The sequence below is a fragment of the Amborella trichopoda genome, chromosome 1 (genome assembly GCF_054954075.1).
Source record: "Amborella trichopoda isolate Santa Cruz 75 chromosome 1, AtrichopodaSantaCruz75HAP2 v2.0, whole genome shotgun sequence".
In the NCBI taxonomy this organism is placed as follows: domain Eukaryota; kingdom Viridiplantae; phylum Streptophyta; class Magnoliopsida; order Amborellales; family Amborellaceae; genus Amborella; species Amborella trichopoda.
The window spans coordinates 37,083,870-37,155,958 of record NC_142336.1 but is presented as its reverse complement, the minus strand read 5'-3'; the positions used below and the strand labels follow the sequence as shown (position 1 = coordinate 37,155,958).

Here is a 72,089-nt window from a genome sequence, read left to right as displayed (position 1 = left end):
CCATATGAAGCCCTGTATGGAAGTAAATGCAGGTCACCCATATGTTGGGACGAGGTTGGTGAAAGAAAGCTTTTGGGGCCAGAAATTGTCCAGATAACCACAGATAAAATAGCATTAATTCGTGAAAGGCTCAGGACAGCTCAGTGTCGGCAAAAGAGTTATGCCGATAACCGAAGGAGAGATCTTGAATTTGAGGAAGGTGATCGAGTTTTCCTAAAAATCTCACCAATAAAGGGCATTATGAGATTCGGCAAGAAAGGAAAGTTGAGCCCACGTTACATCGGACCATTTGAAATCCTGGAAAGAATCGGAGGTGTCGCTTATAGACTTGCCTTACCACCCGAATTGGTAAACGTCCATAATGTCTTTCATGTATCTTCACTACGAAAATATCAGCCCGACCCATCCCATATCTTAAAATATGAACCATTACCGATCAGGAAGGACCTATCCTTCATTGAGCAGCCAATTTTGATACTGGATAGAAGGGTGCAAGTGTTGCGTAACAAGGAGATTCCTTTGGTCCGTGTATTATGGCAGTACCATTCAAGAGAAGAGTCGACTTGGGAACGAGAAGACGAAATCAAATAAAAATACCCTTATCTTTTTCAGTAATCAGGTACACAAATTTAGAGGACTAACTTTCTTTACGGGGAGAAGAAAGTAACAATCCTAAACTTTCAAATATATATATATATATATAATAATAATAATAATATTAATGTTCTCAACAGAAATAAATACAAATAATAATAATAATAATAAAAATAAAATAAAATAAATAAAATAATAAGTATATATTAGTAATGATAATAATAATAACAATACTAATATACCGTTAGGATATTGTTGCTTTTATATTAACAATAAATAAAAGATATTATTGTTAATATATTTGAGGGTTCAATTTTACTTGAGTTGACTTTAGGTCCACCACCTTAAAGTTTTACAACAACACTCCTTTAATCAACACCTTGCATTAACGTGTTTTCTTTTTATTCGTCCTTCTCTCTCTCTAAACATTTCTTTTTATTCGTCCTTCTCTCTCTCTAAACATTTCAAACCCTAGCCCTATTATGGTTTCCGTAACTACTTTATGTGTACGAGGACCTTCTCTCTCTCTAAAGCCTACCCCAAAACCAAACCTCTCTCTCTCTCATCGAAACCCTTGGCTGTTTGTATTTTGCCCGTACTCTTCTCGAAGATCAAGCCTTCTCGAAGAATATCCACCCTCTTAGCTCTGCCCCCCAAAAAAATACACAGAGAAATTGCACAATAAAACTGGTCTCTCACTTGAAATTCCATTTAAGATCTCTCTCTCTCTCTACAATCTCGCCCTCTCTCTCTCCCTTTCTTGAATCAGTCCTCTCTATCCTTTTTTATCCTCATTCAAGTAGACAATTTGTGCCATTTAAAGATTCTCTTATCTCTCTCTCTAGCCGAATTCTTATCGGAAGCTCCTTTTCAAATATTTTAGGTAAGTGACATCGTCCTCCTGAAAAATAGTCTGTTTTTAATAAATAGTGATATTTTCGTCTAGGATCTTTATTTTATAAGTTTTGTGTGTAAGTGACCTCATTGTCTCGAAAAATAATCCATTCTTTTTAAAAATAAAATGAAATAATTATTTTTGCTTATTATCATGAATTTTAGGCGCGATAAATTTTATGCGCACGTGACCTCATTATCTTGAAAAATAATCTTTTTAATAAAAATTGTGATATTTTATCTATGTTAGAAATTTTGAATGCTGTAAATTAGAAAAATAAATTTATTTATTTTTCTTGTCTATTGTTAGAAATAAATGTGATATTTCTACTTTTAGTAAAATTGTGATATTTCTTTCTACTGTTTTGAATATTTAGACATTGTAAAATTCATGTGCAAATGACTGCCTTATTATTTAAAAATTGACCTTTTTGCAATTGATTATAGTATTGTTGTGAAATGTTTATTTGTGGATTGATATCCCATAAATTGTGATAATTCCGTATTCTTGAATTTCTATAAGAGTTTTTCTATACATATTAAATTGGCAATTATGCTAGAATGCCTTTACAAACTGTTACCTTTCTAAATTTGAGTCCAAAATATTTGATTGGTTATTTTTGAAATGTTATAGAGAGTGACTGTTATTAATAGTTTAAGTGAAATTCATATTAATGATTTCAGTGATATGTTGAGTACATGATATTGCTGCTTTCGAATGTTTAAAGAGATTTAGAAATAATTTAAGTATGCAAGTGGACTCATCCGGTTCGCCGGTGAGGTATAAGTGGACCTATCTAGGACATCGGTAGGGATTAAGTGGACTCATCCGGTACGCCGGTGAGGTATAAGTGGACCTGCAGGGATTAAGTGGACCTATCTGAGACGCCGATAGGGATTAAGTGGACCCATCAGGACGCTGATGGAGTATATAGGTGACCTACTTGGGACGCCAGTGGGATATTTTATGAAATCCTTTGAATTATGCACTGCCGTTAAAAGTCTTATAAGCATTTCAATTACTCGGATTATACTTAATTATGCATTTATTGAAAGTGAAACTGTTGATGCATTTCTGTTAATATATCTCATTTTTGAAAATATTGATACCTTTCAATCATGATTATTTTTAGAATTATGATGATCACTTACTGAGTAGCCAAACTCATCAAACTATGGTAAACATTTTTTCAAGATAACTGCGGATTCATTTTGAGTGCTAGTCAAGATCAACCTTGGAAGATATTGTTGTTGTGCTAGCTTTCTTTTGTTACTTTGTAAGACCTCGTCACTGTAAATTTGTCCTATCAATAGATGTATATATGTTTTGTCTGTCACATCTCAGGAATATCAGTATTGTAAATTTTTGAAGTGTGGCATTTAACTACCGTAAAACTTAAGCGGCGTATCACGAGACGAATGAGTGAAAGAGAACCAGAAAGTAGAGATCTCCTCCAAATGCCGGTGAAAATTAACGTGTTTGCACTAGGCACTTTGAACTGCTTGCAGATTTAAGGACTTTCATGCCCCATCCCTCCTCTTCTTAAGAAAATAAGAGCCCTCTCTCTCTCCTATTACCCTCGTCTTTCTCTCTCTCTTTAAAAGCTCCATCCCTCTGCTTAAGAAAACCAGAGCCCTCACTCTCTCCCGTTACTCTCTCTGTCTAAAAAAGCCCCACCCCTCTGCTTAAAAAAACCAAAGGCCTCTCTCTGTCCTATTACCCTCATCTCTCTTTCTCCCTCTAAAAGGCCCATCCATCTACGAGAAAACCAGAGCCCTCTCTCTTTCCCCGTGACTCTCGTCTATCTCTCTCTGTAAAAGCCCCATCCCTCTGCAAGAAAACCAGAGCCCTCTCTCTCTTTGAAGTTCTCACAGAAGCTCCCATCTTTCTCTAAAATCAAATTTTGCAAATTCTTGATTTGGGGTCATAATGAGTTGCATTGACATAGTGGAATCAAAGCCACCCGTAGGGCTCATAGTTCATGTTGCAGAGAATGGCCATACTTTTGAGCTCAACTGCAGTGAAGAAAATTCTGTTGAAGTAGTTTAGAGATGCTTAGAATGCCCTCTCTGTCTATAAAAGCCCTTAATTTTCACGGGCATTTGGAGGAGAGAAGGCACTTTCTCCTTTTTGGTTCTTTTTCACGCAAGTGTCGGCTTAGGTTTTACGATACCTAAGGTACCGTGATATTAGTTCAAGCTATTAGAACATTTTAAATACCCTATAAAATGTTATAGTTATTACGATAGTAAGACTACCACGACGGTTATTTTGAGCACAAAACGCCCAAAATTGAAGAAAAATAGTGTGGAGAAGGTTTATGAAAGTTGGGTTTTTTTTTCTCTCAATAAAAGAAAATTAATGTATATTTGTAATAATTTCTCTTAAAACTAAGAGCTTTGTGTAAGAGCAAGTTGGATTCACTTGAAATAAAAATATAGAACTAAGGACAAAATAGTAAAGAGACATTACTTAGGGTTTAATGTGGGTGATAAGGGTGCTAAATCACATCCATTCATCCTAATGGTTGAATGGGAATGGGTGACTAGGGTATGTTGGCCTCTCATGTGCCTTTGGATAGGTGCATCAAGGGTGTTGATGATATCCAATCTTACACATTATATATATATATATATATATATTATTAAGTCTCGAACCCTACTCACATAGAAAAATCGAATTTGCTTGAAGTGAATAGAGAAAGAAAGAAAAGTAAACAACCTTGAGACCTTTCCCCATTTCTCTTTGAGAGTTCCCATCCTCCATTGATGATATTTGAAGTTTGATGATGGTTCTTCTCTCCATAAGATCAAGTTGATCTCATACCCTGATCACGGTATTATCTCTTTAAGTTATTTTTTTATCAAAAATCATTTTATCCTTGATCAAAGGTTCTTGAAAATTTCATTTACAGTCATGTTTTAGCTTCCTTAGACCTCTATTTTGATATTATCTTTGTGCTATTCTTACATAGTGTGATCCCTCACTTGCTTATGTGTTTTATGCATTGATCAACCTTTGATCATGCATAGTTTCCTTTGATCTACCTTGCACGAATTATCTTGAGAATTTCTAAGTCTTGTTATTCAAATTCCATATATATTTAGATTTTCTTAAAAGTGTATTTTCTAATTTCCAGTTGGAACTTTTACATGAAAAGTTGTAGTGGTGGACCGGTCGACCACTACAAGTAGTTTTGTTCAATCTTGCTCCATATTGATATGATTTATTGCATTCTTCTTGCAAACTTTTTTAAATCAATTTATGGACTCTAAGTAGTGGTTTTAAATGTGTAAGAGATTCCTAATTGGATTCGAGACCCTTGATATTATAAACTACTATCGTACTATTTATTGGGACAAAATTAAGTCCCTAAAAGGCTCGAATTTGTGGCCCGAGTACAAAGGGTTCGAACTTAGCTTCTCACATGTTTGTATGCATGTTTATTTGTTGTATTTATAGTTATTAAATAATTCATGGTTGAAAACATTATGTATATAAAGTGAAAAATAGAATTGTACTTTTAATATTGTGGTAAGAGCTTCAATGTTATGATTTATTATTATTTATGTAAATTGAAATCTCATTCAATTATTACGATCAAGTGTATAATGTGTATGAGACATTGTGGTATATGATGATGTTGAAGAATGAAGATGGAGTTATCATGTAATTTTGATATAATGAGGATTTTAAGTGCAAGTCATAATATATCGTCAAGATGTATATTGTTAGTATTTGAATATTGTATTGAGATTAATTGTATTTTTGAGAAATGGGATTTGTAAGGGACCTATTAAGGTTGAATTTTTATTATTCAAATGTGTATAAACCAAGCTTGTAGGATGGATTTTATGTATTATGATTTTGTATTGAGATATTCATGTATTTAAACCTTTGATTTTTAATACAATGGAACTTTTTTAAAGATTGTGTACCTAAACACTTGGTCTTATACCACCAACAGTTATGGCATTTTAGGGTCTTTACCCTATTGTTCCATGATAGTTCTTGGTCATATTGGGAGTGAACAAGAGCACCTTACGTACTGTATCTTGGTGAACTAGGATCCAAGAAATCACAAAACACTGAGTTGTGAGGCATGTCAAGAGGGCTTTAATCAAAACCAAAAGATTTGACTGTTTCTGAATTACTACAAAAAAAAAAAAAACATAAAGGCATCCAATTTTTAGAGGGTGAAATGCAAACATTAATAAAACTCAAATTTCAAAATTTTTCTTTTAAGAATTATCATCTATTAATTCTTAGGTGGTTCTCAAAATTCAAGGATATAAAAAATCTTCTAAATAGGTCTTTTTTCATAAGAATAGGTGTAAAATGTGCTCCTGCATTTTTATGGTTAAAAAAAAATTTATTTTGGTAATTTTGCATATTTACAGATGTCTGAGATGGATTTCGAGGGAGATCGCACTTTGAAAAGTTATTTACATACAGACGTTAAATAGGTTAGGAAAATAAGAGTTGCTCCTTTTATATCGGAAAATTACAATCAAGGTCAGTCAAAACGGTCTTTTTTTGACAAAATTATCCCTTGGTCCGAGAATGTTTTTTTTTTTCTTTTTCAAAACTTAAAGTTGCGATCGGAGAATGGCATTCTCAAACTGTTTTTTTTTTTTTTTCTAAACTTAAATTTCAATTCGACGTTGAAATCCTCCGACCGCAAAAAAAAAAAAAAACGATATGAGAATACCATCCTCAAACCATAACTTTAAGTTTGAAAAAAAAAAGCGGTCCAAAAATTTCATCCTCAGACTACAACTTAAGTTTGAAAAAAAAAAGCGGTCCAAGAATTTCATCCTCAGACTACAACTTAAGTTTTGAAAAACAAAAAAGCAGTATGCGAATGCCATCCTTGGACTACAACGTAGGTTTTTACAAAAGAAAGTCGTTCGAGGATGGCATTTTTCGATCGATGGATAATTTTTGTCAAAAAAAAAGGCCGTGTTGACCAGTTTTAATTGTAATTTTCAAGTATAAAAGGCGTAACTCGTAATTTTTAACTTATTTAAAGTCCGTAAATCAATGTTGTCAAATTTGTTTCACTTTGACTAAAAGCTTTCGGTTTTCCACTCTAAACCGAAGCGAAAAATAAAAAAACGCAGTGGCTTTGGCCATATTCGACGCGCTTCAGGTCAATTCGGCTGCTTCGAGCGCATTCGGCTGAAAAATAGTGCTTTGGCCGAAGAGTTCAAGGGCAAAAATGAAAAATTTCACTCTCTCTGGAGGGCAAAGCTGGTATTTCTGTTTTTTTTCCTCTCTCTTTCTCTCTTATAATCAGGTAACAAGAGTTTTGAACTTTTGAAAGTTACTTGAACGTCAAATTTTTTTTACAGTGGAGCGTCTTGGTCTCTTAGGCACTAGAGCATTTCCCTCCTCCCTCTCTCTCCAAAAATATACAGGTACTCTCTCTCTCTTCCTAAGTCCTATTCAAAGTGTCCTAAATTTGGATATCCTAAAGCCCTAATGGTGCAAAATTTTGGGCTCCTAAAAACCCAAATTGTGCTTTAACATTGTGCCCTATTATTGAATATTTGAGTATTCTGAAACACCCTAATTTTGGGTTTTTCCACTCAAATTTTAGGCTTCTCGCTATTTTTTTATTTTTCCACTATTGAATATTTGAGTATTTTGAAACACCCTAATTTTGGGTTTTTCCACTCAAATTTAGGCTTCTCGCTATTTTTTTATTTTTCCAATATATATATATATATATATATATATATTGTTAATCTTTTTTTTTTTTTATATGCTTATGAAATTTTTTTTTTATATGCTTATGAACTCAAATGTGATTGAAATGAACGTATTAAAATTAGGGAAATAGAACACTTTTATACCAATCTACCTCATTTATATTGATCAAATTAACACTTATAAAAAACTACCACTCTACCTATTTTTTTTATTATTTTAAATAAACTTATTATATATATATATATATACGAAAATACTATGCAATGCCTATAGGTGAAAATAAACAGTGATTTTGTCTACCCTCATCACTGTCTAAAGTTCATCGTGCGATCACGATTGTCTGGTAGTGTTTCATTTTTCATTTTTTTTTGTACAAATCAAAATGACTTGAAATTTAGAGCGTGTATTCATCAAAAATAGGGGAATCTTCAAAAATTATATATAAAAATATTTTATATGAAAATAATTGACCAAAATACCCTCGAAAAGTTTTGGGGGTATTTTGATCAATTTTGTTTTTGCGGATAATGTTTTTATATTTTTATTAGATGTACAAACCATCCAAATTTTAGGTTATTCCGATTTGTCAAAAAAAAAAGAAAAAGAAAACACTACTAGACAATCGTAACTGTGCGATAAAATTTGGACGATGATGAGGGTAGGGAAATCACTATTTATTTTCGTTTATAAGCGTTAGAAAGACTTTTCCTATATATATATATATATATATATATATATATATATATATATATATATATATATATATATATATATATATATATATATATATATATATATATATATATATATACATTATTAATGATATTGAAAACCAAATACAGAATTGGAACATACTAAAGGTTCCAATATCAGATATTTACAAAAAGGGTACATTCGACCTCAAAATCGGATATGCCATAAAAACAATAGAAGAAACTCTCTCTCTTACTACTAGCCAAGAAGATTTTCAGTTATTATCTCAAAAAATATTACAAGTTCATAAAAATAGAAATTATAAATATTTACATATAGGATTAATACAAATAGCAGTTAAACCCTTGACTCGATTAGGATTAAAAAATTCTATCTTAGTTTGTCTAAGAGATACTAGGCATAATAGATTTTCAGATTCGTTATTAGGAATGGTCGAATCCAGTTTATGTAGTGGACCAATATATTTCAACTGTTTTTCAAATTATTCTGTATCACTAACAGACCCAAATATTTTAAATGTTTTATCTTTAAATCTTAAAACACAAAGATTTGATATGATGACAGGTTCTCAAAATATAGCTATTGTTTATAGAATATATTATAAAGTAATGACTACATTATGTCCAAATGTACTTCAAATAGATACTAGAGGACAAACAATATTTTTTCAAACTAATATGGAAAAATCAAATACAATTATACCAAAAACAATATCATGGTCAGATATTGTTCTACCCCAAACATGGGCTATCCATAATGAAAACCAACCTTCACAAAATCCTATTCAAAATATTCCAGACAAGATTATTGAATATACAGACGAAAATATTGAAATACAATTTACTACAAACAATAGAATTATGGATAATGCATCCATCTCAAAAACTTCAAATAACCATTCTTTTCGAGATCCAGAACCCCCAAGAAAATCCATTACTACTTATACTAGAATTCCTCCAATAATAAGTATTCCATCAACACCAAAACCACAGATTGATGGACTTCTGCGAACATCTGATAATATCATTATACCCCAATATAGACAAGCTGAAAAAGAACCTGCTGAGGCAGAATTCATTCAAGTATTACAGCTTGAAGAAACATTCACCCGAGATGATATCATCAACGATTTTTTATCTCCAAAAAATAAAAATATTAGAGAATGGTATGTTAAAGAATTTAAACCTAGGCTAGTCGAATTATTTCATTCTCAATTTAACAAATGGAGACAAAAGGGAAATAAAGGAAAATGCTTTTTTGACTGGTGAAGGGACACCTTAAGCCAGCACAATATTCCTATTCCTGACTTTGAAATAAATACGTTAGAAACTCAATATACAGTATTTAATACAACAGAAGGGACTACTATCAAATCTATACATCCTCCTGAACAAAGCCTGAAAATCCAAGGAGTTGCTACTACAATACCAACTACAAAAACTCCAGAACAAACTGTAGAATCTTCATCAACCCAAATAGTTGTTTATGAAACAGTAGCCACACCATATAAACTTAATAATGCAAATATAGCCCAAGTGGAATTACTTCCACACATAATCGAACAGAATAATTATACAAACCTTTGTCTTCATACATTAGGACAACAAACAAATAGATTAGAAAATCTATTACAACCTTCCATTCCCACTCACAAAGAGAAAAAACAATTATTCTTTAAACCACCTCTTGACTTGAATAAGGATAAATTTTATATTGGAGATGATAATACAACACTTATGGGACAACTAATTTCTAAATTATCTAAATTAGAAATAAAAGATCCTAAACCAACAATTATTTTGTCAACAAATGATAAAGGAAAAGAGAAAATTCCTGAACATGATACTATGACTTTACAAGAAGAAATACTGTTCCAAAACAGTGAAGTTGTAGAACCACCTATTGCCAATACAATACAAAATATGCAAGAAGCATTTTCTGAAATACAACTTACTCCTGATAGTATAAATCGTATCAATTATAGTAAAAACTGGCAACCTATAAATGCTCGACCATATTATAAAAGACCAACCCCAGTCGATATCCAATTAGAAGAAGACCTGACAAGTCATACTTCTACATACAAAGGTCGAACAATTATAGATTGGAATATAGATGGAATTTTTGATCATAGAATATTAGATACAATGAAACACATGACTATGTATGCATCGGCATGTAAAATGGCTGGTAGTCATGACCAAGAAATAGCTAAAGCCATAGTTTCAGGATTCACCGGATGGCTTCGAGGATGGTGGGATTCATACCTTAATGAGCAAACAAAACAACAAATATTAACTAATACTCGGCAATGGACAGCCAAGAATGAACATAACCAGGATATAGTATATTCTGAAAATGATGCTGTCAATTCTTTAATATATACAATTGCTCTTCATTTTATAGGAAATACCTCAATACTTGCAGCAAGAACTGCTGATCTTTTATCTAATTTACGATGTCCTACATTATCATACTATAAATGGTATAAAGACGTCTTTTTCTCCCGATTACTTATACGGGAAGATAGTCATCTTGATCATTGGAAAGAAAAATTCGTAGCAGGATTACCTTACCTATTTGCTGAAAAAGTTAAAGAACGTCTCAAAAATAAGAATAGTGGTGTAATAAATTATTCCCAATATACACTAGGAGAATTATCCTCAGAAATATGTGCTGAAGGCCTAGCCCTATGTACAGATCTGAAACTCAAAAAACAACTTGATAAACAAAACCTAAGTGGCAAAAAAGAATTAGGAGATTTTTGCCAACAATTTGGCTATCATATGGACCAAGGTCATATCGATAAAACCAAACCGCATAAAATCCATAAAGTATATAAAAAGAAAAAACATCGAAATAAACCAGACAAAACATATAAGTCTTTTCCAACCAAGCAGAAAAAAATATAAGAAATTTACAAAACGTTTTGCTTCTAAATCATCTCAAAATAAGAAGAAATTACCTGTTTGTTATAAATGTGGCAAAGTAGGCCATTATAAAAGTCAATGCAAAGTTAAGCAAAAATTAGACTCTATTACTTTGGATGAATCTATCAGAAACAAAATCTATGATATTATTCAATTATATGATTCATCAGATAGTTCAGACTCAGATACTACTTCTTCCAGTAGTGATACTTCTTTTATAGGAACAATACATAATGACGAATTCTATTGGTCTGATAGTTCGAATACAGAAAACGAAGTATGTCAATGTCCCATTACATCTTCTGATATTCATACATTAACAAAAGAAGACAATCTTATCTTAGATTTAATAGAGAAAATACCTGATCCTAATGAAAAAAGAGAAATAATTACTCAGTTTATTAATTTAACTAAAACAAAAACAAAACATACACCATTAGTTAAACCTCCTGATAATTATAATTTCTCTGATATTATGAAACGAAACAGTCAACATGAAGCCACCCAAAAGGAACCCACTATTGCTGACCTCAAAGCTGAAGTCAATACAGTAAAAATAGAATTATCCCAATTAAAAACAAGGATTCAAATCCTCAAACTTCATGATAATACCTCCGAACTACATACTGAAGAAGACATAGTAGAATTTAATCATTTACTCAAATCATATCATCCCAATGATTATTTAGATCAAATGGATCATGGCGAATCATCAAATAGACATTCAGTAAATGTTTTAAATAGAGTAATAACACAAAAATAGTTTGTATTAATAACCATAGTAATAAACGATGAATATGAATTTCAATCCTTAGCATTAATAGATTCAGGTGCTGATCTGAATTGCCTTAATGAGGGATTAGTCCCTACAAAATATTTTGATAAAACCACTCAAATCCTCAATACGGCTGATGGTAGTAGACTCTTTATCAAATACAAATTATCCAATGCTAAAATCTGTACGGAAGGACATTGTTTTCCAACTCCATTCATAATGGTCAAAGGACTCAGTCAAGCTGTAATCCTTGGCGTCCCTTTCCTTACTCTACTATACCCAGTTACAGTTTCTCATACAGGTATTGAAACAAATACTCATGGTACTCCTATTAGATTTGAATTTCTGGATAAACCAAAAATTAAAGAAATTAATACTGTTAAACAGAATATGAAATACAAAGAAAAATTATTAGGATCATTACAACTTGAAATCAAACATAAACTTATCAGCGAAAAACTCCAAACTCATGAACTAATACAAAAAATACAACAACTCAAATATTTTATTGAAAAGGAAATATGCAATGAATTACCCAATGCATTTTGGCATAGAAAACAACATATTGTTGGATTACCATATGAACTTAGTTTTAGTGAAACAAAGATACCAACAAAAGCTAGACCATTTCAGATGAATACAGAATTATTACAAACATGTCAACTAGAAATAAACGATTTACTCTAAAAGAAATTAATACGTCCTAGTTCATCTCCTTGGAGTTGTTCTGCTTTTTATGTGAATAAAAATGCTGAGCAGGAACGAGGAGTTCCTCGATTAGTCATTAATTATAAACCTCTTAATAAAGTCTTAAAATGGATTCGATATCCCATTCCAAATAAAAAGGACCTACTTGATAGATTATTACATGCTGTAATCTTCTCCAAATTCGATTTAAAATCCGATTTTTGGCAAATCCAAATAAAAGAGGAAGATAAATATAAAACAACTTTTAATGTTCCCTTCGGACAATATGAATGGAACGTTATGCCTTTCGGTCTTAAAAATGCTCCATCTGAATTTCAAAAAATAATGAATGATATCTTTAATCCCTTTTACAAATTCATGATTGTTTATATTGATGATGTTTTAGTCTTTTCTGAATCAATAGAACAACATTTCAAACATCTTCATACTTTTATTCACACAGTAAAAACAGCTGGACTCGTTGTTTCTGCTAAAAAGATAAACCTGTTTCAAACAAAAATAAGATTCCTAGGACATAATATCAATCAAGGATCAATCATTCCAATTGATAGATCAATTCTCTTTGCTGATAAATTTCTTGACAAAATTTTAGATAAAACTGAATTGCAACGATTTTTGGGGTGTCTCAATTATATAAGTGATTTTTACCAAAATCTAGCTTTAGATGCTAAACCTTTATATGATCGGTTAAAAAAGAATCCTCCACCCTGGACTAATATTCATACTTTAGCTGTACAGAAACTTAAACTCAAAGCCAAAGAACTTCCATGTTTAAATTTATCTGATCCAACAGCTTTTAAAATTATTGAATGCGATGCTTCTGAAATAGGATTAGGAGGTATATTAAAACAATCAATTGATTCTAAAGAACAATTAATACGTTTTACTTCTAAAGCATGGAATCCTACCCAAAAGAATTACTCTACTGTCAAAAAAGAATTGCTAGCCATTATTCATTGTGTTTGCAAATTTCAAACTGATATCCTTAATCAATATTTTTTAATTCGCACTGATTGTAAGGCAGCCAAAGACATTCTGCAAAAAGATGTCCAAAATCTTGTGTCAAAGCAAATATTTGCCCGATGGCAAGCTATTTTATCAGCTTTTGATTTCTCTATTGAACATCTTTACGGTTCTTCTAATTCTCTGCCTGACTTCTTAACCCGTGAATTTTTGCAAGGGGGACCATATACTACAACCTAAGGACGATACCATCTCATCTTACGGTTTTTCCTCCTACGGTTTGCAACTCTTTCTCTCAAATAAGAATATCAATACAAATATCAATATGAATCCTCAATCTTCAGATCCCAAAGGAAAACATCCAATGGATTTAATCCCAAGTAATAGGTATGGGCCTCTTATGCCTACCCATTCCTCTCTTAACCTAACACCTATGTCACCCCTTAAATCCTCGAACGTACCAGAATATCTCATACAGACTCCTCCACAAAGTCCAATATCTACTCCAAGTCCGGCGTTTTCCCCGGCGACATACCCACATAAACAAACCTCAACCTCTGCCAAATTCGTTTACATAGACAATGCCTTTTTACCAGAGATAACCATTTCTGATGCTCATGCCGAACTCGACCCATATAAAATAGCTCCCCTCTACCTTGCAAATCACATGAATCCATCTTATGGCATTAAAACCCGTGAATGGTATGAAGCCATTCTCATGGAAACTGGTTCAGTATCTATTGTCCACTTCTACCAAGGTACTACTAAATTATACGCATATTCGAAATTCCAAATCAAAAAATTGCTTTCTTACGAGGATTGGGGATGTAATCCCCTCCAGGGAAAAAGGTTACTAAATCCAGAATTTCCATATAAATCTTATAAATATTCTGAATACATTGAAGCATGGCATAAAGTATTTGCCTACCAAAATCCAAATAATACTCATTCCTGGTATATCCAATTCAAACTTCCTGTCTTAGAGAGATTCTCCAGTTGGTTTCGCCATTGGTTTTTGATATGGGGATCTCAAACCCAAATATTGCCTGATGCTTTTCAGAGTCTACAAACAAAATTTGCTCAACATAATACTTGCACCAACCTAGATGATTACCATCTCTACTTCATGGCAATATATCAAATCCCTTGGATTCTCAAATGGGAATACTCCATTTCTGAAAATAATACTAACAATTATGAGTATATTCCCCAATTAGGCAAAACCTTGAAAGTCAAATGGTGGGACATTTTCAGTACCAATCCTGCCACACTACCTTTGAAAAGAATGCCTCCACAACCTGAAACCTTCAATCCAGTGTCAAATAATACAGTCAGTCTTCCTACATTTATATATATATATATATATATATATATATATATGGGAAAATATATCCTTAACTTACATATCTTATGAGACTCAAGAATTGAAAATATTACTTGTAAGCAAAATGTCTCCATCGTTTCTATCTTACAACCGCCTGGACCCTTTTGACCATAAATTTTTGACCAAAATAAACACTAAAATAACACCTTAATCAAACTCCATATGTCTCTCTAAAGCTTCATCTCTCTCTTCGCTTCTCAGTGAGTTTACCAACCAAGGGGTTTAGCTTGGGCTAGAACACGAGCACACCTTCTTATGTGTGTGAGAGAGATGGAGTTTGGGTTTTAGAGAGAGATGGAGTTTGTGTTTTAGAGAGAGAGATGGAGTTTGATTTTTAAGGAGAGAGATGGAGTTTAGAGAGAGGGAGACGATGATGTTAGAGAGAGATAGAGTTTGGGTTTTAGAGGGAGAGATATATAGAGTCATTTCATAAGTTGTTGAGGTCAATAATACATAATCAAAGGGGTTTAGGCTTTAGGGGGTTGAAAGATAGAAAAGATGGAGTCCATTTGCTTACAAGTAAAATTTTCAATTCTTGAGTTTGATGGGATGTAGAAGTTAAAAATAAGGGATAATAGGATATTATATATATATATATATATATATATATATATATATATATATATATATATAATGACAAAAGATGGGGTACTAGCTTATATGAACATATGAGCCCAACGGCCCAGATTGAATCTGGGATATCCGGTAGTGTTTAAATTTTTTTTTTTTACAAATCCAAATCACTTGAAATTTTAGGTGTATGTTCTTCTCATCAAGGTGCATCTAAAAAAAAATATAAAAACAATTATTTGTGAAAAGAAAATAATTACAATACCCTCTAAAACTTTTCAAGGGTATTTTGGTTAATTATTTCATGCAAAATATTTATTTGATATTTTTTAAAGATTCACCTATTTTTTATGAACACACACCTAAAATTTCAAGTGATTTGGATTAGTAAAAAAAAAATTCAAATACTACCAGACATCCGTGATCGTCAGATCGGCCCAGATTCAATCTGGACCGTTGAGCTCATATGCTCATATGAGTTAGTGGGATAACCCCAACTTTTTCCACACATATATATATATATATATATATATATATATATATATATATATATATATATATATATATAAAGATACTACAAAACACAATGATTTCGCCTATCTTCATCACCGTCCAAAGTTCATCGCACAATCACGATTGTCCGGTAGTGTTTCATCTTTGATTTGTTTTCTACAAACCAGAATGACCTGAAATTTAGAGTGTGTGTTCATAAAAAATAGGCGAATCTAAAAAAAATATCAAAAAAATATTTAAATGAAAAAATGATCAAAATACCCTTGAAAAGTTTCGAGAGTAATTTGGTCAATATTTTTTGTGAATTATTTGTTTTATATTTTTATTATGTGCGTTTCACTAAGATACACACACGCTCTAAATTTTAGGTCATCTGATTTGTAGAAAAAAAATGAAAAATGAAATATTATCAGACAATCGTGACCGTGTGATGAACTTTGGATGATGATGAGGGTATAGCGCACCTAATAAAAGTATAAAACAAATAATTCGTAAAAATTATTGACCAAAATACCCCCATAAATTTTTGGGGGTATTTTGGTCAATTTATATTTTACAAATTATTTTTTTCATATTTTTATTAGATGCGCCTCACTAAGATGTACACACGCTCCAAATTTCAAATAATTTGGATTTGTAGAAAAAAATAAAAATTGAAACACTACCGAACAACTGTGACTGTGCGATAAAGTTTGGATGGTGATGAGGGTATGTGAAATCATGTTCATTTTCACCTATAGGCGTTGGGAAGAGTTTTCCATATATATATATATATATATATATATATATATATATATATATATATATATAATATGGAAGACACTACAAAACGGCTATAGGTGAAGTTCTACATTTTACAGTACTTTACCTATACCTCATCACCATCTAAAGTTCATCACATGATCACAGTTGTTCGTTAATATTTTAATATTTATAATTATTTTACTATTCAGATTTATCAAAAATTTGAGATGTGTGTCCATATGACCAAATTGTACCAAAATAAAATATTAAAAAAATAATAGTCATAAAGTAAAAGAATGAAATTACCCCTAAAACCTTATAGGAGTATTTTGCATTATGTTTATGATTCAAATTATTTGTCTTATATTTTATTCATGTGCATCTCACTAAGGCGCACACACCTATAAAATTTCAAATCATTATGATTTGTAAAACAAATATTAAAATTCAAACACTATCAGATATCTGTGATTGTGTGATAAACTTTGAATGGTGATAACGGTGTTGGTGAAGTAGAACTTCACCTATAAACATTTTGTAGTATTTTCATATATATATATATATATATATATATATATATATATCCAATGATTTCATGCAACCGTTGTATAGTAATATGTTGCAACAACCTTAAAAACCCATTTTATAGCCATTTGTTTGATCCAAATTTTGAAATATACACTCTTTCATTCTAATGAACAATCACACAAAAAAAACAAACTTTGCAAACACAACCTAGAAAATATTTTTTTAGCTAAATTAACATAGGCCATTCATTTTGGTGAGATGCTTAGATCTGGCCTTTAGAAAGATTTTTTTATTTTTAATTTTTTGGATGGCTTTATTATCATTAGATCAACAGTGTTAAAAAAGAAAAAAAAAATGATTTTGAGTTTATAAAGGCTAAGCTGTTGAAATTCACAAAATGAATGGTCTGGATTGATTTTTTAAAGAGATTCATTTTGACTATATCTAGGGTTCAAATTGATTTGTTTTTTTTTTTTTGGGATTGATTATTGAGATGAAGAGAGAGTGTGTGTAAAATTTGTTGTCATACAAATACTACAAACATGGTTTTTTAGAAATGTCATTGCATTATACTATGATACAACCGTTACATTAGATCATTGCTCTATATATATAAAAAAATTATGTAAATATCTATTTTAGTTTTTATTATTATCAAAATACCAAATACTTTCCATTATTATTGATATATTTGTTTTCTCAACTTCATAATAGTTTTTTTTAAAAAGACAAAACTACCTATTTTCCGTTTTTCAAAAACAGAAAATTTTTCTCTCTTCCGTCTCTCTAAACGCCAATGTGTGAAAATCTCTCTCATAAAAAAAACCCTATGTTCTTCCCTCCTCATAACAATTTATTTTAAAAAACTATCATATTTTTTGTAAAACCGAAAACTCGTATTCTACAATCGAGTAAGCAGTTTGCCACCAAGGCTCTTCGTAATTCTGCTCCAACAACGGGAGGAGTGAAGAAGCTTCAAAGATATCGCCTCGCCCTAGAACTGTGGCTCTCCCGAGATATTAGCAAGTATCAGAAAAACACACACACAGTTGCCGATTAGGAGGTTGCCCTTCCAAAAGACTCGTTCGTGAAATTGCTTAGGACTTCAAGATGCGTTTCCAGAGCCATGTTGTGTTGGCCTTGCAAGAAGCAGTTGAGGCTTACTTGGTGGGTCTCTTTGAGGATACTAACCTCTGTGCCATTCATCATGCCTAAGGACATCCAGCTTGCAAGGAGGATCAGGGGCGAGAGGGCCTAGGAGTGATCCATGATTCATCTCTCTATATTTACTGGTGTTTTTGATTTCTTAGAGAAGACTTACTGGAGTTTTTGTTGGTTTCATTTGAAGGTCATTTATACTAATTAGGTAGGGGATTCATTTATTTTTGTGTGTGCATAGGAATGTATAATTCTACTCCTACCCTGTAGTCATTAGCATTAGTTCTGACTAAAAAAAAAAAAGAACGGACCCCCGCTCATTATTTCTTTCTCTTAAAAAAGATTGTGCTCTCTCGCTCTAAATCCACGCTCACTCTTTCTCTCTCTTAATCAGATTGCTCTCTCGTAAGGGCAAACAAATCGTTTTCTCTATTTGCAGCAGATCGCCCGTTCTCTCTCTAAAGCAGAAAAACTTCAAGTAAATTCGGTTATAAAGCTCAAAAACATATTTTTTTTTTAAATTTAGGGTTTTGAAAAACTGTAAAGGGTAAATAACTCCAAACTAGAGAGAGAGAGAAAGGAAGCTCTTACCAGAGAGGGAGGGAGGGAGAGAAGGAGCATGTTGAGAAGACCACAGCGCTCCTCTTACTTCTCTCGTATCAACCACCATCCCTCTCCACGAACTTGCGTCGTTCTCCCTCCTCACTCTCCACAAACCACTGATGCATTGGTGGTGGCGGAGGCGGAGCCTAACCTCTCCAAACCTTCCCCCGCCGCTTACCATGACCTCTTCAAGCTCGCCTCGAAGCACCCACAAGCCGAAGCCGCCATGGAAAAACTCTTGCTTCAATCCAGAGAACACAACTGTCCCCTTTCTCTCTCTTCAGCCACTCTCCTCATCAAGACCTTCACCTCCGGTCCGGGTTTTCTCGACAAAGCTCTTCAAGTCTTTGAAGAGGTAAAGCCACGAATCACTAAACCCCTTCTCTGCAACATCATTCTTCAGTCTCTGTTTCGAGCTGGTCGATTTGAGGATGCCATGAAAGTGGTTCGTGATTTGCCGCTATCATCTTCCTGTAAACCCAACTACTTCACTTTCACTATCGTCTTCTCTGCGCTTCTTAAGAGCAATAGATTAGTTGAAGCCATTGAATTCATTCTTGAGATGGGAAAGCAAAATGGGATTGTTCCAGAGTCTCTGCAACTTACTCAACTCATCACTCTCCTCTGGAAGAACAGGGACATCGACAAAGCTTGGGAGGTTTTTCACACTGTGAAGAAGATGGGTTCTGTATCTGTCCAATCCTGTAACGCTCTGTTGACTGGTTTGGGTCGAGATTTTGATTTCTTGAGGATGAACACTCTCATGACTGAGATGAAAGAGATGGGAATCGAACCCAATGTGGTGACCTATGGAATACTCATAAACCATCTCTGTAAATCTCATAGAGTTGATGGAGCATTGCAGGTATTGGAGAAGATGGCTTGTGCTCCTGATACCATTACCTTCAACACTGTAATAGATGGTCTTTGCAGAGTGGGGAGACAAGATGAAGGAATTGCTTTGATTGAAAGAATGAAAGGGATAGGTTGCTCGCCCAACACTGTAACTTACAATTGCTTGATTGATGGGTTATGCAAGGCTGGGGAGATTGGCATGGCTAAGCGCTTGTTTGATGACATGAGGAAGAATAAAGAAGGGCCAGCTCCAAATGTCGTCACTCTGAACACCATGATTGATGGTATGTGCAAGAATGGACGGATAAGTGGCGCTCTTGGGCTTTTGCGTGAAATGAACGATATGGGTCTACAAGGAAATGCCATCACTTATAATACACTGATTAGTAGCCTCTGTGGTGTGAATAATGTGAACAAAGCACTTGAATTGTTTGAAGAAATGGTGGAGAGGGGCTCATCTCCTGATTCGGTCACATACTTTACCCTGATAACAGGGTTGAGCCAAGCTGGGAGGATGAAGGAGGCCTGCAATTTTGTTTTTTTAATGGAAAGGGATGGGTTTTGTCTTGATTTGCAGAGCTATGGTGCTTTGATAAATGGGTTTTGTAGGAGAAAGAAATTCGACGAGGCCATTGCATTGTTTGAGCAAATGGAAAAGAGAGGGCTCAAACCAGATGGCATGACTTATACGATGCTCATTTCGGCAGCGAGCAAAGATAGGGATTTATCCGCTGCTCATGATTTGATGGCCAAGATGGTTGAGGAAGGTTTTAAGCCATCGGTCGTTACTTATGGTGCATTGATCCATGGGTATTGCAGAGCAGGCAAGCTTGAGGATGCCATGAAACTTTTTAGAGAGTTGCCCAGCTTGGGCATCCCACCAAATGATGTGATTTATAACATCTTAATAGATGGTCTATGTAAGGAAAGCAGAGTTGATGCGGCTATCTCTCTATTGGATGAGATGCCAAACAAAGGGCTGGTTCGAACCGTTCCTGCTTATAATGCAGTGTTCAAGGCGCTTCGAGATAAGAATCTCTTGGATAATGCATTTGAGTTGATGGATCAAATGAAAGAAGAGGGATGTAACCCTAATTATATCACTCTGGAGATCCTTGGCGAGTGGTTTTCTTCTGCTGGAGAGCTGCACAGACTGAGAAGTTTCATGCAAAAGGATATCTTCTTGATGGAAGACCTAGTATAATTTAGTGCATTGCAATAGGTACCTTTTAAAATTTTGTTTTGCTTATCTATGTGGAGACATTGTGGCATTTAACCTTTATGGCCATTCTAATATTTAGTGTTGATTATCTAGAATGAGCCATTAGGTCTTTGTTGCTCATACATATTGTAAATGTTGTGCCGGTGTAACATTATGAAATTTCAAGTAAGAAATTGTTTCTGATTAAATCATGATTTTTTTATTTATTTTATGAACACATTTTATTTTGGTTCCATTGGGCATCAATGGTCTTTCCACCCTGTGGTTTATAGCTCTATGTATCCTACTTTTTCTCAGTCTTTATCTTTGGATTAATTGCCAAAAAGCATTGAAATTGATAGTCCACTTTCACACTTACAAATGAGAGTGTTATAATTGTGCTTTAGCATCTTAGGTGTGAACTTAAAGTTCTTGCTGGTTAGATGTTTAATGGGTTGTCCATGTGCAGGATAATCTGTGATAACCTAGGGGAGCTTTAAAGTAATCTGTTACAGTAGATATTGAAGACCATGGCTTCTGGCATGCAGGTTCAATGTACTGTGAGAACTGGTAGTGTTCTTCCACCTGGTATCATCAATAAAGAATAGCTTGACCTTCTTAATGTTTGTCTTATTGATGCGAGCCATATGAATGACAACTTGAATTTTTTTTTTTTTGTAATTGATTTGTTGTGTGCAATGAATTAAATGGAAAGAAATTAAATAAGTGGCTCACATGGCATTAAATCTCTCACAATATTTCATGATTAAGAACCTCATGGATAGTACAAAGGGGCATTGTCGTCAGGATCTCCCAACCTAGGTGGTGATCCCGCTCCATAATCTTGATCTAACACTCTAGGAAAGGGATCTTCAAAGAGATCTCGTTTTCTAAATTTTTGGATCTCAATCACCACTATGGGAATCTCGATGTCCAGCCTAAGACCAACATAACAATTAAATTGATGATTTTCTTTGTTAATAGCCAGCTTGCAATGCAACTATATTTGCAATATAGTTGTTGTTGCTTGCAAGCTATAAATAAAGATCCCGAGTACATATAGTCTTAGATTATATCAGTGTTTCAATATGCGGGATGCAGTCCCGATGCAATCGAGGGGCCAACGTGGCGATGTGGCTCGATGCAGTCCAGATGTGGTGCATCACCTTAATGTGGTCAATAAAGATAAAAAAATTTCAAAAATTCTCAAAAAATAGGCTAATGCATGAAAGAATTTCGAGGTGATTTATATGATAGTAGATATTTAATTTATTCATTAACTTCAATATTATCAGCTGTTAGAGACTTTGAATCCCCTGATAGAAGATATTAGAAAGTAGAAACTAGAAACTTGACACTAACTTTATAGAAGACCTTAGAAGAGATCATGTTTTCATAATTCATAGACATCCAAAAACCATAATCGCAATTGCAAACTTTAAAATTACGAACTCCAAAGCAAAGGTACATACAAACACTAAAAGTCTATGAAGAGTTCAAGAGTCAAAACAAAACATTGAAGACAATAGAAATCAAAAGAATAATCTACTCAGCTCTCAAGTCTCATTCTCAAATCCTAATCAGACAAGTCATCTAGGGAGTCGATTGTGTATGTGCATCTCTAGCATCCCAATTGACAACCCAACCAACAATGAAAGCAATCCGGTGACTTTGTGCAAAAAAAATTGCCACCCAAAATATTTTCTCTTTTGTTTTTTTTTAATCAAAGAACAGTCATGAATGGGGCTATGGAAGCGCCCATGAGTGTGGGCAGGCTAGGAAACACTCGCATATGCGGGCGCATCCCACCAAAGCACCTATGCGCCCCTAGGTGATGTGCCTAGGGGCGCATAGCGCATTATGCTGCTGCATATGCGGCGATGTGGCTGCATTTTAAAGCAATGTATTATATAGAGTAAGATTTGCAGGGATCAAGATCACCAAAAGGTTGAGATCGAGCTCTCTAGTATTTGGGGATCTCAATCCCTAACATATGCAGTGTACAGACCATGCTCCAAACCACACAGATTTTCTAGTCTTTCCTCTACTTCTGATCCCAACAAGTCAACAGCTCTGCACGGTGCATCCCTTTTAGATTTGAAGAATTCTAGCTGAAGCATGTTCCCTTTTGAGGATTTATTTGATGAGTCTCAGCTAAGACCTCATGAAGGATGGCTCGTTTTCAATCTTAAATTGAATTTGAAGAGAACTTAACTGGCTCTAAGAACTTCAAGTAAGGAAGATACATTTTCGTGCATCCAGTTAGAGTGTGGAAAAACCGGATATAACATGAAAGAAGCAGGAAAAATTCCTGGCTCAAGATGTTTAAGCCTTTAAGGGATCAGCTGTGGATGATCCTAGAGCAAGCGAAATACTCCATGCATTACTTAAGCAAAAACTACTAACTTTATCTTTAGGGCTTGTTTGGTTCACGTGAAAACTTGCCTCACGAAACAGGTTGCATAGGAAACATCCACTTACACACGTTTGGTTCGTGTGTAAAGTTGATAAAAACATTTTCATTGGGAAATGGTTTTACCATCAAAAGGAGGAAATCAGGTGAAATGTAATCCCCACCCCACAAGGTGGGGAGTAACTCACCGGGGACCCATTTCTCACACGTGAACCCCAAAAGATATTCTAATAGCGTTTACTGCAGGAGAAGAAATGACGGACGCAAAAAGAAAAACAAACTGCGTTCACCCTGCTCTCCCACTCGTCCCTCTCAAAACCCTAATCGTCAAACCATTGCTCCTTCTTCTCTGCGCTAAACCCTAGCCCCTTCCTTACAAGCCCTAGCCCCTCTTTCACAACCCTCTAACAAAGCCCTGCCCCTCTATCAAAGCCTCCCTGGACGGTCTCTCTCAACCCTCTGCAACTTCTTTCACATACCCTCAAGCGAGGATGCTGGTGTTCTATTATTCTTTGACAATGATGTGTGTTTTTGTTTTGGGCATATTAACCATTATATTTTTTAATTTCCTCAATATTGGTTTCTCAGCTTATGAATTTGAGTTGGGCTCGAACTTATCTATCTTACATAGATGTGACTACAAGTTGGTTTTTCCAAAATCCATGCAACCATTAGAAGAAACTAATTTGGTCAGTGAAGGATTTGGAAATTAGGGAGGTTTGAGAATCAATATGTGTTTTTTTTTTACTGCAATTTCTACCATTAAATTGATAGTCTAGAAATGTATTGGCAATCCAAAGGTAGTGACAGGAGACAGCTAAGGTTACACGTATTTTAATGGAAAATATTCATTTTAATATTTTCGATGTATTATATTATTTTAATATTTTTCTTCTTGAGTCTGGGTATACTTGGTTCTTGATATAGGTTCCAAGTATTTTAATGGAAATTATTTATTTTAATATTTTTTATGTTTTTATTGAGTCTGCGCAGTTTTGGGTTACTGATATGTATTCAATGAGATAGAAGGTTTTTGGGAGCTGATATTTCTTTATTTTATTTACTTTTTAATTGTGATTTTGGGGCTTAAATTATTGTGGGGCTTTGGATAGGCTGGAAACAACACGGATTGATCTTCTTGAAACTAAAATTATGGGGTCTAGTTTCAGTAATTCACAAATAAAACATAGCCATGGAGGCTGTTAATTTTTTAATCCTTTTGTGGCCCCTGTTTTTGAGGAATGATATATTTTTGTCTAAATTAGTTCAAAGTTTTGATCTTTTCCTGACTTGGGCTTTAAGCGTGGCTCATATATCCTTGGGAGTCTCAAGGATCTTGCTGTTTTGTCTCTTAAAATATCATAAAAAATGTTCCCCCATAGTGAGAAAGAGTAGGTTAGCTTGTTTTGGGTTAGTTGACAAACTTCTAAGATTTGTACCCCTGAACTTCCTAATACAAACTGAGATGTCTTACCATTTAGACCAGACAGGTGTGATGGAAGCACGTTTGTAGGAAAGGCTACTGTCATGGAACTCTCGAGTCCCCAGACAGGAAATAACTGTGATTGTTCACTAATTGGGAAAGTGAATTTGTAACTGAATCTGCTACAAAGTGGTATGAAAAGTGTTTCCAAAGAGGTATGAGAAGTGTTCCCAAAGATATATGCCTATTTCACTCCATATGTGTTTCTCTTTTTCATTTTATGCAATTGCAAGTGGTGTGTCCGGTTTCATCATGTATGTACATACAGTATCTGTTCATCTTCTTGTTATCTTTCTATGTACAAGGTTGGTAATGATATCTGATGATTGTGATCTATGGTTGTAGTTTGAGATTGGTTGTTGTGCAACGAATCTTATTTATTGATTGCTTTTGGGTTTGGCAGTGCGGGACCTAGGTTTTCTTTTTTAGTTCTCCCTGTGTCATTCTGTTTCCCATGATCTTTATTAGAAGATAGTGGCATGAAATCCTTCTAAAGAGATATCTATTTCTTGTATAGATGTGCTACATTTTAACCCTTTCATTTGATGTTAAAAAAAAAAAAAGGTTCCGGTTGGTCTTTTTGGGGACAAACTTCAAGGATTGAATCCTTTACCTCCCACCTCCATATGTCAACCAATATGCTAAAGACAAAGGGGCATGGGATGCTTCATTATGCTCTCAATATGCAAATGCAGATAACGTTTTCACTTGATTGAATAAAAAGAATGAGAACTTGGCTCTTGTATCACTTTTTTTTTTATGACTCTCTCTTGCATTACTTTTATGTGTGATGTTTTCAAAATGGCTATGTATATTCATGACTCTCTCTTGCATTACTTCATTATGCTCTCTATATGCATATTCATCAACTTTTATGACTCTCTCTTGCATTACTTCATTATTCTCTCTATATGCATATTCATCAACTTTGTGTTTTGATGCTTTTCTAGTAAGCAGAATATGTACATTGTTTTCTTTTAGATAGATGGGGTTGCAGCTCACACCTTGACTTCCTAGCCTTAGTATCCGAAAAAAAAAGAGGAACTTGGGCTATCTTTGGTTGTCTTTGGTGCGGTAAACAGCCACGCAATGTGCTGTTTCTGTGGTATATGAAAGCATTGAGCCTGGCTACATATGGAATTTATCAATTTTTTGTCTCATTAATGATTTGAAGTAATATCTCCCTTATTCAACTAATCCACCATGGCTACAAGCTTAAAGAAGTGAAATGAATGCAGTTTCATTGGGATTTAATTCTTGTTGTGTGTTGGATGATTGTTTTCTTGCTGTGTACATGATGCTTATCTATTTTTCTTCTTTGAATAGTTTCAGAAAAACAGTGGTATATAACTGTTAAAAGTGTATATAACCGTTAAAAGTGTATATAACTAGCATATATAACAGTGGTATACAACTCATAAAAGTGTATAACCAGCATATAACAGTAACTTAACATGCTGTCAAGTTTGTACTTGTTCATGTGCTTGAGAGTTGAGTTTGATTGTTGCTTCATTTTCTGTTGATATAGGACTCTTTGGACATTGCTTGATAGAGTCTCAAACTGTTTTTAGAGTCTTGTGTGTTCACTCAAGTGTTTGTGTTTACTTGTCAGACTTCAAAGTGGCAGTCTCATGTTCCAATGTTCAATTACATAAAATGGAACATTTATAGAATGAAACCATCATACGCTGCTATTTCAAGTAGAAAATTTACCATAAGGCTTGGCATTTTGATATTGATATACAAAAAAGAAAATCAAGAATAGTGGACATTTTTTTAGAACTTAAAGCCATATGTACAGAATTATATGGGCTTTGGGTGCTGTAGACCTTCTAATCATATTGAAGCAAATAAAATTCAATTCCATTGTTCTCTTGCCCCAGAATAGTGGACATTTTTTTTCCATTGGCTCTTAGTTTGGTGTTTTCTTAACAGTAATATACCTTTTTTGGTTGTTGAAACCTGTTGTACTTCTGTTTGACATTCTTCCTTCAATCTGAGCCACCATGTATGAATGACATGAACTTCGATGCTTCCTATTCGTGCTGGTCTTCCCATTATTTATGTGAATTATATCCATTTCAATTACAAAGCATGGATCGCATACAAGAAACTGATTAGATATGTAGTATTCAAATATAACTTTGAAACTGCAGCTCCTTTATAAATGGATTTTGATATGAAACTTGGAAAGCAATTTGAGTGTTCTAGATGGTGTTAATGTGCCTAGCTCTACCCGTTTCCCTTTAGGTATGGGATCTCAGCAGCCTAAAGACCCCGCGCCCAACAAGAAAGCTAAGAAATATTATTGGAACCTAAAGATGATGACTTCTTTATGGATCTCATGGTAGACGAGGTCAATGGAAAACAAAAATTCAAGGAAATTTCACCCCTGATGCTTGGAGAAGAATGGTAAAAGCCATGCAAGATAAGTTTGGGGATGACTTTGATAGCTCATCTGGCTTTGGTTATCTATCAAAGTCATCCCCAAACTTATCTGGCTTTGGTTATCTATCAAAGTCATCCTCAAAACCCTCCTCCATAGCTCATCTGGCTTTGGATGGAATGACGCCAAAAAGCTGGTCACAGCAGAGGACGCTGTTTGAACCCAATGGCAAGCGGTGAGTCTACAACACTAATCTTCTAGGCAAGTCAATTATATTTATTTAGGTGCATGCCATATTCTTACTGCTAAATTTGCAGCAACACAAATGGGTATCCACGTTTAGGAAAACTCCTGTGCACAGATATAAGGACATGGACCTTTGTTTTGGAGATTCGACTGCCCAATGGAAATAGCAGTCACACTGGATATGATTCTCCTCCTAAGGAGAACACCATACAAGTAGAGGGTAATGTTCCAAATGAAGAGACTGATGGCTTGTCCGAGAGGTTCTTGGGTCCCACTTCCCACCCACCCAGTAGGGGTGGAGGAAGTGGTTGCATCATCCAGTTCGGGTGACAGTGCGGGGACTCCGGCATCCAGTAAGAAGCGCAAAGGCATTGCTAGTTCATGAGCTCGTAAAGGGAAGCGGTCTAGTGCATCCAATAATGCATACGAGCCACTTAATATGGTGGTCGAGGCAATCCGCCAAATGAGCGCCACTAGCCCTAGCTTTGCTTCTGCCCCTGCCTCTACTTCTATTCCTATCCCTAGTGTAGAGGGTGAATGTATGAAAGCCTTGGCTGATGCATATGGTGAAGATTTCAGTCCTGAAGTAGCTTACAAGGCTGCAGATATCTTCTTGCAACCTGGGAGAGCAAACATGTTTTTAGCTATGCCGTTAGAGTATCGCAGGGGCTGGATAGAAAGAGAATTTAGGAAAACATGATTTTTGTCTTTTTTGTGGGGATCTTCATATGTACTGCTACTTTGATACAGTTTTTTATGTTTTATGGAGATTTTGTTATAATGGCTTGTTTGCAATTAAACAATGATTACATATGATGGAGTACTTTAATGATGTGCTTTTGTTTTATGGGGATTTTCCTTTAATGACCTATTTGCAATTAATTGGGACACTCTACTTTGATTGTTTTATGGAGTACTTTAATGATGGCAATTATTTCCACATTTTAGGGTTTGCATTTCTATGTCCAAATTAACTGAACTCTCTCTCTCGCTCTATGGTTTAACGGTGGCATTTATGAAGTTAATTTGTGTATGAGGTTTACATATTTTTAAAGGAGGTACCTGTTAATTCAGCAGCCCAAAAGCGCACATTATCTGTTCACAAGAAAATTATCTGTTCACAAGAAACTGCAACTTTTCCTAGTTTTCCTATGGCTGGTCTTCTCTCCACTGATAAAAGAAGAAGTAATGGCTGGGAATTACGTGATAGTACTTGCCTTTCAACATGCCCCACCTCTACCTTTCTTCTCTCTCTTTTCTCTGGTCTTTTTTGTCTTTCCTGGTTTTACCATTGAAATTTTACAAAGGGAAAGCTTGTCCACTTATGCTTGCTCTCTTTTGTGACTTTCTCTCTGTTTTTTCTTTGTTGGGTATCTGAATTTTGGCTTCATATGCTATCCTTTTGGGGTATAAGAGTTTAGAGACAGACGAATTCTCAGAGCCTCCAATTTAGGATAACATATAGAATGAATATGTTGCAGAGATAGTGGACTTAATGGGGTCGGGCATGCCCAGACTCCATGTGCTTGGCTCAACTCTTTGTATGCAGGTATATTCATCTCCTTTAGCATTGGTTTTTCCTTGTTTTCGTTTCAGGTTGTTAGATAGCTTCTGGTCTTTGATAATAAGTGGGTTTATGGCTTCTAAGCATGAGTGCTTTTGAGTGCTTTTTTAGTGGGTTCAGGGTTTGTTTCTTTGTTGGGTTTTGTATGTATGTCTTAGAGTTGGTTTCCTCTGATTTAATGCATGATTTATGTTTCCTAAATATGACTTGAACTTGGGTGCCTCTGTTTTAATGTTTTGGGTTAGTGGGTTTATTGATTGGACTAGTTGCCTTTTTATTCTGGTTGCATGTATTGGGACAATGGGTTTTAGGTGTATTCATGGTCTTTCTATATGATTTTGGGTAATTTTTTTCTTCATTAATGGGTATTTTTTTTCTCTATTAAGATACTTGAGCAAGTGGCTTTATTTTTGTTATGAAATAAGTATCGAATTAAGCAAAGAATTTCTAGGAAGTGAGTATAATTGTTGTTCCGATTTTTTTACATAACCAATATGCCGTTGAATTTAGGAGTTAAACAAGATATTATGTTTTTTATTTTTATTTTGACAGAGTGCATTGTATATATTGACATGTGAGGATCTCTTTTGTAATTAATCGTGCAGGAAACTATATTGTCATGGAACGAAAAAAATTGCTCATAATTGTTGTCTTAGCTCTTTGTACATGGATAATTTGTCATGTACTAGAATTGATTAATAAGCGACCCATTCGAGTTCACACTTTTATCGCTGACTGGGTCTGCCTTTGTTGAGTACCTAATGACTGAACATGGAAGAAGCTGCTTTGATTTACTACATATGGATGTCAATACCTTTTGCAGATTGTGTGATATTTTCAGACAGAGGTCCCTTCTTTATGATAATCGGAATATTATGGTAGAAGAACAAGTTGCAATTTTCTTGAACACTAACACAAAGTCACGCCAACAGGGTGTTGCAAATTCGCTATCAACATTCTGGAGAGACAATTAGTAGACATTTCAATAATGTGTTGAATGTAGTACTACGCTTAGGAAGGGAGTATCTGTTACCCCCGAGTGGTGCCACTCGTTCTTCAATCTCAGGACACACTAGATTTGCTAAATTTTTTCAAGGTACCAAATTGTCATCAAACTTAATGTTATTTCTATAATGTATTTTTACCTCATCTGATATGCCTTTGCATAACATTGATAGGATTGTGTTGGAGCGCTTGATGGGACACATGTCACAGCTCATGTTAAATCACAATGTCATCCTCAATTCCGCAATAGGAAGGGTCAGATATCTCAGAATGTACTAGCTGCGGTTTCATTTGAAATGACTTTTCAATATGTGCTTGCTGGATGGGAGGGATCTGCTTCAGACTCTAGAGTTTTATACTCTGCATTAGAGAGGGCTACTAATCCATTAAGAGTACCTCCAGGTAATAGTGAATATGATTTCATGCATAGTAACATTATGAATTTTATTAAAATGCACTCATTGATGTAACTATCATATTTGTTCCAGGTAAATTCTACCTCCTAGATGCAGGCTACCCCAATCATATGCGTGGGTTCATAACACCATACCGAGCAACTCGTTACCATCTTTAGGACTATCGAGGTGGTAATAATCCCAGGACAAGACAAGAACTATTGAATTATCAACACTCATCACTGCCAAATGTTGTTGAGCGTACATTTGGCTTGTGGAGGGCACGCTTCCCAATCTTATAGAAGCAATTTCGCTACCCATTTGAAAGTCAAGTTGGTATTGTCATTGCAACTTGCATATTACACAGCTATATCAGGATGACAAGGGTTGTCCTCACTGATGAGGAGTCAAGGTTTGAAAATGTATTGGAACATGCTGATCAAATGGTGCGACCACCCATAACTCATGATGAGGATGAGGATGACATTGCTACAGAGTTACGTGAAGAAATTTCCAATGCAATGTGGGAGCGATATCGATATAGGGTTTAGGATGCAATAGTTGTGAGGGTATTACATTTTTTCCTTTTTTATTGTACTCGTACTAATGTTATCATTTCAAGATTGGATATGGACATCATGTGTTGAAGATGTATTCATGGATTGGAATGGAAAAAGTATTGTTAAATTTTGTACTGCAAATATTTTTCCATTAATCTTACAAGATAGCTATTGAAAAAAAAAAAAAAATAAAAAAAAAAAATGCACGGACTACTTAATCAAGGCTGGATGCTTGTATAATTTAATAAAGTGAACCAAACTTACAATCTAAACCATCTATTTTTTAAAATATATTACAAATTAAATGTTCTAGAAAAATCATCTTAATGGGATGGATGTTGGTATCAAATTGACATATTTGCAATTGAACGGTTAAAAATTGGTCTTAATCTAAATTCTAGGAAGTAGTTTACTCATGGGTAACCAAACATAAGAAATTGGTTTTGCATGAATTTCAGAAACTGGTTACCCATGTGAACCAAACATGAAAAAAAACAGATTGGAAACCCTATTGCACAAAAACTGTTTGCATGTGAAAACCGTTTTCCATGTGCAAACTGTTGCACGGGAACCAAATGAGCCCTTAGTCTAGTCAACTAGCTTTGCTTCTCTTATCCCCAAAATTAGGAACTCAACAACTTCTTATCTTTCACTTTATAATCACGTGCAGCTTGTTCCATGAACTATCATCCGAAATTTTCATTCATTGAGTTGTGCTTGATTTGTCTGACCTGAACTTACAGGAGAATTCTAGGATAGGTAACCACAGATAATATCACTCTGACCAATGAACCCATTGGGAAATTAGATTGCTTCACGTTTGAAGGGAAGCTAGCACTCAAATTGAACAAGTCCCTTGAGTCATTGTTCTGTTAGCAGTCTTGTCTGGGCGAATACGGGGAGCCCAGCATTCTCCTGGAACTCATTGAGTCAACCAGATAGTCGCCCAAGTCGACGGCTGCCTAGTGAATCTTGTGGTTTATCATGAGACTTGCCAGAAATACCTGTATTGCTATTTGAGACTTTTCTGAGCTGCCTTGATATGATTTGTATTGGGAATGACCTGATCGATATCCATTGGGATTAGTCTCAGAGCACATAATTGATGGCATTTTATTGAGTTCACCCATGTTATTAGGTTCGTTATGAGGTGGCCTCTTCGGTTTGGCTTGCAAGGGAAGTGCATTGGCCCATTCCAGGAAGACTTTGTTTTTTTTTTTTTAATATTAAGAGAAATAGCTGATGAGCCTCACAAACTTTGTGAAATTTGATACATTATCTGATGAATATATTAAATATAATATTAAAGATTGTTTGAGGGCAATAAACTGGAGGTTTTAATAATGCAAAAGGTCAGCGATTCCATAAACGTGTGCTCGAAGGGTAACAGAAATGACTAGGTTCCTCCAAAAGTATGGCGCGTGCTCCCACAGGAGCATACTGTAAAAGACCTATTTAGGAGTGTTTCTTGATTTAAAATTTTTGGATCCACTATAGAGTCACCAAATGGATATTTTCAAAAATCTTGATTTTGAGTTTCTATACAATCAGATTTGACCATCCAAAATTGGGAAGGTCTTTGTGCAATCTTAAGAGGCTATTATTTTCTGGCACATGTAAAATGAGTATGAGAAAATCTTTTTGAGTTGGTTTCTTCTATGCCCCTGAAATCCAAAAGTATTCATAGACTGTGTTTCACCTGTGGGAACATATATTTCCAGGTGTGCACTACATTACAACCTCTTAACAAGTAGCATATACCAAGGGCTAAAAACCTGAAGACATGGCCCTCTTCTGCCAAAGCAAAGTCAACTTCACCACATTGCAAATAACCCATAATGGAATCTATATGGATGATATGCAGTAGAACAGTTTACATAACAGTTTTGTAAAAAAGGATATGGAAAATTTTCATTCCAACTTGAATTTCTATCTTTTATGGGGGCTCCATGCATTGTGAATATTTACACAAAATGAAAACATGTCAACTACTTCCAATGTTTGATGAACGATGTTGATTTTCCATCAAGCATGGTGCGGAGATGTCTTTGTATGGTGCAGATATTACACACTACATGTATCCTCATTTTTCAATCAGGAAGTTACCTTTGGAAGTGAAAAACTATAAAGAAAGTTCAGAAAACATAAACTGCTTTTGTATGGTACATGGTGCCTGAGGGGCATCTGCTATTTGTTCCCAGTAAGAGATGGTTTATGTTAAGCATGCCTAGGTGAATTAACATTGCACTGATGGTCAATTTTCAACATTCATTGTCCAGAAATGGATGGTGGATTCCCCCATGGTTACCATGCACCAAACTTGTATGGGCGATACTTTCCCTATTAGTAAATTGAGAATCCATGCGATATTTGAGGTGGACTGAATTTACCTGAAAAATTATGAACTGCTGTAAAATCTTGTTGATTACAAGTTCTGGCTTTTGGGTTTGTGGCCCTGGTGCATCCTTGATCTTTGTTCTTGATTGATAAAAAAAGTGGTGTTTTAGGAGGATCTTATTACTTCATCATCTAATTAGAGTTGGCTGCCATTCTACTCTATTAAGAGTCATACCTCAGTGAGGCCATAAATCCTCATATCTTTTCTCACTACTTCCAACCTAATGTCACTATTTGGTATGAAAATGCACACCGTACACATCTATAGTTGATCCTCAAGAACCATATTGAGAACAAACTATGATACCCCAGTTGATCTCCTCGAACCATAATGAGAACAAACTGTGGATGCCCTGCTATTGTATGGAATAGATACAAGTGTCTGCATTTTCTCATTCGAAGCCCAAACTTATAGAGCCACAGTTTACATGAATATTACTTCTTCTTTTTTTCCTTCAGACCTTCGGAGTAATCGCTATACACCACGGGTGTATGGTAATGGTACGACAAACGGGTACATACCACCCTTCCAGGATGTTATATGTTGGAGGTTAATCTCCATAGTCCAGGATGTTATATGTTGGCGGTTAATCTCATAGTCCATGATCCAGGGAATGGAAGGATGATACCCCACAGAGTTCAACAAACCAAAGTTATGGTGTATACTGAGGCCTTGTTTGTGTACCACATACATGTGAAAAAATGTGAAGAGTTGATACAACAATTCAAATATCCAGACTTAATTTTTAGTAGCTTTCGAATAGAAGGATTATTTATGAGGCAGCTTGTTCTTTAGGATTTTTTAACGCATGTGATATTTTTGTTCCCATTCATTCACATCCTCTCGACCAAAAGAAAGGCTATGTAAGATGAGATGAAATGACTTTCAATCCAAGAAGCTAGTAAATTTAGTAAGGTTACACATTAAGGTCCACTTAGTGAGCTAACTGATGAAAACATATACCGTTATTTTCATTAATTTACAATGAATAAAATGAATCCAGTACATAGTCTCTTTTGTTTTAGATTATGAATGAAGTCATAGCATAGGATTAGTATACATCAAGTTGCATCAAGAAATTCAAAGAAGATGGATGTATTCTTAGGAGGAAATACGAGTCAACAGAATTTGCCATCTATCACATCTCAATTTAGATTGTGCTTGAGAGAGCACCCCCATCACAATCTATCAGCTTCAGTATTAGTTTCTCTAAGCAAGTGCTGGAATTATATATTGAAATGGCTATGAAGATCCAGGATCCCTTCCATGACATTTGTGTCATAGTTATTGAACATCTAGTGTTGATCCACAGTCTTCTAATGCTCGAGGAAATGTTAGAAACCTGTAAATAAAATGGGTAAATTTCTCATGCAGATATCTGCCTTTTAAACTCTTTCTTAAGCATCAAACATGTATCAGAATATGAATAAGCACCGATATATAATACTAAACCAATAAATTTATTCTTATTCTAGAGCAGCCAGCTGTAATTACAGTCCATCTTAATTCCTTCTTAAAAGCAGTCCAGCAGGTTGTCGATTAAGATTAACTATTAGCCAGTCACAAACTGTAGCTTAGTTCTGTAGACCCTAGTTTGCAGGTGGAGTTTCCCTGACTTGACCGAACAACCCCAAATTTAGTTATTTCAACTACACCGAATCATTTCCCAGTTGAGTGAAAATTACTTTCATTCCAAATATATTAATGACAATTAAAAGAATATGTAGTATTTAAGTACATACTCATGAAGTAGAAGATATTACTATAAAATATCTTTTATGATCCCACATGGGACAATCATTAATCAAACTGTTCAACAAAAACATCTATTTGGAGCTATAAATTCCTTCCATGTGTTTTGCACAAGACATCCATTGTAATACAACTAAAACATGTTTTGGTGATCATGAATTATTCTATAAAAATTTCAAAAATGTATATATTCTCTGATTTAGCCCAAATGAATACATGCAATTTGAAATCCTCAGTTGTACATTGGCTTATAGCTCATAGGGCTAAGAGTAGTATCAAGCTTGTACTAATTACTTAAAAGAGTTGCCAGCATAGGGAAGTATCATGCTTCTACTAATTACTTAAAAGACTTACCAGCATAGGGATCAACGAGAGGAAAGTCGAATGGCTGTAGAATTTCCATCTTTTGAGTATCTCGAGTTTCCCTCCTGTATTGTTGCTGTTACAATACAAGTGCACTTTAGATATCCTTCTATCAAATGTATATTGATAAAGATAAATCATTCCATTGTGCAACCTAGACTGTTTTTGCAATGTGAAAGATACAGTTACATGCCATAGATTGATAAATAGCAAGAAATAGTTGAATCAAGACCTTGATTCTGAGCAGATCTGCAGTCAACATTAGACTGCTAATATTGTAGCTCTTGTCTCCCCAAGATGCAAAACAACTTAGTCGCAATGGAGCCATGAAATCCTAGTTCTGTATCACACACAAGTAGATTGTGATGATATAGTCCTTCAAAAGGCTTTCTTGAATATCTGGAAGTTCCAAATTTTAAGCATATATCTAGTTGAAGAATAAGTCAAAACCTTCAACCACTTGACTATTGACAAAATATAGAACCATAATGCCAAGAAATGTACTCTAACCAAGAATTAGGGAATTAATAAAGGAAGGCAGCTCACCTTTATTTGTGAGGAAAATACGCCATGCCATATAAGAGACCCAGTCACCGCTTCGCATCTAAAAAGTTTGTAGTAATTGGTTTTGTAGGATCACGATCAGTACATTATAAATTGGCCGACAAACATAATGCCGTAAAGAGAGACATCACCAATAATCTCCGCAGGAACAATAACCGTTCTGAAAGTGGTGGAAAAGGCTAACATCCCTGATGATGATTTCTCTATTGGTGATTTTGGATATGAGTTTAATGGCAATATGGCAATCCCTACAGATGCGTAGATTTTTGAAAATACGAATAACTTTTCCAGAGGTGCCCTGTATCAGTCCATATGCAAGGGCCAGCCTTTCACTGTGGTGAAAAAGCGATGCCTTTTTCTCCTCATCAGCTATCTTGTGGAGCACAAGGCTGTTGTTAGGAACATATCCTTCTAGAGCTAGTCGGTCCTTGAGTTCCTCTATCTTGCCATAGATTTGCACTGCCTGTGGATGCGAACCATCTTGAGACAAAAACACATGAACTTGACCATCAACTTCTATCCAACTACACCCAGGTTCCTTTTTCACTCCCCTCAAAATCATCATCTGCCTAACCCTAGCAACATCATCCCATCTTTGGGCAGATGCATAGATGTGGCATAATAGAACGTAAGTAGAGTCAGTACGTGGCTCTGACTCAAAGAGTTTCTTTGCAGCTTTCTCCGCTAGTTTAATGTTCCCATGTATTTTGCAAGCACCAAGAACCGTCCGCCATATCGAAGCATCGGGAGTAAGATCCATCTGATCGAGAAAGCTTTCAACCTCATCAAGATGGCCTGCTCGGCCAAGGACATCAACCATGCATGCGTGGTGCTCCATGGTAGGAGTGATTCCATAAGAACTTTCTAATGAATCAAAATGCATCCTCGCCTGTTTGATCAAGCCCACATGGCTGCAGGCTGAAAGAACTCCAATAAATGTCACCTCATCAGGTCTTACACCTTCATCTACCATACTTTGAAAGGCTTCAAGAGCCTTCACTCCATACCCATTTTGCGCATATCCACATATGATGGTGTTCCATGAGATCACATCTCTTGTATCCATGCCATCGAATAAGGTCTCTGCTTCCTCGATGCACCCACATTTCCCATACATGTCAACAAGTGCACTCATCACAAAAACATCGTTTAGATGCCCGCTCTTGACTACCCAAGAATGGATTTGGCAACCATTTCCCAAAGCTGCCATACTAGAACTTGCTCTTAGGGTGCTCGCATAGGTGAAACCATTAGCATGCACGCCTTCTCGTTGCATTTGGTGAAAGCATTCAAATGCCTTCTCCCCCTCCCCCCTCTGTGCATAACCCGAGATTAGCACAGTCCAGGAGAACACATCCCTCGCCAAGAGACCATCAAACACCCTCTGTGCCCTCTCCAGTTGCCCACATTTTGCATACATGTCAAGGAGAGAGTTTGCCACAAAAGGGTCCTCTTCGATGCCACTCTTGGCAACATAGGCATGAATTTGTTCTCCGCAATTTATGGTTTGAAGGTCGGTGCAAGACATCAGGACACTGATAAATGTGTACTTGTTGGGCCTAATCCTTTCTAATAGCATACAATTGAAGATCCTAAGGGCCTCCTCACAATTGTCCTCATTTTGATATCCTGAAAGAAGAGCATTCCATGAAACCACATTGCGACTGACCATTGCGGCAAAAACTTTGGAACCCTCTTCCACAATCCCAAACTTCATGTACATTGAAATCAACGCATTTCCTACTGAACAATCCATTAAGAACCCAACTTTTGCGATATAGCCATGTACGCACCGGCCATAGCACCATTCGCCCACATTTGTCACAGCACTAACAAGGCTAGCAAGAGTAAACTCATTCGGAACCATGCCAGCCCGTCTCATATCTCTAAACAGCATGGCTGCCTCTTGGCCATAGCCTTCTTGATCACAACATGCAATCATTGTACTCCAAGACACCACATCCTTCTCTCTCATCCTTGAAAACACCTTACAAGCTTCCTCAATCAATCCAAATTTCGCATACATGTCAAGAAGACTGTTTTTAGAAAACCTGTCAAGCTCACACCCGATTTTGATCATCACAGCATGGATTGCTCTCCCATCTCTCAACGAGCCCAAAATAGAGCAGCCCTTAAGCATGTTTGCCAAAGTAAAATTGCTAAATCTCATACCTTTTTCAATCATCTGATTAAACAATGACAGTGCCTCCTCAATGCATCCATTATGAATATACCCGGCTAGCAAAGCATTCCAAGAAATCATGTTATGCAAAGGCATGCCATGAAAAACTCTCTCTGCGCAATCCATGTCTCCACACTTTGCATACATATCGACAAGTGCGCAACCCACAAACAAATCAGAAAGAAACCCAGTTTTTAAAGCTTGCCCATGCATTTGCATGCCCAATCGAATGGCTGTGCACATAGCACAGGCCTTCAAACCAGTAGCGAGAGCGAACCCATTAAACTGAATTCCCGCTCTGACCATCTCCTGAAATAAAAACAAGCCCTTTTCACACTCTCCCTGAGCAATGTACCCAGCTATAAGGGAATTATATGAGACCACATCTCTCTGATACATTTCATCAAAAACTTTACGCGCACAATTGGGTTTCCTGCATTTTACATAAAGATTCACCAGAGAATTCAAAATGTGTGAATCTGGCTTGGTGTCACCCTTGATAACGTGGGCATGAACGGATTGGCCTTGCTTAAGAGAGAGATTCAGAGCACATGTCTGCAACATAGTAGAGTATCTCTTCAATATGTCGATATTGGGTAGAGGGAGCAGTATTGGAGCACACGTCCTGCCATTAGAGAGAGGCTCAGGGTTCAAGATTTCAGTGCCATTTAGAGAGATCAAGGGTGACGAGGGAGAAAGTAGAGTTGAGGCCATGAATGAATGCAGGTGTTTCGTGTCAAGTCCGAATGGAACTGGGACACACTTCCTGAGAGATCGTCAATAATCAAGTAAATGAATAATCATTGCAATAAAAATGTTTTGAACCCAAAACAATAAATTTGGACTTTTAGGAGGAAGGTATTTCGTGAACCAGGATCCAAATTTACAATATATCATGTAACTTTTCCATTTTTTGGAAAACAAAGTATACTCCTAATATAAATAAGAAAGCGTGTGGTTTGTATATAAGGCTGAGGGTCTAAACGATAAAAGTAAGGCACACCTTCAAATCGTGTCAAAACGATGTTGGTTTGGCACGGAAAATCTTTATGATGGCCTAAAAAGTTATTTTAATCTCTAATTATAAAATTTTAAGCTCTTAAAATTGTGTAGACCAAACAGATTTACGAACTCCTAAGAATCTTGAAAATGGTCTAGACAATACATTGCCTCTTCTAATGGCCCATTCCAAGCATATCCCCTGACCAACACATTCCATAAGAAGATGTTTCCTTTCGGGATTTTATCAAACAGTTTGCGGGCAAGAGGTAAAGAATCACAATAAATAGCACACAAATTCACTAGTCTTGTGGCCACAATGGGGTCATACCCAAAGCCCATATGGAGCAAGCGGGCATGGATCTGTTTACCTGGTTTAATAGCCTTTTGGTACGCACAGTTTTGGAGGAGCGACGAATAGAAGCCGCAAGAGTCCCGGTGAAGAGGACTAATGGTTGGTTTCGGTGAGAATTTGAGGAGCTACTGACTAAAATTTAAATTTGTGATTTGGTTTTGAAGAGGAGAGAGAACGAAAGGAATCGGACGAGAGGAGTAAGAGAAGCGAAAAACCGACGAGCAATTGAGGGGCTTAATGGGGGTAAGCTACAGGAAGAAGAGAAAGCAAAGTTCATGGCGAGAACAAAAACTTGGGGGCACTTAAAACAGGGTGAAGCATTGAAAAGAGGAGAGAGAATAGTCTTAGAGAGAGAGAGCAACAGAGAGCAGGGGAAGTTTTGGAGATGGGAGATCCTTAACGGATATGTTTTCTCTCGTTGTATGTAATACGATGTGGTTTGAAATTGGCGGGCGTTAAATGCAAAATAACGGCCAAAAATAATATCTGGGTGGATCCAACTACTATCAATCTCCATCTATCCAGTGATTGGACGGCGATGAAACTCAAAATCTCAATTTTTTTTTCTTGAAAATATTTGGTGACTATAACGTGATCCAAAAATTTCAAATCGAAAAAGAAGTCCCCGAATTAAGTTTGTTCATCAAGAGATTAAAGGCAAAGTGCACTTTGTTTATTCTGAATTACTTCAGGACATGTTAGGATCGTGGCGGTAGCACACCCTACTCACCACATTGTTGTTTTCATGCCCACTGAAAATACCACACTAACACTTCAAAAAAAAAGTAACTCTTAAACTATTTGAAAGAATAGTTAGGAGCACCAAAAAAAATTTTAAAAATAAAAAATAGAAAAATTTCCAAAATAAAAAAAATATTTTTGTAGTGAAGTAAAATTTAATGAAGCCCAACTAATTGTGGTTAAAAAAATAGCCAAAAAAAAGATTTTAAATAATGTTTTTGTGATTGAAAGTATTTTCAAAATTTCTAAAAAATGGAAAAATGAAAAAATAAGTATTTATCGCCAAATTATTTTCCAATCTTTGCCAGAATTATAAAAATATAAATAAACATGTTATAAATTTATTTTTTATTTTTTAAGATTTTTAATATTTTTTTTGAAAAATTGAAGATCCTTGAATTGAACTTCCAACTTGAAGATAACTCGAGCAAGGGCCCGAGCCCGAACAACTCGACGCTAGTTCCTTTTGTAACCCATTATTTAGAGCAAGTGAAAACATTGTTTCATTTAAAAGCTGTAAGCAGTTTTAGTGTTGCATGCTGTCATGTGAATAGTGGAGTAGACCAAGTTAGGTCATTTCTCACTCTTAAATAGGTGAAGTGGAGAAGAAGGGTCGCTATTCCTTGTTAGGTGGTTCATCCAAACGGGACCTCAAACAAGTCCATGAAACGCAAGACAAAATAATGAAGTAAACTAAATTTGAAATGATTTGAATTAAATTAGCCATGCCTTCAACGTGATAAGCCTTTAGAATAACATGTTTTCATTGCGATAAGTTTTTATTTCTTTTTCTCTTCTTTAAATACCTCTCATATGTTTTTCTTTCATGTAACCTCTATGAGAACAAATTCTAAAACTAAAAAAAAAAACCGTTAATAGGTAAAGTAGAAGGCTTAAGTAAGCTACATATGAGCAAATAGGGCAGTGGAAGAGACTAAAGAGGTATGTTAATTTTAATATTTTTCTATAAACGTTTTATTGTGATTATGTTGTGCATTTTTTTATTTTTGTTAACATTATATAATTTTTTATTTTTTATTGTGAGCATATGTAATTTCTTATTTGCTGTCATTTTGAAATTATTATTGTTTTTTATTCTTGTTCAAATGTATGTACGGGTTAGCCAGGCAAACCAAGGCTATATTTTTTTTAAGATCCTATTATATAGTAGTCTATGTTCCTAGTATAAATTATTTTATTATAGTTGGATTTATAATTATTTTGCTTTTGCTTAAATATGTAGTTGAATTCATATATAGCATCTTTATTTAATAAATTTGGTAAGAGTCTATTTGAGATTTTATGAATTTCATTAATTATTTTAGTAGCTATATTTATTTTCCAACAAGCATGCATTTTCTGGAAAGACGATTAGGGGAAAGAAAGGAGAGAGAAACTACACTCTAGATAAACAAAGTAATATTCAGGAAAGTGGGAGAAGTCAGGCTTAAATATGGAGAAGGGGAGAAATCAGCCTTAAAAAAAAAAAAAGAGAAACTAAATGAAGTAATATTTGGGAAAGTGAGAAAATTTAATAGCAGAGATTAAAAAGGAAAGAGAAATCGAATATCCACGAGAAAATGGAATCAAATTAGTACTCTTAAGAATTTGGGAAAATTACCAAAAAAAACCCCAAGAATAGGCTTTCTATGCAGCCTTTCTCCAACCAAACTTTTTTTTTTCCACTCTTTACCCCAAATTTAACTTTTCTAACAAATACCTCTAAGTCAAAAAAGTATATATTTTTTATGAAAATGCCCATAGTACCGGACCGCCCCCATTGTGTGCCGAACCGCATGCCGAAAGTGCTGGACCGCCCCCATTTTGTGCCAGACCGCATGCCTAAAGTGTTAGACGGACCCTATATTATGCTGAACCGCATGCTTTTCAGAAACAAAGTGTCGGATCGCTCCCATTTTGTGTTAGACTGTATGTTTTCCAGAGGCTATTTTGGTCTTCATTTTACCTTTATTATGACTTGACTGTATGTGCTAAGAAAGTTAAATTTGGGGTAAAAAGTGATAACAAAGTTTGACTGGGGTAAGTTGCATAAAAAGTCTATTCGTGGGTTATTTGTAATTTTCCCTAAGAATTTACTATTCAATATATTTTATTTATTCAAAACATAAATTGAGCACAAAGCCTACCAAAGGGACCCACGGGTTGGTTCAGCTTATGAGAAAGTCCTTGAGCAAAGAGCTTAGTCAGGCCCTTAAGCAAAAGGCTTAGCCATAGCCAAAGAAGACATGAAGGTACAAGGTGAAATCAAGACCAGCCCTTCCCTATCACCTAGATTGGGCACAAAGCCCAACAAAGGCACCCATGGGTCATAGCAAATAAAGCTCTGGGTATAAGTTTAATAGAGGATTGAATGTTCAAAATTTGGTGTCAAAATAGTTTATAGAAAAAAATTAAAAATAAAATAGTGTAAAGACGTGACATTGTTATTAGGACCATTTTAACCCTCCATTATGGAGGATTGGATAAAGGGAAGTATATAAGCTTTATACTCTAGGGGAAGCATAGAAAACTTGCCCATCAATTAGACACCGATATATTCAATATCCAGTTGCCATATCTGTAGTTGTCCTTTTGCCGTATATTTAGTTGTTATATCTGTTCACACTAGCTTCTCTAGCTTTAAATAGCCGATTTTTTGGGGCAAAATAAGAGTTACTCCAACAAAAAGATGGAATTGCTCCATTCTTGTACTAAAACACTGAAAAATTAAAGAATTGCATGGCACAAGGTTGTGCATCAAAGGTGAGGCTAAAGAGAGTACCTAGAGAATTCGTTGAGAGGGGAGCTGACGCACTATAAAATTTACCCGCAAAATAACCGTGTTTAAAATACAAATTCAATCGTCAAATCACAAGAAAAAGAACAAATTGGGGCGAATGAGTATTCCAACACAATCACAAACGCAAGATAGAAATTCAATCGTCAAATCACAAGAAACAAGAACAAACATGGGCGAATGAGTATTCCAACACAAATCACAAACTCAAGATAGAAATTCAATCATCAAATCACAAGAAAAACGAAAAAACAGGGACGAATGAGCAATCCAACACAAATCACAAGGTCAAGAGAAGAAACATCACGCCTCTCTCTCTCTACAAAAAAACACTCTTTTTATTAATCAAATTTCAATCCCCCATTTGTATTTTTTAGACTCAAAAGGACTTATCCAACCTCACGTGACCTTTATTAGAAATTATTTTCCATCATAAAAGTTAACCCTAATATATCTCCCAACTAAAAGCTAAAAATGATAACTAAAATAAATAAATTTAATTTTTAAATTATTTCTAACTAAAATACATAAATTTAATTTTAAATTATTTCTATCTACGTGATCTCTGGTTGCAACTTTCAACTCAACACAAAAAAATAACACGTACTTTAAAATAGGAAACAAAATATATTTTTTAAAACTTGATGATAAACATCTTGTACCCTAATTAATACACGACATAAACTTTCCTAAACGTGATAAACACCTTGTACCCCAATTAATACACGACATAAACTTTCCTAAACATGAACTCCAATCCCTTTTTACCAAAAACGATCTCATGTTTTATTTCCTTTTAAAATAAGACTCCAAATGAAAAGAGAATGACTCTAGAAAATAGACACCATAAAATAGAACTCAATCTTCCCGAGCTAACTTATAGAAAACAAATTTTGTCGACTAAATTAAAAAAACTCATACTAATTCTATCTCTAAAAAATAATTAACTCTAATAAAAATAAAATAAATAATATACCCAATCTCTAAAAATAAAATTAATAAAATTAAATTAATAAAATTAAATTAAAATTTTGTAACCACCAAGTTTTTATACGCATCAGGTTATTTTGTCACAAAGAGAGGATGAGGGAGAGGAGCTCACATGTTCAAAGAAAAACAGATTTCGGCGCTGCGTTACTTACATAATCATGTTGGTTGAATTCATAGTAATATTTCATATTGGTTTAATTCATAGGAATATGTTTTTCATGGTTATCATGTAAACAAAACTTATTTTGAATATATGTTTACATGGTTATCATGTAAACAAAACTTATTATCATGTACTCTTTCGGGAATTATGTCCATTGACTCTATTCGGTAAAACCTTAAAATTAATTTGAAATTTTATACATTTTTTGGTTAAAGATATTACAATTTTACATTTTTTCGGTAAAGATATTACAATTTTTAAAATATAATCATAACGTACAATTTTTGAAAAAATATAAAGTTATAATTTACAAATTCTTAATTCTACGAAAAAACTGGAGTTAGCCCACTAGCTCATATTAACATATGAGCCCAACGGCCCATATTGAATCTAAGCCGATCTAACGATCACGGATGTCTGGTAGTATTTGAATTTTATTTTTTCTTTTTCTAAAAATCCAGATCACTTAAAATTTTAGGTGTATGTTTATCAAAAATAGGTGAATCTTTGAAAAATATAAAAAAAATATTCTACATGAAATACATTGACCAAAATACCTCAAAAAAGTTTTGAAGGGTATTTTGGTCATTTTACTTTTTACGGATAATTTTTTAAATATTTTTATTAGGTGCGCCTTGATGATAAGAATAAACATCTAAAATTTCAAGTGATTTGAATTTATAAAAAATATAATAAAGTTCGACACTATCAGACATCTGTGATCGTCAGATCAGCCCAGATTCAATCTAGGCCGTTGGGCTCATATGTTCATATGAGCTAGTGGGCTAACTCAGTTTTTTCATATATATATATATATATATATATATATATATATATATATATATATATATATATTCTATCCTCCCCCTACTATCCCGCCACCCAATTTTGATCAAGAGAGCCAGTCATCGTTTGATCTTAGATCCGACGTCTCAAAGTATTTTCTTTTTAATTTTTTTTATACAAATTGTATGAATATGAAATTTGGTACGTGCCATCATCTCATTGGGGCGCACCTATAAAAAATACTAAAAATAATTTTCGATAAAATATAATGATCAAAATACCCCTTAAATCTTTCAGAGGTATTTTGGTCATTTCATTTTATTGCAAATATTGTTTTTATATTTTTCCCTAGTGCGAGTTTAATAGAGGAATGGGCATCCAAAATTTGGTGTCAAAACAGTTTATAGAAAAAAAATTAAAAATAAAATAGTGCAGAGACGTGAAATTGTGATTGGGGTAATCTTAGCCCTCCATTCAGAATGGATGGTTGGATAAGGGGAAGGATAGAACTTTTATGCTATAGGGGAAGTAGAAAAACCTTTACGATATATATATATATATATATATATATATATATATATATATATATATATATATATATATATATATATATATATATATATATATATATATATATATATATATATATATATATATATATATATATATATATAAAAGATGCTACGGTACGTCGATTCGTATACCCCTACAGTAAATGTCGAACGGCCTAAATCAAATTTGGGCCGATCTGTCGATCAGGGATTTCTGATAGTATTTAATTTTTAATTTTTTTTTTTACAAATCAAAATGAGCTAAAATTTGGAATGCGTATTCATAAAAAACATGTGAATCTATGAAAAATATCAAAAAAATATTTTACATGAAATAAATTGACCAAAATACTTCTGAAAGGTTTCAGGGATATTTTGATTAATTATATTTTTATGAATTATTCTTTTTATATTTTAGTAAATGCGCCTCACTAAGATGTACACACACTTCAAATTTAAGATCATTCCGATTTATAAAAAAAATTAAAATTCAAACACTATTAGACAACCGTAACTGTCAGATCGGCCAAGATTCGATCTGGGCCGTTGGGCGTTTACTGTAGCGGTACGCACATGGGCATACATGAACTTTTGGTATATATATATATATATATATATATATATATATATATATATATATATATATATATATATAGTAATGATCCTATGAGACCCTCTCACATCCATGTGTGTAGGACCTCAAAGGATCACCATTAAATTATCTCTAGAAAAGTTATCACATGGGTGTGAAACTTGACTTTTATAGAGATCTTTACCAAATTTAATGGTAATCTTTTGAGATCCTGCATACATGGGTGTTGGAGGGTCTCACAAGGTCATTTCCCATATATATATATATATATATATATATATATATATATGACTTTCGTAGAATTAAGAATTTGTAAATTATAATGTTATATTTTTTCAAAAATTATACAGTATGATTATATTTAAAAAATTGAAAAATATTTAACCAAAAAAGTACATAAAATTTCAAAATTCTAAGGTTTTACTGAAAGGAAAAGTTTATCTAGAGCCGAGGCGCTAAACAATCAAATTTGAGCTTACCCCAAAAATTTCATTAGAAGAGTTTGTTTTGATGCCCAAATATCTTCAAATTGACCATCTCAACATAAAGATGCATGGACATGAGAAAAAAATGGATTTCAAATTTTAGAAATAGTGTATTCTGTAACACAATTTTGGATCGTCAATTTTTAAGATTTTCAAGTTTGTTAAAGTTAGACCAAGTCAAATTGCTTGGTCAAGTTGTTTATTGGTGATAAGCCGCATATTATTTTCCTCTATCTCCAAGATTCATTGTGATTGTTCTATATATAGAGACACGTATTTGTGTAATCTTTTATCCAAATAGTTAATCTTTTATCCAAATAGTAAAGATGTAGCTATTGGGCTTTGGATCCATGGGCGTAAGGTTTCGACCTGAACTACATAAAAGGTTTCGACCTGAACTACGTAAATCTTGTGTTATCTCTCTTCTTCTTCACTCCAAATCTTGTGTTATCTCTTTTCTTCTCTCTCCTTCTCTCTAATCTTGTGTTATCTATCTTTTTCTCTATACATTCAATGTTTGTGCTCATGCTCTCTCAAACTTTAACATGGTATATAGAGCAAAAGAAAACCTCCGGCCCTAAGTGTCATGCCGCACAAAAGAAAATGAGTGTGCTCATGCTCTCTCAAACTTTAACATGGTATCAGAGCAAAAGAAAACCTTCGGCCCGTGCTGTGCAAACGAAAACCTCGCACAAAAGAGTGTCGTGCCACACAAGGACTCTAGAGCCGTACAAAAGAAAACCTCCGGCACTGCTCGTGCCGCACAAAAGAAAACCTCCGGCCCCTAGTGCCGTGCCGCACAAAAGAACACCTCCGACACTTGACCTTCTGCCCTAAGTGCTGTGCAGCAACAAAACCTCCGGCCCTCCTCAAGTGCCATGCCGCAACAAAACCTCCGGTCCCAGGTGCCGTGTTGTGCAAAAGAAAAACCTCTGGCCCTAGTGTCGTGCACGACACTTGACCTCCTGCCCCAAGTGCCGTGTCGCACCAAAACCTCCAGCCCTCCCCAAGTGTCGTGCCACAACAAAACCTCCAGCCCCAAGTGTTGTGTTGTGCGCAAGAAAAACCTCCGGCCCCAGTGTCCCAGTGTCGTGCACAGCACTTGACCTTCGACCCCAAATGCCGTGCCACAACAAAACCTCCGGCCCCAAGTGTTGTGTTGTGCGAAAGAAAAACCTTCGGCCCCAGTGCCCCAGTGTCGTGCACGGCACTTGACCTCCAACCCCAAGTGCCGCGTCACAACAAAACCTCCGGCCTTCCCCAAGTGCCGTATTGTGCAAAAGAAAAACCTCCGGCCCCAGTGTCATGCAAAAGTGTGCAAAAGAAAACCTCCGCGCAAGAAAACGAAAACCTATGGCCCTAGGGCTGCACAAAAGAAAACATCAACTCGAAAAAGCCGAGCAAAAAAACCTTCAGTTCCAATTTCAGCCGAGCAAAAAACATTCCAGTTCCAATTTCAACCGAGCAAGAAAACCTTTCAGTTCCAATTTTCCTTCCAATTCCAAACCTTTCAGTTCCAATTTTCCTTCCAATTCCAATTTTAGTTTGGCAAGTTAGGAGTCTTGAAGATAGATCGAGTCAAATTGCTGAGGGAGAGTGTTGAGGGGGGTGATGAAGATAGACTAAGTTAAATTACTTGGTCAAGTTGCTTATTGATAATAAGCCTCATATTGTTTTCCTCTCTCTCCAAGTTGCTTATTGGTGATGAGGGCATTGTCCTCTATGTATAGAGGCACGTAGTTGTGTAATCTTTAATCCAAATAGTGAAGATGTAGCTGGGTGTAATCTTTAATCCAAATAGTCCTTTATATATAGAGACACATATTTGTGTAATCTTTAATCCAAATAATGAAGATGTAGCTATTGGGCTTTGGATTCGTAGGTATAACGTTCGGCCTGAACTATGTAAATTTTATGTTATCTCTCCAAATCTTGTGTTATCTCTCTTCTTCTCTCTCCATAATATTGTGTTATCTCTCTTTTTCTCTTTATATTCAATGTCTGCGCTCATGCTCAATGTCTGTACTCATGCTCTCTCGAACTTTAACAAAGTTTCATAGATCTATCAATCGACACTATTTTTTGAAGCTTTGAAATTTATAAATATATATAAAAATATATCTTAAGGCTATCACAAAGATTTTCGATATTAAAACTACATTTCTAGACACTATTTGAAGGTAGGCTCTAATTTGATTATTTAGAGCCTAGGCTCTATACAAACCACACATTTTACTGAATAGAGTCAATTCACATAATTCCCTAAGGAGTACATGATAACGATCAAAATAAGTTTTTTTTACATGATAACCAGAGAAAAATATTTTTATGAATTCAACGAACATGAATAAGTACATGATAACCGGAGAAAAATATTCCTAGGAATTCATGCTGATATTCCTATGAATTCAACTAGTATTCATAACACGAGAAAAATATTCCTATGAATTCATGCTGATATTCCTATGAATTCAACTAGCATGAATACATAAGGATCGCAGCACCAAAATCGGTTCATTTTTTAACATGTGAGGTTGTCTCTCTCATCCTCTCTTTTTTGCCTACATCCTCTCTTTGCCAAAAAAAAAAAAACCTTGAAGTTCTTGTGATGCATATAAAAATCTGGTGACTAGAAAATTTTAATTTTATTTTGTTTTTAGAGATTGGGTAGATTTTTTATTTTATTTTTATTAGAGGTAATTATTTTTTAGAGATAGAATTAATATGAGTTTTTTTAGTTTAGTTGATAAAATTTGTTTTTTATGAGTTGGCTCAGGAAGGTTGAGTTCTATTTTATGGTGTCTATTTTCTTAGGAAAGTTCCTTTCCTTTTTCTCTTGGAGTCTTGTTTTAAAAGCAAATAAGAGATGAGATCGTTTTTGGTAAGAGGGGAGTGGAGGTTAGGTTTCAAAAAGTTTATCTCTTGTATGGGGGTACAAAGTGTTTATCTTCAGTTTTTAGAAAATATATTTTGTTTCCTATTTTAAAGGACTTGTTATCATTTTGTGTTGGGTTGAAAGTTGCAACTAGAGATCACGTAGATAGAAATAATTTAAAATTAAATTTATTTATTTTAGTTATCATTTTTAGTTTTTAGCAGGGAGATATATTAGAGTTATTTTTTGTGATGTAAAATAAGTTCTGAGAGGTTGGACAAGTTCTTTGAGTCTAAAAAATACAAATGGGGGATTGAAATGTGATTAATTAAGAAAGTGTTTTCTGGTAGAGAGAGGGGCGTGTTGTTTCTCTTGAGTTTGTGATCTGTGTTGGTATACTCATTCGCACCTGTTGGTTCTTTTTTCTTGTGATTTGACGATTGAATTTCTATCTTAAAAGTGGTTCTTTTGCGGGGTGATATTCGCCGGTAAATTTTATAGTGAGTCGACTTCTCTCTTTCAACGAACTCTCCAGATACTTTCTTTAGTCTCGCCTTTGATGCACAACTTTCCATATACTCTCTTTAGTCTCGCCTTTGATGCACAACCTTCTTCCATGCAATTCTTTAATTTTTCAACCTTCTTCCATGCAATTCTTTAATTATTCAGTGTTTTAGTAGAAGAATTGAGCAATTTCATCTTGGAGGAACTCTTACTTTGCCAAAGAATGCCAAATAAAGCGGCTATTGTTGAAGTTAGGCAAGCTAATGTGAACAAACATGGCAACTACAATAGTTATGGCAACTAGATATTGAATCTGTCGGTGTCTAATTCTATAATAGGCAAACTTTTTATGCTTTCTATACAACATAGAACTTATATACTTTCCCTCATCCATTCTTTAATTTTTCAGTGTTTTAGTAGAAGAATTGAGCAATTCTATTTTTATGTTGGAGTAACTCTTACTTTGCCAAAAGAAAACAACTATTGTTGAAGCTAGGGAAGCTAGTATGAATACTGAATCTGTCAGTGTCTAATTGTATGATGGGCAAGCTTTCTGTGCTTCCCCTACAATATAAAACTTATATACTTCCCCTTGTCCAACCCTCTATTCTGAATGGATGGCAAAGATTGCCCCAATCACAATATCACGTCTACACTATTTTATTTTTAATTTATTTCTATAAACTATTTTGACACCAAATTTTGGACGTTCAATGCTCTATTAAACTTGCACTAGCAAAAAATATAAAAAAATATTTCCAATAAATAAAATAACCAAAATACCTCTGAAAGTTTTAAAGGGTATTTTAGTCATTATATTTTAACAAAAAATTATTTTTAATATTTTTTTATAGGTGCGTCCCAATGAGAATATGGCATGTACCAAATTTTATATTTATACAATTTGTATAAAAAAAATAAAAATAAAATACTTTGAGACATCGGATCTAAGATCAAACGGTGAGTGGCTTTCTTAGATCAAAATTGAACGGCTGGATGGTAGGGGGAGGATAGTTCTTCTATGCTGTTGAGGAAGTACAGAAACCTTTACCGTATATGATATACCTATATAAAAACTGTATCCTATAGTTTTTAGTAAGTATTGGTTGTACCCTCTCTATAAATATACAATTGTATTGTAATCTTATTTATCAATGGAAATATAGTAAAAGGTTGAATAAGAGCAAAGGTATGTGCTCTCAATTTCTCTTTGATTTGCTTCTCTGTGTAAGCACCTTAGCTCAGAAGTCGTTCTCAATTTCTCTGGTCTCTCTTTTGATCTGCTTCTCTGTGTAAACACCTTGGCCTAGAAGTCGCTGCCATTGGTGATCTGCTCATTCTCTGGTCATTCTAAAACTGGTACTTTTCTGTCTCTATCTCTAAATTCTCTCACTATCTCTCTATTCTATCTCTTTGTCTTCCTCTGATCTCTCTCACATCTATCTGCCCCCAAAATCTCTCTGACCTCTCTAATTTCTCTCTTTCAGATCTCAGCTATCTCTCATCCTTATCTCTCTAATCCCTCTTGTATTTCTCCCATATATCCCTTCTCTCAGGTCTCTGATCTCTCTCATCCGTATCTCTTTAATTCCTCTCGTATTTCTACCATATATCAGTTCTCTCTCATCCATTACATCACCCGATTTTTAAACTATCTCTGCTGCCGAAAAGAGATACCCTTCTGCCACCGGTTAAAACTGGTTGCCATCTTCTTCTAATCCTTCTCTCTCTAAAGAAATTATCATTATCGCTAAAAGAAACACCGACATTCCAAGACTTCTGCGGTCTTTCTCCCTTAAAGAAATTATTTTTCTCTCTAAATTACAGGCCCTCTGCTGTCTTTCTCTCTCTAAGTTCTCTATCTAAGTTGCAGGCAACGTGATCTCTCTGAGTCTCTCTCTCTAAATTTGCAAGCTAGGTTTGTATAAACTTGCCAAATTTTGTTGCGGCAAGGTCCTCTCTCTGTTATATTGGTTTCTCTCTCTATCTAAAAAAAAAAGTTCTTTAGGTCTGAAAGAATGAGCTTCTCTCTCTAGTGTACCAGCAAGCCCTTCTCTCTATTACACTGGTTTTTCTCTCTTGAAGCAATGAGCTCCTCTCTCTCTCTATCTTTCTACAGATGTATCACAATAGCTCACAATAGTTACTGGTTTGGAGGCTCACAATAGTATCTACAAAGTTACTGGTTCAAAGGCGCACAATAGCTTTCCAAGCCTCTATCTCTTTTTCTCTCTAGTTTTACCTGTCTTTCTCTCTTTAAAGTCTTCTCTTCTAATTGCAGTGTCTTTTGCACTTACTAAAATTGCTTCTCTTCTAATTGCGATGTCTTGTGCTGATTTTTAAGCATTTTTTCTTGCTCGATTCTTAAACTAATCAAGTTACAGAGTCCAACAACTTACGGAATTATTTATCAATGGAAATATAGTGAAAGGTTATATTTCACAGCTAGGAGAAACACCCAATGGAATCATGTTAGAATAATTATGAAATAATAAGGGGGTCAAATTTGTTTTTTAAAAGTTTTTAAATAGTAAATTTTTCTTTCGTGTTTCCATACTATTTAAAATTAAAAAAAAGAATCATTTTTTTACAGTTTTTCAAGTATTTGAAAGTAAGTACGTTCTAGAAAAAAATAAAGAAATTTCACAATGTTTGAAAAAGCTCTGCTTAAGTATGGATCTCGGCCCCTAGCTTGGACCTATCTACGCAGATGAGTCCAAGTTGACTCGCCTGAGTTTGCCCTGAGTAGGTCAAGACCATTATAAATTCCTACAAATTCGGGAGAAAATGGTAAAAAATCAGAAAAATCATAAAAAAACAATTAGTCTATACAACATAGAGAAAATAATAAATTTATGAATTTAAATTATTAGTATAAATTTTACCCAAAATTTTGAAGTGCATTCTCTCACTAAGAATCGATTCCTCCCATCTTTGTTAAACCTTCCTCAGATACCTTAAATCAAAACCTTCAAATCAATTTTCGGATTAAATTGGATCTAGTTGATCCCATGGGGAAGGAGTGGTTTCCTAACATGGTCATTGTCATTTATGGGGCTTTAGATAATGGGAGGTCATCTGAATCTTGGGTGAGAAGATTTTGGTCAATCAATTTCTTAAAAAGAAAAATATTTTGGACAATCAAACAGGTTTTGGTCTTTCAATGACCATGATTACTATAAATGTCATGTTGTCCTGAAATATCAAAGATACGGTTAAGATTGACAAAATTTTTGTGGGATGTTTAGATTGTGTGTATGCCTTTATTTATGAGTCAATAGTGCATTTCAGTTTTGAATTCTTTTTTATCTAGTAGCTTGTTGACTTGTGAGTTTTCCTTGACGATCTGTATTCAATTAATTTATTAGAATAAACCGATGAAAGTCATCTCTTAGTTTACAGGGTTAAAAGTCTTATTTAGTGTTGATCTTTTAAATACATCTTTTGTTGTGAATAATCTCTTTAATTGAGTTGAATGCAGTTTTTGTTGAGAGTTGAATGCACCTTTTGTTGAAAGTTGCAGCCCTACAATGCATTGATCAGGTAAGAAGTGCTCTCGATTTCCGCAAGTTTTAATTTTTAGGTCCCTTTGATATTCAGAGAATTGTGAATTATTTCTTATTGTTTGGACATGACTACTGCAGGTTTCTAATCTAATTGAGTGTTGTCTACAAAGTATATGAATAGAGAAGAGGTCAAAAAGATCTTCTTTGACATGAAGAAGGTCAAAAAGATCCTCTTTGACATGAAGAAAATAAAGCCTTCAATCACAAATCTAGGTATTTACAAAAGAATCCATTTACTTTGCTCTCTTTCACAGTTGAACCCTCCTTTTTTTATGTGCATTGTTGTTGTGCGTCACCATCTTGGTTTTCTTAGCTCCTTTCATTTTGGTATTGAACTATGTTTATTCAAGTGTTTTATTCAAAAAAAAGAAAAAGAAAAAAAAAGGTGTTTATTCAGGTGTCCTTTGCTTTTAAATACTATAATATGAATTATATGTTGTTTCCTGTATTGGATACTTAATTTTTATGACCAACTGATGAGGAATGATAAGATATGAGTATTATTAAGTGCATTTCTTCTAGTCTTTTAGTTCTTATTTTGCATTTTCATTTTTGACAATTTCAAGCTCCTAGCCATTATAGTATGGTATTAGTTTTAATCATACTAAAAGTCGAAGTTTTTTTTCTCAATATATTTTCTTTCACCTGTTATCACCTCCTTTGACGCAGTGATGGTGTCTTGAAGATCTTCATGATATTTTGTTCTTGATTGACCTCTTGACTTTTCTAATTATAGATGCTTGATTAATGTAAATTGTTATAAAATTGGCCCACTATACCTGCTTTTATGTATTTATTATTATTATTACCTTTTATTGTATGTAGTATGTTATAAAATTGGCCTACTATACTTGCTTCTATTTATTTATTATTATTATTATTATTATTATTATTGTATGTAGTATGTTATAAAATTGGCCTACTATACTTGCTTCTATTTATTTATTATTATTATTATTATTTTTTGGATACAATATGGAAGAAACAAACTGGAAGAAGAAAATACTGATGTCTTCAAGACCTACTATGTAAAGTTGATTTCCTACTATGTAAAGTTGACCCTGATAACTCAAATCACACCGTTCAATCAATCAATTGCGTGAGGGACAAAGTATGAATCTTGAGCGACAACGTATGAATCGTGAGGGACAAAATAAATCGTGTGAATCCTGTAGAAGCATCAGCGAAGCGATGTCATCCTTCCCCAAGGAAGTCCTTGTACTTTCAAAATGAGTTAAATCTCATATACACTTTAACAAACACAGAGCAGAGATGATTTGAATTTTCTTTCAGAGGGCGGGAAGATGCTGAATCTTTGGCAAGTTTGACAAAAAGTATTGGTGATCTTACCTCTAAAGTAAAAGCTTAGCTATTGTTTCATGTTTAGTTTTTCTCTAGACACATCATTTCATGTACTACCCAAGTTGTTCAGTTGTTCTATATTTTGGTCATTCAAGGGAAATTATTGTTGCTTTCATAAAGCCTTTCGTATTTTACTAATAGATATACACGTTGGAAAAGAATGGTTTTCCATCAATTTTCATTTATTGGAGACTGTGGCATCTCCACTTCATTTCCACAATAAGTGGATTTATGAGCTTTTTAAAATGTTAACATAATAGGATGGTTATGCCTCTTAGAATATAGAGGAACAAGATTAAACAGAAAATATTCATGATCTCCATGTCAAAGATTATATATTCTCCAAAAATTACGATCAAATTATATTTAAAAAATATATTATTTGCTAAGCCCGCATTTCTATAGAAACCGTGTCCGCACCCATATATATATATATATATATATATGGGTGCAGTTTGTATAGAGCCTAGGCTCTAAACAATCAAATTAGAGCCTACCTTCAATTAGTGTTGAGAAATGTGGTTTCAATATTGAAAATCTTTGTGATAGCCGTAAAATATATTTTTATATTTATTTATAAAGTTTAAAGCTTCAAAAATAGTGTAGATCGACTGATCTATGAAAACTTGAAATTCTTGAAAATTGACAGTTAAAAATTGGGTTACAAAATACACTATTCTCAAATTTTGAAATCCATTTTTTTTCTAATGTCCATGCATCTTGAGATCGAGACGATCATTTTAAATATATTTGAGTGTCAAAACAACCTCTTCTAGTGAAACTTTTGAGGTAGGCTCAAATTTGATTGTATAGAGCCTCGGCTCTATATAAACTTTTCCCTATATATATATATATATATATATATATATATATATATATATATATATATATATATATATATATATATATATATATATATATATATATATATATATATATATATATATATATATATATATATATATATTGGGAAATGTTTCTATACTTCCCTTGCAATATAGAAGATCTATGCTTCCCCTACCATCCAGCCGTCTATGAATCAGGGAAATAAGTGATGGATGGCACTGACATTATCTGTTGGATGCATTTGTGAAAGAAAGACCTATGTGATCTTTTATCGGGAAATAATATTTTTATTTTTTTATATCACCCCGTTTGTTTTGGCAAAAGATTACATACATGTGGTCTTATTACAACAACATATATTTCAAAATAAAATTAATATGGAAATAAAACCAAGATCGTAAAACTTGATTCCATTGAAATAACTATGCACTATGCTTGAGAATAAAAAATAAGATTGCAAGAACTAAAAGAGAAGAGTGCCGAAGATTACCTCAACCGGGCTTAATACACCCTACACTGAGTCACCACCATTTGATGGAGCGGAATTGACAATCTTGCTTCAATCTCAAACCGGAAAAACAAGTTTAGGTCAAGTCACACCAATAGAACATAAACCCCTTTCATCACAAACTCAAACCCTAGGTGAATTCCCTTAACAAACTAGTTTGAGAGAGATGAATTCTCTTTTTGCTAAACCGTAAAACCCTTAGCCATAAATCCATAGTTGAGAGATAGGAGAGAGAATACCTCAATAACTTAAACCCTTAGGTTCTTTCACAATGTAGGAGAGAGAGAAACTTTTCTTAAGAGAAAAATTCTAAGAGAAACTTTTCTTAAGAAAGAGAGAAATTCTAAGTGGGATATGAGAGAGAAATATGGAATTAGGTACAAGAGATAAAGTGTACAGATTTTTGGGTAGAGACAATCCCTTTTTATAGGCTTTGAACAATATTAGGGTTTCTTAGGTTTTTCCTTGGCTTGCCTCTTCTTGTGAGATTAAACATGGACTGTCAATCAAGGGTGACTTGTGAGATGAGAAATCTAAGCCATCCATTCCTTAAATAAGCTATCAACATTATGGAAGGTGTATAAACCTTTATCCCTCTTTCTTAAACCATTTTCCTATTAATAGAAAATAAGTTAAATTAATTTTAATTATGCATTTTATAAAATAGCACATCTCAAAATTTATCAAAGATATATCAAGTCAATATCTACTTCCATATTAGGTCAATATATGGTCAATATATACTCAATTTATAATTTGAGCACATGCCACAATTTACAGTTACCAAAACATAAGGTCACATGGACCACAAAACAAACTTTTCATAAAATAGAAAGTAGTAAGAGGTAGGGCATGCCAACCATGGCATAATCAAAAGGTTCATAAAAATTTCAAATAATAATTCTAAAATAATTATTATCATAAAAAAAATATAATTAAATTAATTTGATGGAAAATTGATCCATATGGTTTAGGAATTGAATCAACAATCATAGGGCACTCCATCTTAACCTGTAGACTACGGGCCACACTTGCTTTATCAAACAGACCCAGTATTTTCCATGACCCATAGTCCAAGCAGAGACTCATTAGTGGGTCACCAAAGTCTGGTCGATGAGCCAAGAGGTCGCAATCCCAGTCAGTGGATTATATATGTCCTCCCTTAGAGACGAGTCAAGATCACCAAGATCTGATGCGACGACAGCTCTATGGCGCATAGGGGGATTTCTCGCACATGCATACACTTCATCCAAAAATGCGGATTTCTGGCTTTCCGAATGATCATCGATATGCATGTCGTGTGATGACACATGGATGAGGTTTTGACCCTCATCTTTGTAGGCCACCATCAAACACAAGGGTTATACAGTCCCTTGGCTCATTCGGGCATATTCTCCGACATCATCAGGGGCTAACCCACGAACCCTCCTCGGTTTATTTTTCATGCCTAGGTAATATGAGTTTTTCCCATTCAACTGGCCTAGATCGTTAAGCATAGTCTGGTATCTGCAAACATCGTTTCTATGGTATGGTCCATGAAGGACCACACTCCCACTGAGTTCATATTCTATTATATCATTTCATTTTACAAGCATTTATAAGGCTTTTAAAGGCCACATAAACCCAACATCTCCCACTTGACTTTTGAAGGCCTTACAATATCTCTTTCTCACTTTCTCTCGTCCCCATCTCTCTCTCCCAATTACCGTATCTCTCTCAATACATTAAACATGACTTTCACCATCAATCCTTTTAAACAAAGATTTATAGATGCAACACTTTTTTCTCTTTGCTGCTTAGATCATATCCCCAAAACGATAGTAACTCATCTTTCACATCGCATTGTGAATCATGGACCTGTTGTCGCATAAGGTCATCACATACCCTCATCACATGGGGTCGTATGTTTGTAGGCTCAAAAGAGTTATTCAAATAACCTGCTCCCTTTTGTAGCCATACAACCAGTACCACACATCTGGGTTCCATGGGTGAACAACATTATAGTCTGTTGTTCTATCTGGCCTGTCAAATACTAGTAGGTGCTCCCATTAAAATATTTAGTTTACCTAGATCTCAATCTTTCTCAATCTCACCTCATTCCTTAGATGATAGAAACATAGTTTCATATGCTTGGAGTTCTTATGGAATCGTGGTTCCTTTGACATGCATATCGCCGCCGTGTTGTCACAGAAAATCCTTACTGCCTCACAACGTACGGGGTCAAAGTCAAGTCGATTAATAAATTTTTTAATCGATACGACCTCCTTAGCCACCAAATAGCACGCCACGTACTCTGCCTCCATAATGGATAATTGCACCACATCTTGTTTATTTGAGTTTCAAGAATTTGTATCTTTTCCAAGCATGAACACATATCCAGATCTAGACTTTACATCATCTGGATTCGTGAGATAACTTGCACCTGTATATCTGAATAACCAAGCAGTTAAAAGAAATATGAGACTGTAGCAGCTCCCACTCAATTATTGCACAAACAACATATACATTATTCTCATCATTCTTATGCATATAACATGAGGTAGCATGACAAGTCTTATGCAATATGTAATTCAATACCCGTTGGTTTCACAATATGCGAAACCTTCAGGAACCACAAAGGTTCAACCACACTAGTCATCTTGATAGTAAATCCATACAAACCAAGTTATCTAATCAACACAACATGTGTCAAGGAAGCCTAACATGATGGCCTTCCTTCAACATTCCCTATGGTTCAAGGTCTTAGGTAATCGAGGATTTTAAATAATTAGAAACATTAGTCAAGACACATGGGTATTTAAAAATTAGTGCATGACAGTTTTTCTTCAATTTTATAAATACCTTCATGACACAATGTTTTTCTCTTTAATAAAAAATATTAACTTGATATATATATATATATATATATATATATATATATATATATATATATATATGCATTCACAAGCAATAGTTATATAATAGTATAACAGTATAAAATGATTTTCATAAAGACTTAGTGGACCTGGCAAGACAATGTGGTTTTCTCAAAACCATATTTATAGACTTAGGTTTTTCTCAAATCATCCAATTTTAATTTTAAATACATGCTTAGCCTTCATAAATCATTTTACCATATTCACTTTTAATTTCTTACCAAGTCAAGTTCATGGGCACAAAAACAAGTCATAAATGTCATCTTATAATTTGATCTAAAATAAAGCATGACTAAAAGATGTTTATTAAAGCGTTGGCAAATATGGAGACTTTATCAAGAGATTATCATCACATGCAACATATCATATTATAGATATTATTGGGAGGATGATCACTAAGACCGAGTTCCATCATATCACTTCCTTCGTGCTTACATATTTGAATGAGCCACACCCATCTCTCGTGTTTCATAGTTAGACTTAAAGCCCCTTATCAAACCACATCTCCATGTGTATCACTACCTTAAGTAGTTCATACTCAAGTACAATAAGGCAAAAAAAAAAAAACACAAGTTCTTCAAAACCGGCTCTTTCAAATTTGTTAGCACTTATCACTTAATGTACATGCACTCCATACATATTCATAAAATAATTAGCCAAAATCCAACCAAAACATATAAAATAAAAAGATATTGAATCATCTTTCCCTATATGATATTACCATGTAATGTGAGATAGATTTCATACCTCAAAACCATGTGATGTGGTACTTGGGTTTTTTTTATTCATGACTTTTATTTGTTTAATAAGCTTTTGTGATCTTGGAAGAGCACACATCTGATGGAGAATATATTGGTCATCAGTTTCACAAGTCATGAAATGTCCATCTTTTTGGCACTTTGGATTCTCCTTGTCTCACACCGTGAAGAAATAATCTTCTTCATCTCATGATTTCAAATATCACAATTTCGATTCTCTCATTGATCTTTAGTGTTTCTATGCTACCACCAAGTCTCTTTATATATATCCCTTCATTTCGATAAAACCAAGATGCTTTTATAGGTATTGTGTTTCTTCTTCTTTATGCTATTATCAAATCAAATATTCTTCATATAGAGTATCTTAACTTGCCAACTTTGTATTACATCTCTCTGAAGTTGTACTATAATAAACATACTCATGGCATACTATAAAACCTTTTAAAATGAGCTTTAAAAGGGTCTCCATAATTAGGAATCCAAAGATGTGCCTTAACGTGACACATCTTTTAATTTACTGTAGCATAGAACATGAGCATCCCACAATAAAAATATGATATCGCTCAACTTATAAAGAGTTTCTCTCTGAATCCTTTTGAGTACTGAAATAGACTAAAAAAATATAAAATAATGCTTAATTCCATCCCTAAATTACACTATTTAGTGAGTTTACTTTTTATTGACTTTTACATCATAATGCAATTTTTTCAACAGAAAATCAAGTTGAGCATCTCTCAATAAAAAATTATTTCTCTCAAGCCTTGGAGAATTTCTTCCTAAAATCTATTGTATTAGAGAGGGTCGAGAATGATACCAAGCTAGGCCGGATGGCCCGGGACTCCCGAGCCTTCTAGGGCTCGCCCTTATCAGAACCGGTCATCTTTTGTCTCTTTGATTTGAATGTTAGCTTGCGAGTCTCTGGTTGAAGAAGGGAAGTTGCGCCCTGGAAAATAGTTTAGAACTAGGGTTCTCAAGCTTAGGTTTGATAGGTTTTTTTTCTCAGAGTTTTTCTCTCAGATCTCTATCCCCTATAGCACTCTAGGGTTTTTCATCTCTATCCCAGGTTTCAATCTCTCTCCTAGGGTTTCTACCTCTCAACACCCCCCTCATTTCTCTCTCTATCCCCCTCTAAATAGTCCCGAAAAGATGCTAAAAAGGGGGCCAAAATTGTTGGAAAGGATATCCTCCCTCAACAAACAAATCCCCCCAAGTCAAAGATATCATTTTGGGGAGGCGGATTTGGGCGGCACGATGCGTGCCGCCTAAGTAAAATGGCAAAAATTGATTTGGACTGGGCGGCATGGCTCATGTCGCCTGGGTGGCATGCTCCAAGTCGCACAAACAAAAAATTCTCCAAATCAAAAATTTTCTTTTCAGTGCTTTCCTCAACCTCTTGTGAAGCTACCAGAAAACATTTGGGTCAAAATAGATTTTGTTTGCTATGTTTAATGATTTTTTTGGTAAAACAGGGTGTTTACAGAAATCTGGGTCAAAACAGGGTTTCTGTAGGGTTCCGGGCAGGTAGACTGGTTCCGGGTCACAAGATAGGTTGTGTGAATTATGAATTTGGGTTTCCTAGGTTAAGTATAATCCTAAAGGTTTAAGAAATCATAGAATTTGTCAGATTTAAAATGGGGTGTCTATACCACTATATCATTTCATTTTACAAGTACTTATAAGGCCTTTAAAGGCTACATAAACCCATCACTTTCCCATCCCAAAGCAGTCGTAACCCATCTTTCACATCGCATCGCGAATCATAGACCTGTTGTCGCAGAAGACCATCATGTACCCTCATCACATGGGCTCGTATGTTCATGGGCTCAAAATAGTTATTCAAATAAGCTGCGCTCCCTTTTGTAGCCATACAACCAACACCACACATCTGGGTTCCATGGGTGAACAACATTATAGTCTGCTGTTCCATTTGGCCTCAAATACTAACAGGTGCTCCCACTGAAATATTTAGTTTACTTGGATCTCAATCTTTCTCAATCTCACCTCATTCCTCAGGTGATGGAAATATGGTTTCATATGCTTGGAGTTCTTATAGAATCGTGACTTCTTTGACATGCATATCGCCGCCATGTTGTCATAGAAAATCCTTACTGCCTCACGACGCACGGGGTTCAAGTCAAGTCGATTAAAATTTTTTTTAATCTATATGGCCTCCTTGGCCGCCAAACAACAAGCAACGTACTCTGCCTCTACAGTGGATAATTCCACCATATCGTGTTTATTTGATTTTAAAGAATCTGTATCCCTTCCAAGCATGAACACATATCTAGATGTACACTTTGCATCATCTGGATTCGTGAGATAGCTTGCACCTATATATCTGAATATTCAAGTAGCTACAAGAAACATGAGACTGTAGCAGCTCCCACTCTTAGGTAATCGAGGAGTTTAAATAATTAAAAACATGGGTCAAGGCACATGGGTATTTAAAAACTTGTGGATGACAGTTTTTCTCCAATTTTATAGATACCTTCAAGACACAATGTTTTTATCTTTAATAAAAAATATTGACTTGGTATATGTATATGCATTCACAAGCAATAGTTATATAATAGTATAACAGTATAAAATGATTTTCATAAAGACTTAGTGGACCTGGCAGGACTATGTGGTTTTCTCAAAACCATATTCCTAGACTAAGGTATTTCTCAAATCATCCAATTTTAATTTTAAATACATGCTTAGCCTTCATAAATCATTTTACCATATTCACTTTTAATTTCCTACCAAGTTAAGTTCATGCTACAAAATCAAATCATAAATATCATCTTATTATTTTATCTAAAATAAAGCATGACTAAGGAATGACTATTAAAGCCTTGACAAAATATTTTTTTTTTGGCAAATATGGAGACTTTATCAAGAGATTATCATTACATGCAACACATCATATTATAGACATTATTGAGAGGATGGTTACTAAGACCGAATTCCATCAGAACACTCCATTCGTTCTTACATTTTTGAATGAGCCACACCAGTCTCTCGTGTTTCATACTTAGGCTTAAAGCTCTCGATCAAACCATATCTACATGTGTATCACTACCTTAAGTAGACTCAAGCACAAGGAGGCAAAAAAAAAAAAAAATATAGGGTCTTCAAAACCGACTCTTTAAAATTTGTTAGTACTTATCACTTAATGTACATACACTCCATATATATTCATAAAACAATTAGCCAAAATCTAACCAAAACATATAAAATAAAAAGATATTGAATCATCTTTCCCTATATGATATTACCATGTAATATGAGATAGATTCCATACCTTAAAACCATGTGGTGTGATACTTGGGCTTTCTTGATTCATGGCTTTTATTTGTTTAACAAGCTTTTGTGATCTTGAAAGAGCATACATCTGATGAAGAATATATTGATAATTCGTTTCACAAGTTATGAAATGTCCATCTTTTTAGCACTTGGATTCTCCTTGTCTCATACCATGAAGAAATAATCTTCTTCATCTCATGATTTCAAATATCACAATTTCGATTATCCATTGATCTTTAGCGTTTCTATGCTACCACCAAGTATTTCTATATATATCTATTCATTTCGAAGAAACCAATATGCTTTTATAGGTATTGTGGTTCTTCTTCTTTATGTTATTCTCAAATCGACCATTCTTCATATAGAGTGTCTTATTTTGCCAACTCTGTATTACATCTATCTAAAGTGATACTATAATAAACCATACTCATGACACACTATAAAACCTTTTAAAATGAGCCTTAGAAAGGTCTCTATAATTAAGAATCCAAATATGTGCCTTAACATGTCACATCTTTTAATTTACTGCAGCATAGAACATGAGTATCCCACAATAAAAATATGATATCTCTCAATTTATAAAGAATTTCTCTCTGAATCCTTTTGAGTACTGAATTAGAATAAAAATAAATAAAATAGTGCTCAGTTTCATCCTTAAATTACACCATTTAGTGAATTTACCTTTTAGTGACTTTTACATCATAATGTAATTTTTTTAGCAGAAAATCAGGTTGAGCATCTTTCAATAAAAAATTGTTTCTCTGAAGCCTTAGAGAATTTCTTCCTTAAATCTCTTGTTTTGAAAAACTAAACTCAAAACCAAATCATAACATCATGGTGTGATCCCAAATAATACAATTCTTCAGAGAAATAAATAAGGTGACATACACATCACAAAATAAATCATATTACAGAATTTCAGGATGAACATTGTCTAATAAAAATATATTTTTTTCTTTACCCTCAAGGAGTTTTCCTTTGAAATAAATTTTGTTTAAAAGTAGACACATAATGGTAGCACATATATTTCTAGAAGCCTCATATCACTCTATTAAATAGGTTTGATAAGTATCACTATTCATGGCTCAATGAAGAACATACCAATTGCAGAAAATTCTGGATGACCTCTCTTCAATCCAGTATTTTTATTCCTCTTTTCCCGTAGATATTTCTTTTTCAAATAAATTTTATTAGAAACTAGACTCATAATGGAAGTATAAAAATTTAGTGTGGACCATAAAACATTCTGTTAAGTATAAAAATAAAATCATGATTTTTAAGTTATGGAAATAGTTTTCATTGTAGAAAATAACACTTGCGCATCATTCAATAAATTGATCATATCTTTTAAATCACAAGGACTTTCTTGAAGAAACTTTTTTGTTTGAAAGTAGACTCAATTTTATAAGTCATAGTCCAATTTCAGCTAGAAATAAAATCATATGTTTAGTGAGAAAAATCACGGAGCTTAATGAACAGTTCCTAGATTTTGCAGGGTTGGAACTGACACCCTTCATTGTTGAGTTCATAACTCTCAATTTCCATAAGATTTCCCACTGAAATTTGCAGGTAGATCCTACTATTAAAGACACAAATATCACTGAAGAATGTAATAGAAAAATGCCTCATTATCTTCTTCATGTAACTACTCCAAAGTAGCCCAAAATACTCATTATGCAGAGTGTCTTTTGGGTGTTGGAATATTTCAATAATTATTAACCGTGGGTGTATTTCTTGACCACAAAGGTCAATAATTTTCCTATATCTCATTCCCAAGCTTGATATAAACTCAATAAAAAAAAAGACAACTAATGACATCAAGTATCAATAGCTCTGATACCAATAAAAGGAAGTCATATGTGATCTTTTATAGGAGAGTTATATATATATATATATATATATATATATATATATATATATATATATATATGTATGTATGTATGTATGTATGTATGTATGTATGTATGTATGTATGTATGTATGTATGTATGTATGTATGTATGTATGTATATTTATTATTATTATTATTTTATATCACCCCTTGTTTTTTCTTTTGGAAAAAGATCACTTACAGGTGGTCTTATTACAACAACATATATTTCAAAATAAAATCAATATGACAATAAAACCAAGATTTTAAAACTTGATGCCATTAAAATAACTATGCACTATGCTTGAAAATAAGATTGCAAGAAATAAAAGAGAAGTGTGACGCAAATTACCTCAACTAGGCTTATTACAGCCCACACCAAGTCACCACCATCCGATTGCGGGGAATCTACTTCAATTTAAAATCGGGAAATTTAAGCCAAGCCACACCAATAGAATATGAAGCCCTTTGATCACAAACTCAAACCCTAGGTAAATTCCCTTAACAAACTAGTTTGAGAGAGATGAATTCTCTTTTTGCTAAACCCTAAAACCCTTAACCATAAATCCATAGTTGAGAGATATGAGAGAGAATAACTCAATAACCTAAACCCTCAGGGTTTTTCATAATGTAGGAGAGAGATAAACTTTTCTTAAGAGAGAGAGATAAATTCTAAGTGGGATATGAGAGAGAAATATGGAATTAGGTACAAAAGATAAGGTGTACATATTTGTGGGTAGAGACAATCCATCTTTATAGGCTTTGAACATGATTAGGGTTTCTTAGGGTTTTCCTTAGCTTGTCTCTTCTTGTGAGATTAAACATGGACCATCGATCAAGGGTGACTTGTGAGATGAGAGATCTGAGCCATCCATCCCAGCAATGGGCTATCAACATTATGGAATGTGCATAAACCCTTATCCTCATTTCCTAAACCATTTTTCCATCAATAGAAAATAAGTTAAATTAATTTTAATTTAACTATTGTGCATTCCATAAAATAGCACATCTGTACACATATTTTCCATAAAATTTATCAAAGATATATCAAGTCAATATCTAATTCCATATTAAATCAATATATGATCAATGCATACTCAATCCATAATTTGACCACATGTCACAATTTAAAGTTATCAAAACATAAGGTCACATGGATGGCAAAACAAAACATTCCATAAAATAGAAAGTAGTAAGAGGTGAGGCGTGCGACCCATGGGTGGCACATGTGGGCCCCCACCTTTTAAAAACATGATGGGCCCATGTACACAATGGACCCCCATGATTTTTTCTTATGTATTTAAAATTAACAAAATAATTTTTAGTGAATATTAAAATATTGTAAAATTAATATCTTTAATTTTATAAATAAAAAAATTATAAATAAAATATCTAAAAGTTCATAAAAATTAAAGTAAAAATTCTAAAATAATTATTATCATAAAACAAATACAATTAAATTAATTTGATGTAAAATGGATCCATATGGTTTAGGAATTGAATCAATAATCATAGGGCGCTCCACCTTCAACTGTAGACTACAGAACACACTTGCTTTGTCAGACCGACCAAATATTTCCTATGACTCACAGTCCAAGCAGGGGCTTATTAGTGGGTCATCAAAGTTTGACCAATGAGCCAAGGAGTCGCAATCCAAGTCTATGGATTACAGGTCATCTCCTAAAGACGAGTCCAGATCACCAAGACCTGATACGACCACAACTCTATGATACATCGGGGATCTTTTGCACATGCATACGCTTCACCCTAAAAGGTGGATTTCTGGCTTTCCTGAACGATCTATCGATACACATGCCGTATGATGGCACATGGATGAGGTTTTGACCTCGTCTCTGTAGGCCACCATCACACACAAGGGTCACACGGTCCCTCAGCTCACTCATCCGGCCATGTTCTCCAACCTCATCAAGGGCTAACCCATGAACCCTCATCGGTTTGTTCTTCATGCCCAGGTAAAATGGGTTTTTCCAACCGACTGGCCTATATCGTCAAACACAGTCCGGTATCTGCAAACATCATTTACATGATATGGTCCACGAGGGACAACACTCCCACTGAGTTCATGTTCATCTAAATCATTTCATTTTACAGACACTCATAAGGCCTTTAAAGGCCACATATATCCAACAATTTTTAGGAACAAGAAGTCATTGAAGATCTTCAGTGTTTGTGCCAAATGAGGTCTTTCTCAAGTCTTACCTGATTCCCAACAAATAGCTACTTAGAGAGAGAGTTTTGCATACAAGAAAGACTAATTGGTGCACACACTTTAGGGGTGGAATTTGGCGTTGGACGTGTTCTTTTTATTATCTTAGGAAAAAAGATCTTTTGACGTAGTGATTTTTTTGTTTTCACATTTTGTATGTATTTTTATTTTCATTGTTTCCATTGGTAAGTGGTGCATTTAATCATTGATGATATTCTTATTCTATTTAAAGTCTTGAAAGAGTTAAACTTTTTGTATAGAATATACTAGAAGTTTTCTTCTTCTTTTGGATAAAGAGGAATTTTTTTTTAAGAAGACAAGATCATCATTTGATTCACGTTATAAACAATTCCCATAAAGGAAACAAGAAAATAGGAAAGAAATCCTTTGAAATCTTGAAACATAAGATTTATTTGTCCCTCAAATGGATGGTACAGAGTCCGTTTAAGGAGATAAAAAGTACATGACTTGAGTCCTCGGTCTTTTATGCTGGTAATTTAGGGACAATATGGTCAATTCGCTGGGGTAAAATAGAAAGTGATTTGTAGCGTTCTGTCTAAATAGTGATGCTTTGTTTAGCTTCTATGTAATTTTAGGATTAAATTTTTATATTTAATAAATGCTTTAAGAGATTGTAGGTTGCTGTTGGGTTTCTAATGTATAGGGGACTTGGTTGGTAGTATTTTAGGTTTGGGTTCATTTCTTGGTTCTTAAGTTATGGATTTATGGTTTTATTTTCTTATAAATAGAGTCTAATGGATCCTTGTACACTGAGTTATCATTTATGTGTTAGAACATTTGGGCTCTTGAGCTTTTGAGCTTCTTTCATGGTGGTTGTGGTCTCGTCCTTGTGTGTCTTTTACGCTACCTGGTTCTTGATGTATCAAAGTGGTAGTAGATCAGGCTCGATTGCATAGGATTAGAGATCTAGTAGCCTTACGGGATCCTCAAGGCCCCAATTGTTGCACGGTTGATGGCAGACTTGTTTCAAGAAGTGGACCAGCTGATGGATCCTATGGCTTATTAAGCTACAAATCTGATACATGTTATTTGCATCAACTACTCCCCAAGTTGGGGACATTTTTTAGAAACTCTGAAAGATTAACTCATTTGACAGTGTTTATTTGGAGTTTTGAGTTTGATTTGCCTCTATCCTTATAAAGTGAGTGAATATAGTTTAGATGAAAGATGAACCCAAATCCAGGGACAACTCGCATAAATTTGTTGAAGATCAAGCACCATTAACATCCATTTTAAGGATGTTGGGGCAGCAAAGGTTTGACGAAGAAGAATGATGATTCTTCGCACTTATCAAAGGTTAATTCTAGAAGCAAATTCTACAAAATATAAAACCCATACAGAAAACTAGTGGAGGATGTCATCCAATGTTAAAAGAGCAGTTTCAAAAAGTGAAGTATCGGAACCTGATGATGGAATTTCACAATGAGCGGCTGAAGTTGAAGATGAGTTCCTCAGCCCAGGGAGAATGATGGAGATAAAAACATAAGGGAGTTGGATTTTTTTGTTTTCGTTTTTGTGTTGGGAATTCAGTGGCCAAGTGGTTGATTGATGGGCTAAGGAATAAATAGGAAGCTGATATGTAGTGTTTTGTTGTGCATTGTTCGGTTCTAATATGTTTTTAAGATATAATTTTCGTATTGCAGTGTTAGGATCTCAGTAAATGACCGACACACACATGGGGGACATGGCCGGTGGAATAATTTTAATTTCTTTTCTTGGTTCTTGAGTTTAGACTTGTCTTTTAGGATTTCATTATTGATTGATTGAATTATAATTATGCGTCGAAACTTTTTGGTTATTGAGCCTTGAACTCCTTCCCTCTTTTCAAGGGGTTTTTACCCATTGTTGTTGCGGTATCGGTTATTCAGAGTGAATTGTTCCCAAACAAATTTTCTAGTTCTTATTTTTATATTTTAATGGAACTGACCATGGAGTAGCTAATACAATCTGAAAGTTTTCATAATCAAAAAAATTTTTGGTCTCTCTCTAGTCACTAGACGAACCAATGCAAGCTAGGGCTAGACGAGCTAATATGCGCCCTTCTATTATTTATTGTAATCTTATTCCAGTAGTTAATCGGTACCATTTGATTTAATGTAAAATCAAGATCAAAGTAAAGAAGTGTGGATGCTGGTCTGAGCTTTGATTCCTGATTAGGATGCGGCGTCCATTGCTAAAACCGTGGAGGAGCCTGAGGCAGCAGCCAGGAAGCTCACAGAGACCGCCTACATCACCTTTGTCGTTGATTCCATCACAAGGCCGACTTGGACTCCCCACTTTCAACTGAAGACTAGGACTTCTTGCCACCAACACCCCTAAAAGAAAAAACTCATGTCACTTCTATGGGCATTCTTAAACCTTTGATTTTATTTTATTTTATATTTAAGTTGCTTTTCTTGTTCTTTGTAGTTTATTTATTGTATTGCTTGTTCTCGTTTAGTATTTTCTATCTTGTTTCTATGTATTTGAAGTTTTGGGCATGGATAGATGTGCTTGAAACACGCTTTGCAATCTGAATCAAGGATCAATCCCGGCTAAATAGGCTTGATGGTTTTTCAGCACCCGTGTATGTATTACATAGCATTTATGACGAGATTCGATACTCCTGCAGGAGCGTACTGTCTACTTCCTCTCTGGTAGAATCCAATTAGACCCAATCCATGGAGTATAACCCCATGATTTAACAATAAGAGAGAAGTGAACATTCGAACCAGACCTGTACTGGCCTTGAAATGGATGCTACCCCAAGACTGAACATGGTTTGATTTTAGGAGGTGAGTTATAAAGAACTCAATTGTCAAGATAAAATCATTTGGCTACTTAGGCGTTAAACCGATAGGAGGCTAGATTTGAAGGACTCAAATTTATTTATTTATTTTCTCCAGATAATCAATTTTTGGGGCATGGTATAATAATGAAGTATATGTTGAATGCATGTGAAAAGAAAGCGTGTAAACGACTAAATGTCTCTGTTGGTTTCTGACGGTTAGTCCTCTTGTGCATGAAGCCATTGCAAGTTTCAGTTTAAACATAAAATTTCATTAGGGTGTCGTTTGCATGAGGTTGCAACCTTAGATTGAGGCGTAACCCTAAACTTGGTCCAATTTTGGAGCCGAAAGTTCTTTGGTGTGAGATTCTATTTTTATTTTTAATTATAATATTTTAAACTTCAGAAATGGTTTAAGTCATGTGGATCTATAAACATTTGAAAATCTTGAAAATTGACGGTATGGATGATATGCTGCAAAATGTTAAAATAGTCTTGAAATTATTTTTTTTTCTCTTTATACATTGCGATGTCAAGATGATCAACATCAAAACAACTTTTTTTTTCAAAAGGTTTCACATTTGTACCTAAATTTTGTATTTTAAGGTGTCAACTTTATATAAATTTTTCTTTTTAATTATATATATATATTTTTTTAATTCGTATTTGAATAATTCAAAATATACTAAAAAAACTGATTTTTTATAAAATTAATATAAATCTATGTTTTACTTTTCCGAAAACTTTATGAAAATTTCTTGTTTTTATTTTGAAGGTCTTATTTTTTAAAACTTAAACTTAAACTTTTCATCATTGATGTGAAATTTGAGTTTTGTTTTTGAGATAAGTTAACTGTGGGACCAAACCTTGATTATTGGTTTAAGAGAAAATTTCATGAATGCTTTTTTTTTTTTGTTGGGCTACGAACACAACATAATGTATAATTTTGCTTAATTTTAGGTTTTTTGGACTTTGTTTTATGTGCTTTTATTGGCTGCAATCCTTTACTGATATTATTTTCTTTATATTTTTGAAGACGGTCCTATGCCTCAGGATGTTGTTTTTGTTATATGTTTTGAGTTATAAAAGAGAGAGAAAATCGTAGGGGAGGGGAGAGATTTATTAAGAGAAAGAAAATAAGAGAGAAATTTTAGGAAAGTTGATGTATTAGGAAAGAGAGAGGAAATGAGAGAATGGGATGATAGAGAAGATATATGGCCAAGAGATGACATGCATGGTATGAAAGAGATGTGGGGAGAGAGCATAGTTAGAAAATCGGTGATTAATCACCGATTTTTTTAAAACTGTTAAAAATATCATTTTTTTTGAAAAGTTCGTCAAAAAAACGTGTTTTTTTCATAATAACGTTAAAAACAAGTTTTTTGGTGAACGAATTAAACGGGCCTAAAAAAAATGCATATTTACTTGTAGTTTTTTTAAAAGCGAAACAAATTTTTTCTTGATATATGTAATTTCTAAAAAAACATATTATTTCCAAAAAAAAAAATCCTCAAATGGAAATTTTTATCCCCAATTGATTTATGTATTGTTAGGACTTAAGGTTTATTGTCTTAGGGTTTATGCTAAAATCATGTTCTTGTTCTTCAAAACCGCAGTTACAAATTGAAGGTATGTTTTTTTTTTTTTTTCTTTTTAACTTAAACATGTCGATGCTCAGTAGTTATTTTGCAAAGGAAATATTGTTCGCTTGTAAATCATTGTGTAAAGGAAATTATTGTGTATAAAAAATAATATAAATACATATTAAAAAAAACCATATAGATCCAAAAACCAGATTTTTGTGACGAATAATCTATTAGACTGTTTAGAAATATATGAACGTTTTTGTTCAGGCATGCTAATGGATACATTAATTTTAGGACATCCCTAAATGCATACATTAAACCTTCAAGTGTTAAAATCAGCAATATACATTAAAAGAAAAAAAAGCTTTTGCTCTAG

General features: G+C 34.3%; 3 protein-coding genes and 1 long non-coding RNA gene across 12 annotated transcripts; 3 read left to right on the top strand and 1 right to left on the bottom strand.

The window, feature by feature from the left end:
• Positions 1-18,715: 18,715 nt before the first annotated feature.
• LOC18433214 (Pentatricopeptide repeat (PPR) superfamily protein) lies at positions 18,716-31,043 on the top strand. Of its 7 annotated transcripts, none has more exons than XR_016053401.1 (6): positions 18,716-20,871; positions 21,320-21,420; positions 28,860-28,927; positions 29,875-30,038; positions 30,121-30,349; positions 30,436-31,043. XR_016053401.1 is itself a non-coding variant. In XM_088863884.1 (2 exons), exon 1 carries the CDS (start codon positions 18,811-18,813, stop codon positions 20,851-20,853), a length of 2,043 nt encoding a protein of 680 aa, XP_088720010.1. In that variant the 5' UTR covers positions 18,716-18,810; the 3' UTR covers positions 20,854-20,871; positions 21,320-21,472. The 7 variants fall into 7 exon arrangements, 1 of the variants encoding a protein (XP_088720010.1); XR_016053405.1 differs by having other exon boundaries at positions 29,766-30,038; XR_016053400.1 differs by having other exon boundaries at positions 28,793-28,927.
• On the top strand, positions 27,156-28,189 carry LOC148783810 (uncharacterized). The gene is made up of 2 exons (XM_088863899.1): positions 27,156-27,367; positions 27,450-28,189. Exons 1-2 carry the CDS (start codon positions 27,156-27,158, stop codon positions 27,706-27,708), a joined length of 471 nt encoding a protein of 156 aa, XP_088720025.1. The 3' UTR covers positions 27,709-28,189.
• Positions 31,044-34,247: 3,204 nt separating the features above from the next.
• LOC105420574 (pentatricopeptide repeat-containing protein At2g03880, mitochondrial) lies at positions 34,248-39,971 on the bottom strand. 2 transcript variants are annotated; one of them, XM_020666623.2, is made up of 5 exons: positions 39,532-39,971; positions 35,962-38,927; positions 35,648-35,755; positions 35,407-35,491; positions 34,248-34,642 (listed from the first exon to the last, which is right to left on the bottom strand). In XM_020666623.2, the coding sequence occupies exon 2, from the start codon at positions 38,873-38,875 to the stop codon at positions 36,107-36,109; it is 2,769 nt and encodes a 922-aa protein (XP_020522282.1). In that variant the 5' UTR covers positions 38,876-38,927; positions 39,532-39,971; the 3' UTR covers positions 34,248-34,642; positions 35,407-35,491; positions 35,648-35,755; positions 35,962-36,106. The 2 variants fall into 2 exon arrangements, with proteins under 2 accessions (XP_020522282.1, XP_088720007.1); XM_088863881.1 differs by having other exon boundaries at positions 35,962-38,786; positions 39,532-39,951.
• Positions 39,972-41,078: 1,107 nt separating this feature from the next.
• On the top strand, positions 41,079-55,276 carry LOC110007182 (uncharacterized). 2 transcript variants are annotated; one of them, XR_002280774.2, is made up of 4 exons: positions 41,083-41,198; positions 53,481-53,542; positions 53,644-53,778; positions 54,548-55,276. It is a non-coding gene; the product is annotated as an uncharacterized LOC110007182 (long non-coding RNA). The 2 variants fall into 2 exon arrangements; XR_016053368.1 differs by lacking the exons at positions 53,481-53,542; positions 53,644-53,778; positions 54,548-55,276 and adding an exon at positions 47,177-48,550 and having other exon boundaries at positions 41,079-41,198.
• The last annotated feature ends 16,813 nt before the right edge of the window (positions 55,277-72,089 follow it).

What these genes read in the sequence shown, in the direction of transcription:
- LOC18433214 (XM_088863884.1), top strand. Translation starts at nt 18,811, where the DNA reads ATGTTGAGAAGACCACAGCGCTCCTCTTACTTCTCTCGTATCAACCAC.
- LOC148783810 (XM_088863899.1), top strand. Translation starts at nt 27,156, where the DNA reads ATGGTAAAAGCCATGCAAGATAAGTTTGGGGATGACTTTGATAGCTCA. An exon ending in TTTGAACCCAATGGCAAGCG is followed by an intron (nt 27,368 to 27,449) that starts GTGAGTCTACAA and finishes CTAAATTTGCAG; the next exon opens with CAACACAAATGGGTATCCAC.
- LOC105420574 (XM_020666623.2), bottom strand. Translation starts at nt 38,875, where the DNA reads ATGGCCTCAACTCTACTTTCTCCCTCGTCACCCTTGATCTCTCTAAAT.